Source organism: Pseudophryne corroboree, unplaced genomic scaffold, assembly GCF_028390025.1.
Source record: "Pseudophryne corroboree isolate aPseCor3 unplaced genomic scaffold, aPseCor3.hap2 scaffold_381, whole genome shotgun sequence".
Taxonomy (NCBI): domain Eukaryota; kingdom Metazoa; phylum Chordata; class Amphibia; order Anura; family Myobatrachidae; genus Pseudophryne; species Pseudophryne corroboree.
Genome location: NW_026970029.1, coordinates 41,832 through 113,920, shown reverse-complemented (window position 1 = coordinate 113,920; position 72,089 = coordinate 41,832). Strand labels below are relative to the sequence as shown.

At 49.1% G+C, this 72,089-nt stretch overlaps 6 non-coding genes across 6 annotated transcripts; all 6 read left to right on the top strand.

The window, feature by feature from the left end:
- Nucleotides 1–37,489: 37,489 nt before the first annotated feature.
- Nucleotides 37,490–37,653, top strand: LOC135022088 (U1 spliceosomal RNA). The gene has a single exon (XR_010219255.1). It is a non-coding gene; the product is annotated as a U1 spliceosomal RNA (small nuclear RNA).
- Nucleotides 37,654–37,805: 152 nt separating this feature from the next.
- On the top strand, nt 37,806–37,968 carry LOC135022052 (U1 spliceosomal RNA). The gene has a single exon (XR_010219219.1). It is a non-coding gene; the product is annotated as a U1 spliceosomal RNA (small nuclear RNA).
- A 671-nt stretch (nt 37,969–38,639) lies between these two features.
- LOC135022094 (U1 spliceosomal RNA) lies at nt 38,640–38,803 on the top strand. Its single transcript, XR_010219261.1, has one exon. It is a non-coding gene; the product is annotated as a U1 spliceosomal RNA (small nuclear RNA).
- Nucleotides 38,804–38,955: 152 nt separating this feature from the next.
- Nucleotides 38,956–39,118, top strand: LOC135022050 (U1 spliceosomal RNA). Its single transcript, XR_010219217.1, has one exon. It is a non-coding gene; the product is annotated as a U1 spliceosomal RNA (small nuclear RNA).
- A 671-nt stretch (nt 39,119–39,789) lies between these two features.
- On the top strand, nt 39,790–39,953 carry LOC135022086 (U1 spliceosomal RNA). The gene has a single exon (XR_010219253.1). It is a non-coding gene; the product is annotated as a U1 spliceosomal RNA (small nuclear RNA).
- A 152-nt stretch (nt 39,954–40,105) lies between these two features.
- On the top strand, nt 40,106–40,268 carry LOC135022072 (U1 spliceosomal RNA). The gene has a single exon (XR_010219238.1). It is a non-coding gene; the product is annotated as a U1 spliceosomal RNA (small nuclear RNA).
- Nucleotides 40,269–72,089: the final 31,821 nt, after the last annotated feature.

Genomic DNA, 72,089 nt, shown 5'->3' with positions numbered 1-72,089 from the left:
CATACACAGGCAGCACCTGACACACACACACATATACACGCGCAGCACCTGACACCACGCACTCACACGTACAAGCAATGCATTTCACGCCTACCTCCAGCCTCAGTTACAGGCTGCTGCCGCCTACCCCCCTCCCTGCATCAGCTGCAAAGGCAGCAAAATATTTTGACCAAAGTCTAAAGGCCCGTACACATTAAACGATGTCGCTCTGTGAGCTACATCGTCTAATGTTTCCCCTCCCGGGCCGGCCGGCGGCCGACTGTACACACTGAGCGATATGACCGCGTCACGCCCCCGCCAGCCCTGCATGAAGGTCATGGACGACAGTCCACATCCTTCCTGCATGCCCTACCGACAGCGAAGATTGTTGCCGACCCGCGGGGCCGCGCATCGTTTGTCGCTGGCTGCATACACACTTAACGATAAAATGAGCGACGTCGCTCATTAAATCGTTAAGTGTGTACGGACCTTAAACAATTTGGTTTGGTTAATAAAATAATTTTGCACAGAACAGTGATGTTATACGAACATTTTCATTAAACATTTAAAAAATCAAATGTTTATTCTTTAAGTGAAATTTTACATTTCTGAATAAAAAAAATAAATTTAAAAAAAGCGATGAAATTCCATAGACAAAAAACCTTACGGTTTCACATGTCCCATTAAGGCTTCTTAGACATGATCGAAATTTCAGAAACCTGTTGTAACTCTTCCACTCAAACTCCAAAAAGCAATGAAATTCCAATCATTAAGGCTGACGCCTTAATGGACGTGTTCCTTGCGCAATACAGATATGGTATGCCATCACAGCCTGTGGGTAAGTGCAGATTCAGCACTCTCACAGAGTGAGATTGCTGTCACTCACACAATGGTGGAGCTGCTAATTCACAGATTTGTGTGCTCATTGGAATACACACATGCAGTCTATGCAACTGAAGGTCTGAGCAGTTTTGTGGTGCTCCCATCCCACACAGTGCCCACAACCATCCCATTCAGTCAACACAACAAAGCCACCTTGTTACAACATCCTTCTAACTCCATACATCCATCTCACTTAGTATACACATTTAGCTCCCTCAAACATCTGCTGTGGACACACAGCAGGTGAGGGGGGGGGGCTGGACACACAGCAGGTGAGGGGGGGGTAGGCCGGTCACACAGCAGGGAGGGGGGGGGTAGGCCGCCGGACACACAGCAGGGGAGGGGAGGGTGGCCGGACAAACAGCAGGGAAGGGGGGGTAGGCCGGACACACAGCAGGTGAGGGGGGGGGTGGCTGGACACACAGCAGGTGAGGGGGGGGGTCTGGACACACAGCAGGGAGGGGGGGGTAGGCCGGACAAACAGCAGGGAGGGGGGGGGTAGGCCGGACACACAGCAGGGAGGGGGGGGGGGCTGGATACACAGCAGGGGGGGGTAGGCCAGACACACAGCAGGTGAGGGGGGGGTGGCTGGACACACAGCAGGGAGGGGGGGGGGGTAGGCCGGACACACAGCAGGTGAGGGGGGGGGGGGCTGGACACACAGCAGGTGAGGGGGGGGGGGGCTGGACACACAGCAGGTGAGGGGGGGGGTAGGCCGGACACACAGCAGGTGAGGGGGGGTGGCTGGACACACAGCAGGGAGGGAAGGGGGTAGCCTTATTATAATAACCGTGTGGGGGAGGAGTCTGCGGCGGTGGGTGAATGAGATGTGGGGGCAGGCTGCTAAGGGTGCAGGGGAGGAGGGGAAGGGAGCCGGATGGATCTGAATGTGAGCCGCACGTAAGGGACCATACTGATCCTCCCCACCTCAGCCCGCTGGTGCTGCTGCTGCTGCTGCCTGACTTCTTCCGTGCAGCACAGCTGTCTTCTCCGGCTGCCGCTGCCGCTCCCGCACCCGCTTCAGGTGTGGGGGTAAAACACCGCTCAGTAGGCAAGCGCTGTCAGTCAGGAGTCAGCGCTGCACCGGATGTCTCTTCTGGATGTCCTCTGACTTTCTCCTGCGGCGCAACTCCAGCTATTCCTCCCGCTGCGGCTCCCACTTCGGGTAAGGGGACCATATTGCTCAGTAGTGAGCACTTTCGGTAAGCCTGCGGCTGCTATGCCGCTACCCCTCTCCTCCACAGTCCTAATGGGTCGCTGCAGTCTGTAAGGGACCGCAGGTGCACACACCCAGGAACCGCTGGCTCTCCTCCCGCCGCCAGCAGCTACTTTTATAACCTCAGCCTGCACGAGACCCCTTCCCTCACTCACTCTCGCTCTCCTGGCGGCCACTGCGCAGCCGCAACAAATTGAAAAGCCTTATCTCTATAATGGGGCATATTTCTCTTAATTAAAAAAACCCTATAACTTTCTGAAAAACCACAACCCCAAAAGGCACTACACTGGGGCATACTCTATCTAGTAAAACAAACCCCAAGTCTTAATTCGTCCTCTATCCGGAGTTATGCCTTCCCAAAAAATATCTAATTCACTCTATAGGAAAACGGTGTCAAAAAGCCACAAAGGAAGTCACAGAAAAAAACTGACAGTTGGAACTTTAGGTTACTCCCAATTCCTCATTTTTTTATTATTTTGCCCTGAAATTTGGCATGCAGCACCGGGTGACGATTCTACACGCCCATGCCAAATTTCAGCTCAGTACGTCCAATCAGTTTTGAGGTGTAGCCCCTCAAACACCATGCCCTTATAATATCTATCTATCTATCTATCTATCTATCTATCTATCTATCTATCTATCTATCTATCTATCTATCTATCTATCTATCGTATGTGTGTGTATATATACATCTATACATACATGCGCTAACACCTGGACATACACTGATGTACCCACACCTAATATCCATACATACACGCCCTGACACCTGGACATACACCAACATTCCCACACCTGCATCTATACATAAACATGCTGACACCTGGACATACACCAACGTACAAGCACCTGCATCTATATATACACGCGCTGACAAATGGACATACACCGACGTACCCACACTTGCATCTATACATACATGCACTGACATCTGGACATACAAGCACCTGCATCTATACATACACGCGCTGACACCTGAACCTACACTGACCTTCCCACACCTGCATCTATACATACACATTCTGACACCTGGACATACACAGACGTACCCACACCTGCATCTATACATACACGCGTTGACACCTGGACGTACACTGACGTACACACACCTACATCTATATATGCATGGATGCAAATGTGGGTACGTCTGTATACGTCCAGGTGTTAGCATGTGTATGTATAGATGTTAGGTGTGGGTACATCAGTGTATGTCCAGGTGTCAGCACATGTATGTATAGATTCACATGTGGGTAAGCCGGTGTACGTCCACGTGTCAGCATGTGTAGGTATAGATGCAGGTGTGGGTACGTTGGTGTACGTTTAGGGGTCAGCGTGTTAATGTATAGATGTTGGTGTGTGTATGTCAGTGTACGTACAGATATAGGTGTGTGTGTGTGTATGTATGTATGTATGTATGTATGTATGTATATGTATAGAGGAAGGTGTGATACATACATATAACACATACATGATAGATACATACATATATCACACACACGATAGATAGATAGATAGATAGATAGATAGATAGAACACATACATACAAGATAGATACATACATACATACATACATACATGATAGATACATATATATACACACACATACGATAGATAGATAGATAGATAGATAGATAGATAGATAGATAGATAGATAGATAGATAGATATATCACAAACATATATGATTCATACATATATCACACACACATACATGATACATACATGAGAAAGATGAGGCCAGGGCCCCCTGCTGATGTTGCGTTGAGGAAGGCAGTGTTCCAGGGCGGATGCCAGTCGGGGAGAGCGCCGCGCAGCCCGGGAAAAATACTGCTGAGGAGCTACATCTGGAAGAGCCCCTGGGAGGGAGAGTGCCACATGCCCCATCCTGCGCGGCAGACTCTGCAGGCCTGCACATGGGAAGGGAGGTCTCTGGCCACACGTACTCACCCTTCTGCTGAAGCCCTCTCCAGCGGGGAGCGGGGCCAGGATGAACCTCAACCTGTGAGAACTATCTTCATGATCAAGAGATCTCATATGCAAGATAAGTATGTGTTGGGATAGGGCTGGGGAGGGTGGCTGCTCGGGCACACCCCCGTCAAGTTAAGGAGATTTAACTGAGGAAGCACAAGGGAACTCTCGTCTGGGGACAACAACTGCAGGGAGACCACAAGTTAGGACATGTGTCGGACATTAAACCATATGCAACAACTATTGCAAGCATTCCTGGGGGAAGGTCTGCAGCAGACGGATTTGCATACGGTGATGTCATCCAAGCAGTGGGCCAAAGTTGGCTGGAACCCTCATCTGTATATGAAAAGAGAAAAGGGGCATGCAGGGCATGGCGGCCTTTTGCGGCGCTTGGATAACCCCAAGTTTGCATTAAACACCCCCACCCTCCTTCGGTGTGGGGCTCATGTTGGCCATGCCCAAGCCCCTGAAGCATTCAAGCTGATTTCTTGCAGCAGCTGGGCACTGTAACAGCTTCAGAGCTGCTCTACAAGACAAGTAAAAGGGTGTGGGCCCTGCAGCACCACCTGTAGTTTGCATACACACATATATAGGACAGCATCTCTTATATGCCCCAGGGTCAATAAAATAGTATCCTTGTCTAGGCTATCCATCCCCTCAGATAAGGTATTTGTCCATGCCGCTACAGCACTACACACCCAGGCCGACGCAATTGCCGGTCTGAGTAAGGTACCTGAATGTGTATAAATGGACTTCAGGGTAATCTCCTGTTTGCGGTCAGCACACTCTTTGAGGGTAGCCGTATCCTGGGACGGGAGGGCTACCTTCTTGGATAAGCGTGTTAATGCTTTGTCCACCCTAGGGGAGGATTCCCATCGTAACCTATCCGTTGATGGGAAAGGATACGCCATAAGAATCCTTTTGGAAATCTGCAGTCTTTTATCTGGAGATTCCCAAGCTTTTTCACATAACTCGTTCAGCTCGTGTGAGGGGGGAAAGGTTACCTCAGGCTTCTTTCCCTTGTACATATGTACCCTCTTGTCAGCGACAGGGGGTTCCTCTGTGATGTGCAAAACATCTTTTATTGCCATAATCATAAATCGAATGGATTTTGCCAATTTTGGCTGTAACTTTGCATCATCGTAATCGACACTGGAGTCAGAATCCGTGTCGGTATCTGTGTCAACAATCTGGGATAGTGGGCGCTTATGAGACCCTGACAGTCCCTGCAACATAGGATCAGGCATGGGTTGAAACCCTGACTGTCCCAAAGCTTCTGCCTTGTCTAATCTTTTGTGCAATGAGTTTACACTAGCATTTAAAACATTCCACATATCCATCCAATCAGCTGTCGGCGGAGACACCACATTCATTTGCTCCCGCTCCTCTCTAATATAGCCTTCTTCCTCAGACATGTCGACACACGTGTACCGACACACTTCACACACAGGGAATGCTTTTTCTGAAGACAGTTTCCCCACAAGGCCCTTTGGAGAGACAGAGAGAGAGTATGCCAGCACACCCCCCAGCGCTATATAACCCAGGAATAAAACAGTAACTTAATGTTTGCCCAGTGGTGCTGCTGTATGTAATTTGCGAATTATGTGCCCCCCCCCCCCCCTCTTTTCAACCCTCTTGTCTAACGTGGTATAAGCAGGGTAGAGTCCGGGGAGCTTCCTCTCAGCGGTGCTGTGGAGAAAAAATGGCGCTGGTGAGTGCTGAGGGAGAAGCCCCGCCCCCTAGGAGGCGGGCTTCTGTCCCGCTTAAACTGTAAAATTGGTGGGGGCTTATACATATATAAAGTGCCCAGCTGTATATATGTTATATTTTTGCGAAAGAGGTTTATATTGCTGCCCAGGGCGCCCCCCCTGCGCCCTGCACCCTTACAGTGACCGGAGTATGTGAGGTGTATGGGAGCAAAGGCGCACAGCTGCAGTGCTGTGCGTTACCTCAGTGAAGATCATGAAGTCTTCTGCCGCCTCTGAAGTCTTCTTTTCTTCTCATACTCACCCGGCTTCTATCTTCCGGCTCTGCGAGGGGGACGGCGGCGCGGCTCTGGGACGGACGGCGAGGGTGAGATCCTGCGTACCAATCCCACTGGAGCTAATGGTGTCCAGTAGCCTAAGAAGCAGGACCTTGCAACTCAGAGAGTAGGGCTGCTTCTCTCCCCTCAGTCCCTCGATGAGGGAGTCTGTTGCCAGCAGTGCTCCCTGAAAATTAAAAACCTAACAAAATACTTTCTGTCAGAAAGCTCAGGAGAGCTCCTGAAAAGCACCCAGTCTCCACTGGGTACAGTATCAAACTGAGGTCTGGAGGAGGGGCATAGAGGGAGGAGCCAGTGCACACCCAGAACTAAAGTCTTTCTTAAAGTGCCCATGTCTCCTGCGGAGCCCGTCTATCCCCATGGTCCTTACGGAGTCCCCAGCATCCTCTAGGACGGTAGAGAAAATAGGATTTTAATACCTACCGGTACATCCTTTTCTCTTAGTCCGTAGAGGATGCTGGGCACCCGTCCCAGTGCGTACTGTGTCTGCAGTTATTAAATGGCCCTTAACTCCAGAACATTTATGTGGAGATGAAAACATCCAAGGAAGACTTGACCATCTTCCTTGGATGTTTTCCCCCTGTGTGACTGCTCTCCAGCCTCAGAGGGTTGCATCCGTGGTCCCTAGGATCCCGTCCTGGATCCCGAACCATCGCCCCTCTAGGTGGTGAGAACTGTGCAGCCACCAATGGAGTGAGATTCTGGTCTTGGAAGACAGGATTATCCTCCGGTGCATGTGTAGGTGGGATCCGGACCACTTGTCCAACAGGTCCCACTGGAACACTCTGGCATGGAACCTGCCAAACTGAATGGCCTCGTAGGCCGCAACCATCTTCCCCAGCAACTGAATGCATTGATGGATTAACACTCTTGCTGGTTTCAGAATTTGTTTGACCAGACTCTGGATCTCCAGAGCCTTTCCACTAGAAGAAAACCTCTTCTGTGTCCAGTATCACTCCCAAAAACAACAACCGCGTCATTGGGACCAACTGCGATTTTGGCAAGTTTAGGAGCCAACCATGTTGTTGAAGAACTGTCAGGGAGAGTAGATGTTTTGCACCAACTGGTCCCTGGATCTCGCCTTTATCAGGAGATCATCCAAGTACGGGATAATTGTGACTCCTTGCTTGCGAAGGAGAACCATCATTTCCGCCATCACCCTGGTGAAAATCCTCGGAGCCGTGGACAGACCAAACGGCAACGTCTGAAATTGGTAATGACAATCCTGAATTGCAAACCTCAGGTAGCTTGATTCAGTGGCTAAATGGGAACATATAAGTAGGCATCCTTTATGTCTACCAAAACCATGAAATCTCCTTTATCCCCCGGACTGGAGATCACTACCCTGAGAGATTCCATCTTGAAATTGAATTTCTTTAGGTAGAAATTAAGGGATTTCAGATTTAAGATTGGTCTGACTGAGCCGTCCGGCTTCGGGACCACGAAGAGGCTTGAATAAAAACCTTCTCCCTGCTGACTAAGGCTGATTTGAACAATCGGTGAGGGGGAACGTCTTGAAACCCCAGTTTGTACCCTTGGGACACTATTTGTAAAGCCCACGAGTCCAGGTCCCAATGAATCCAGAACTGACTGAAGAGTTTTAGACGTGCCCCCCACTGGTGCGGGCTCCTGCAAGAGAGCCCTAGCGTCATGCAGTGGATTTGGTAAAAGCAGAGGACGATCTCTGCTCCTGCGATCTTGAAGAGGCTACAGACCTCTTCCCTCTTTTCCTTCCTCTACCTGCAAAGAAAGGGGAATCTTAACTTCTTGCATATCTATTGGGCCGAAATGACTGCGTCAGATAATGATGCGTCTTCATCCGTTGAGAGGGAACATAGGGCAAGAAGGATGACTTACCTGCGGGAGCTGCCGAGATCAAATTAACTAGGCCGTCGCCAAACAAGGCTTCACCTTCATAGGGAAGAGACTCCCTTTCTTCTTGGAGTCAGCATCAGCATTCCCTTGGTGAATCCACAATGCCCTCCTATCCGAGACTGCCATGAAATTGGCCCGTGAGCACTTGTGCCCGGTGTAGGATTTTTAAATATGTGTAGTTTACTGTATGCAAAGGTTTAAAACCTTTTAGGAACTGAGATCTAAGGTGTATTACATGTAGTTTAAAAAAAACAAAAAAGGTTTATTTTATGGCAGTAGTTTCCAAACTGGGGTTCTTGCACTGGTAGCATAGTTTGGTGGTCCAGGACCAATTAAAATTATTTATACTTTATTAAATTGGCAAAACCATTCCCTCACAACATAACTGAACCTGAGGATGACATGCTATAAACACAATTTACTTAATTTTATATTTTTTTCTGAATTTCTCAATAAAAAAAACTTTGGCCTAGGGGTGCCGTGAAACAAATTGTGATACTCTAGGGCAGGGGTGTCAAACCCATGGGCCGCATGCCGCCCCCAATGCATCCTTTTGTGGCCCACAGGCCGGGGTCCGACAGGGGTCCTTTTGTGGCCCGATCACCTTGCTTAGAGCGAGGGCAGGAGAGTGCAGCCAGAGTCTTTGCTTTCTATGTGCGGCACCATCTTCCCGAAGAGATCACCGGGAAGATAGTGCCCCTTCCACTGGCTACAGCACAGGTATACTGGGGTGGGGTAGCAAACTGGGGGCCCCAATGGGCCCCTCCAGCAGTCCCTCTACCAAAACACGTCTTTTGGTGGTTTTGCGGTGTTGTTATAACTACATGGTGACGATACTGTAGCACAGAGATTTTCAACCATTTACAACTCACGTCACACAGAACAAGATTTAAATATTGACATGGCACACTGAAATATAATGGTGATGCATGGTGCAGTATCGTGTCCTAGGATGTCATGTCGCAGCTTCTCCATAGGTAACGCCTGAACAGGCCCGGTGACAGGGGGGACAAAGGGGACACTTGTTCAGGGCTCCAAGTATTGAGAACAGAAATAATGGGGCCACAGTGCCAATATTGCTTTTTAAAGTGTATCCACCAACTGCTCAATTTAAGCAGGAAAACAATTAACAGGCCAACTAAACCCTCCCCCCTCCTTTTACCCCATCACTTTGTCCAGTCCCTGTGGTCCATACTGTATTGCCATTATTATGCATGTTGCTGTGCTGGCCCTTTTCTGAATGTCCCTGCCACCGCCACCGAAGAGCTGGATAGCCCAGTATGAAAACCACCTGCCGGCCTCACTGACGGTCCGAGTCAAAGGCTCCATTTTTTTTTAAAGATCCCTCTGCCAAGTTAAGGGGGGGTTGAGGGGGCCCCAGAGATATCAGTGTACTGGGCCCCGAGATTTCTGTTGCTGGCCCTGACCCTCAGGGGCGTATCTACCCCTTGGCCAGGATGGCACTTGCCAGGGGCACCATCCAGCTGTGCCAACCGTGGCTAAGGGATAGAGTTCTGCAGTCTCGAAAGGGCGCTATGGCAATCAGCGTGGGACTGACCAATTAGACGGTGAGGGAAGGATACTGAAATTGTCCCAACCCTGTTACAGTTTGAAACGCCCCTCAACTGCTGTCCACTGCTTCACTCCTAGCTCTGCCCCTTTGAAATTATTAATCCCTACCCCCCGGTAGGCAGAGTTCTCCAGGCCCATACTCTGGAGTCACCACTGCTGTACATTATGTGCCGGTTGTAGAGGCAGAGCGGGGAACATCAGAGAACGCCACAAATTACACAGTGGGCAAGGAGATGGCTGGAGACAGCTGCACAGCCATGCCTTGCAAGTTCGAGAGAGCTGTTGAATTTCAGCACTTCAAGTCAGAGCCTGCCCCCTGCTGCCCAAGCAGTCCGTGACAGTTAGTGTCGAGGAGGGGGGGATTTGTGCATGTGTGCTATCAGTGTGTGTGTGGGGGGGTGGAGGATGTGTGTGACTGTGAGGGAGCTGTCAGTGTCAGTGGGGAGAGGAGCAGGAGGGAGTTGTCAGTGTGTGGAAGTGATGAGAGTTGTCAGTACTGGGGAAATGTGTGTGTGTGTACTAGATTTAGGAGTGTGTGTTTGTGAGAGGTTTCAGTTGGGGAATTAGAGTTCATACAGTAATTAAATGTTTTCATATTGAGAACTACATCTCCCAGCATATACAGTGTGCTGGGGATGCTAACAAGCTTTATTTAAAAGTTTAAAAAACATTGCTTTTATGACTGCAATGGTTAAAAAGGGAGAGATATAAATCAATTTATCAGTGAATGATCGCAGTTTGAGCTGTTACATTTTACTGAACCACCTATCCCTCCACACTCACTACCTGTCCTCAGGATACATTTACCATCCCGGCAGACGGTATACCGGCGGTCATTTGACCGATGTTGGAATCCTGACACCACTTGGGAGACTGATGCCGGCACACAGACAGCCAACATCCCGAAGGCGAGTATTGGAGGGAGGGTTAGGACCGGAGGAGGGGGTGTTAGGGAAGGCACTAGGAGGTGGGGGGGGGGGGTTAGTCCTAGCTGCCACCCCCTGAGGGTTAGCCCTATCCGCCACCCCCCCCAGAGGGTTAGGATTAGGATTAGGTATCATGTGACTGCTGGAATCCCGAGCGCCGGATGCCATACCCAACCCCCTTTACTTTTTCAGGCATTTCTATCTCTCCTCTCTCTATGGTGTTCCGATTGCTCACTTTCCCTTGTGCTTTTCTCTCTCTCTCTCTCTCCTTTGGTTAGAGCATCAGTTTCTGTAGTCCACTTTATCCTTATTTTCTCTAACGTCCTAAGTGGATGCTGGGGACTCCGTAAGGACCATGGGGAATAGCGGCTCCGCAGGAGACTGGGCACATCTAAAGAAAGCTTTAGGACTAGCTGGTGTGCACTGGCTCCTCCCCCTATGACCCTCCTCCAAGCCTCAGTTAGATTTCTGTGCCCGACGAGAAGGGTGCACACTAGGGGCTCTCCTGAGCTTCTTAGTGAAAGTTTTAGTTTAGGTTTGTTATTTTCAGTGAGACCTGCTGGCAACAGGCTCACTGCATCGAGGGACTAAGGGGAGAAGAAGCGAACTCACCTGCGTGCAGAGTGGATTGGGCTTCTTGGCTACTGGACATTAGCTCCAGAGGGACGATCACAGGTCCAGCCTGGATGGGTCCCGGAGCCGCGCCGCCGGCCCCCTTACAGAGCCAGAAGAGCGAAGAGGTCCGGAAAAATCGGCGGCAGAAGACGTTCCTGTCTTCAATAAGGTAGCGCACAGCACTGCAGCTGTGCGCCATTGCTCTCAGCACACTTCATACTCCGGTCACTGAGGGTGCAGGGCGCTGGGGGGGGCGCCCTGAGACGCAATAAAACACGACAGAAATACCTTACATGGCAAAAAATACATCACATATAGCTCCTGGGCTATATGGATGCATTTAACCCCTGCCAAAATATACAAAAAACCGGGAGATAAGGCCGCCGGAAAGGGGACGGAGCCTATCTCCTCAGCACACTGGCACCATTTTCCCTCACAGCTCAGTTGGAGGGAAGCTCCCCTGGCTCTCCCCTGCAGTCACTACACTACAGAAAGGGTTAAAAAAGAGAGGGGGGCACTAATTAGGCGCAGTATTAAAACATACAGCAGCTATAAGGGGAAAAACACTTATATAAGGTTATCCCTGTATATATATAGCGCTCTGGTGTGTGCTGGCATACTCTCCCTCTGTCTCCCCAAAGGGCTAGTGGGGTCCTGTCCTCTATCAGAGCATTCCCTGTGTGTGTGCTGTGTGTCGGTACGTTTGTGTCGACATATATGAGGAGAAAAATGATGTTGAGACGGAGTGTCTGTAACAGTGATGTCACCCCCTAGGGGGTCGACACCTGAGTGGATGTACTGTTGAAAATTACGTGACAGTGTCAGCTCTATATAAAAACAGTGGTTGACATGAGACAGCCGGCTACTCAGCTTGTGCCTGTCCAGACGTCTCATAGGCCGTCAGGGGCTCTAAAGCGGCCGTTACCTCAGATGGCAGATACAGACGCCGACATGGATACTGACTCCTGTGTCGACGGTGAAGAAACAACCGTGATTTCCAGTAGGGCCACACGTTACATGATTGATACAATGGAAAATGTTTTTATACATTTCTGATAATACGAGTACCACCAAAAAGGGGTATTATGTTCGGTGGGGGAAAAACTACCTGTAGTTTTCCTAAATCTGAAAAATAAAATGAGGTGTGTGATGATGCGTGGGTTTCCCCCCGATAACACTTGATAATTTCTTAAAAAGTATTGGCTGCATACCCTTTCCCGCCAGAGGTTAGGGTGCGTTGGGAAACACCCCCTAGGGGGGATAAGGCGCTCACACGCTTGTAAGAACAAGGGCTCTACCCTCTCATGAGATGGCCGCCCTTAAGGATCCTGCTGATAGAAAGCAGGAGGGTATCCAAAAATGTATTTACACACATACTGGTGTTATACTGCGACCAGCTATCGCCTCAGCCTGGAGGTGCAGTGCTGGGTTGGCATGGTCGGATTCCCTGACTGGAAATATTGATATCCTAGATAAGGATAGTATATTATTGCCTATAGAGCATTTAAAAGATGCATTTCTATATATGCATGATGCACAGCGGAATAATTGCCGACTGGCATCAAGTATAAGTGCGTTGTCCAATTCTACCAGTAAAATGGTCAGGTGATGCGGATTCCAAACGGCATTTGGAAGTATTGCCTTTGAAAGGGGACATTTGGGGTCGGTCCTTTAGACCTGGTGGCCACGGCAACAGCTGGGAAATCCACGTTTGTACCCCAGGTCGCCTCTCAAAATAAGACGCCGTATTATCAGGCGCAGTCCTTTGTTGGCAAGCGGACAAAAGGTTCCTCTTTTCTGCTCGTGACAGACGGAGAGGAAAAAGGCTGCAGAGATCAGCCAGTTCCCAGGAACAGAAACCCTTTCCCGCCTCTGCCAAGCCCTCAGTATGACGCTAGGGCTATACAAGCTCAGGCACGGTGGGGGCCCGTTCTCAATGAATTTCAGTGCGCAGTGGGCTCACTCGCAAGTAGACCCCTGGATCCTTCAGGTAATATCTCAGGGGTACATATTGGAATTCGAGACGTCTCCCCCTCGCCGTTTCCAAAAGTTGGCTTTACCGACGTCTCCCTCTGACAGGGAGGCAGTTTTGGAAGCCATTCACAAGCTGTATTCCCAGCAGGTGATAATCAAGGTACCCCTCCTGCAACAGGGAACGGGGTATTATTCCACACTATTGTGGTACCGAAGCCAGACGGCTCGGTGAGACCGATTCTAAATCTAAAATCTAAAATCTTTGAACACTTACATACAGAGGTTCAAATTCAAGATTGAGTCACTCAGAGTAGTGATTGCGAACCTGGAAGAAGGGGACTACATGATGTCTCGGGACATCAAGGATGCTTACCTTCATGTCAAAATTTACCCTTCTCACCAAGGGTACCTCAGGTTATGGTACAGAACTGTCACTATCAGTTCAGACGCTGCCGTAGGGATGGTCCACGGCACCCCGGGTCTTTACCAAGGTAATGGACGAAATGATATCCCTTCGAAGGAAGGGAATTTTAGTTATCCCTTACTTGGACGATTCCCTGATAAGGGTAAGATCCAGGGAACAGTTGGAGGTCGGTGTAGCACTATCTCAGGTAGTGTTGCGGCAGCACGATTGGATTCTCAATATTCCAAAATCGCAGCTGGTTCCGACGACTTGTCTTCTGTTTCCTAGGGATGATCCTGGACACAGTCCAGAAAAAAGGTGTTTCTCCCGGAAGAGAAAGCCAGGGAGTTATCCGAGCTAATCAGGAACCTCCTAAAACCGAACCAAGTCTCAGTGCATCAATGCACAAGGGTTCTGGGAAAAAATGATGGCTTCATACGAAGCAATCCCATTCGTTAGATTCCACGCAAGAACTTTCCAGTGGAACCTACTGGACAAATGGTCCGGGTCGCATTTTCAGATGCATCAGCGGATAACCCTGTCACCAAGGACAAGGGTATCCATCCTGTGGTGGTTGCAGAGTGCTCATCTTCTAGAGGGCCGCAGATTCGGCATTCAGGACTGGGTCCTGGTGACCACGGATGCCAGCCTGCGAGGCTGGGGAGCAGTCACACAGGGAAGGAATATCCAGGGCTTAGGGTCAAGCCGGGATACATCACTTCACATAAATATCCTGAAGCTAAGGGCCATTTTAACACTTAGCAAGACCTCTGCTTCAAGGTCAGCCGGTGTTGATCCAGTCGGACAACATCATGGCAGTCACCCACGTAAACAGACAGGGTGGCACAAGAAGCAGGAGGGCAATGGCAGAAGCTGCAAGGATTCTTCGCTGGGCGGAAAATCATGTGATAGCACTGTCAATAGTATTCATTCCGGGAGTGGACAACTGCTAATAAGCATACATCTAGAACGTTTCCTAGAAAAACATTAAAAAATCAATAATCTGGAGAGTTTTTGTATGTATAGATGCAAGTGTGGGTACGTCGGTGTATGTCCATTTGTCAGCGCGTGTATATATAGATGCAGGTGCTTGTACGTTGGTGTATGTCCCGGTGTCAGCATGTGTATGTATAGATGCAGGTGTGGGAATGTTGGTGTATGTCCAGGTGTCAGGGCGTGTATGTATGGATATTAGGTGTGGGTACATCAGTGTATGTCCAGGTGTTAGCGCATGTATGTATAGATGTATATATACACACACATACGATAGATAGATAGATAGATAGATAGATAGAGAGATAGATAGATAGATAGATAGATAGATAGATAGATAGATAGATAGATAGATAGATAGATAGATACATATTATAAGGGCACGGTCGTGCCCTTATATTAAGGCTGAATCGAACAAACGGAATTCTCCCATAGGGAACTTCTGAGATGGGGGCATGGTGTTTGAGGGGCTACACCTCAAAACTGATTGGACGTACTGAGCTGAAATTTGGCATGGGCGTGTAGAATCGTCACCCGGTGCTGCATGCCAAATTTCAGGGCAAAATAATAAAAAATGAGGAATTGGGAGTAACCTAAAGTTCCAACTGTCAGTTTTTTTCTGTGACTTCCTTAGTGGCTTTTTGACACCGTTTTCCTATAGAGTGAATTAGATATTTTTTGGGAAGGCATAACTCCGGATAGAGGACGAATTAAGACTTGGGGTTTGTTTTACTAGATAGAGTATGCCCCAGTGTAGTGCCTTTTGGGGTTGTGGTTTTTCAGAAAGTTATAGGGTTTTTTTAATTAAGAGAAATATGCCCCATTATAGAGATAGGGCTTTTCAATTTGTTGCGGCTGCGCAGTGGCCGCCAGGAGAGCGAGAGTGAGTGAGGGAAGGGGTCTTGTGCAGGCTGAGGTTATAAAAGTAGCTGCTGGCGGCGGGAGGAGAGCCAGCGGTTCCTGGGTGTGTGCACCTGCGGTCCCTTACAGACTGCAGCGACCCATTAGGACTGTGGAGGAGAGGGGTAGCGGCATAGCAGCCGCAGGCTTACCGAAAGTGCTCACTACTGAGCAATATGGTCCCCTTACCCGAAGTGGGAGCCGCAGCGGGAGGAATAGCTGGAGTTGCGCCGCAGGAGAAAGTCAGAGGACATCCAGAAGAGACATCCGGTGCAGCGCTGACTCCTGACTGACAGCGCTTGCCTACTGAGCGGTGTTTTACCTAGAGATGAGCGCCTGAAATTTTTCGGGTTTTGTGTTTTGGTTTCGGGTTCGGTTCCGCGGCCGTGTTTTGGGTTCGAACGCGTTTTGGCAAATCTCACCAAATTATTTTTGTCGGATTCGGGTGTGTTTTGGATTCGGGTGTTTTTTTCCAAAAACACTAAAGAACAGCTTAAATCATAGAATTTGGGGGTCATTTTGATCCCAAAGTATTATTAACCTCAAAAACCATAATTTACACTCATTTTCAGTCTATTCTGAATACCTCACACCTCACAATATTATTTTTAGTCCTAAAATTTGCACCGAGGTCGCTGTGTGAGTAAGATAAGCGACCCTAGTGGCCGACACAAACACCGGGCCCATCTAGGAGTGGCACTGCAGTGTCACGCAGGATGTCCCTTCCAAAAAACCCTCCCCAAACAGCACATGACGCAAAGAAAAAAAGAGGCACAATGAGGTAGCTGTGTGAGTAAGATTAGCGACCCTAGTGGCCGACACAAACACCGGGCCCATCTAGGAGTGGCACTGCAGTGTCACGCAGGATGGCCCTTCCAAAAAACCCTCCCCAAACAGCACATGACGCAAAGAAAAAAAGAGGCGCAATGAGGTAGCTGTGTGAGTAAGATTAGCGACCCTAGTGGCCGACACAAACACCGGGCCCATCTAGGAGTGGCACTGCAGTGTCACGCAGGATGGCCCTTCCAAAAAACCCTCCCCAAACAGCACATGACGCAAAGAAAAAAAGAGGCGCAATGAGGTAGCTGACTGTGTGAGTAAGATTAGCGACCCTAGTGGCCGACACAAACACCGGGCCCATCTAGGAGTGGCACTGCAGTGTCACGCAGGATGTCCCTTCCAAAAAACCCTCCCCAATCAGCACATGATGCAAAGAAAAAGAAAAGAAAAAAGAGGTGCAAGATGGAATTGTCCTTGGGCCCTCTCACCCACCCTTATGTTGTATAAACAAAACAGAACATGCACACTTTAACCAACCCATCATTTCAGTGACAGGGTCTGCCACACGACTGTGACTGATATGACGGGTTGGTTTGGACCCCCCCAAAAAAAGAAGCAATTAATCTCTCCTTGCACAAACTGGCTCTACAGAGGCAAGATGTCCACCTCATCTTCACCCTCCGATATATCACCGTGTACATCCCCCTCCTCACAGATTATCAATTCGTCCCCACTGGAATCCACCATCTCAGCTCCCTGTGTACTTTGTGGAGGCAATTGCTGCTGGTCAATGTCTCCGCGGAGGAATTGATTATAATTCATTTTAATGAACATCATCTTCTCCACATTTTCTGGATGTAACCTCGTACGCCGATTGCTGACAAGGTGAGCGGCGGCACTAAACACTCTTTCGGAGTACACACTTGTGGGAGGGCAACTTAGGTAGAATAAAGCCAGTTTGTGCAAGGGCCTCCAAATTGCCTCTTTTTCCTGCCAGTATAAGTACGGACTGTGTGACGTGCCTACTTGGATGCGGTCACTCATATAATCCTCCACCATTCTATCAATGTTGAGAGAATCATATGCAGTGACAGTAGACGACATGTCCGTAATCGTTGTCAGGTCCTTCAGTCCGGACCAGATGTCAGCATCAGCAGTCGCTCCAGACTGCCCTGCATCACCGCCAGCGGGTGGGCTCGGAATTCTGAGCCTTTTCCTCGCACCCCCAGTTGCGGGAGAATGTGAAGGAGGAGATGTTGACAGGTCGCGTTCCGCTTGACTTGACAATTTTGTCACCAGCAGGTCTTTCAACCCCAGCAGACCTGTGTCTGCCGGAAAGAGAGATCCAAGGTAGGCTTTAAATCTAGGATCGAGCACGGTGGCCAAAATGTAGTGCTCTGATTTCAACAGATTGACCACCCGTGAATCCTTGTTAAGCGAATTAAGGGCTGCATCCACAAGTCCCACATGCCTAGCGGAATCGCTCCCTTTTAGCTCCTTCTTCAATGCCTCCAGCTTCTTCTGCAAAAGCCTGATGAGGGGAATGACCTGACTCAGGCTGGCAGTGTCTGAACTGACTTCACGTGTGGCAAGTTCAAAGGGCATCAGAACCTTGCACAACGTTGAAATCATTCTCCACTGCACTTGAGACAGGTGCATTCCACCTACTATATCGTGCTCAATTGTATAGGCTTGAATGGCCTTTTGCTGCTCCTCCAACCTCTGAAGCATATAGAGGGTTGAATTCCACCTCGTTACCACTTCTTGCTTCAGATGATGGCAGGGCAGGTTCAGTAGTTTTTGGTGGTGCTCCAGTCTTCTGTACGTGGTGCCTGTACGCCGAAAGTGTCCCGCAATTTTTCTGGCCACCGACAGCATCTCTTGCACGCCCCTGTCGTTTTTTTAAAAATTCTGCACCACCAAATTCAAGGTATGTGCAAAACATGGGACGTGCTGGAATTTGCCCATATTTAATGCACACACAATATTGCTGGCGTTGTCCGATGCCACAAATCCACAGGAGAGTCCAATTGGGGTAAGCCATTCCGCGATGATCTTCCTCAGTTGCCGTAAGAGGTTTTCAGCTGTGTGCGTATTCTGGAAAGCGGTGATACAAAGCGTAGCCTGCCTAGGAAAGAGTTGGCGTTTGCGAGATGCTGCTACTGGTGCCGCCGCTGCTGTTCTTGCGGCGGGAGTCCATACATCTACCCAGTGGGCTGTCACAGTCATATAGTCCTGACCCTGCCCTGCTCCACTTGTCCACATGTCCGTGGTTAAGTGGACATTGGGTACAACTGCATTTTTTAGGAGACTGGTGAGTCTTTTTCTGACGTCCGTGTACATTCTCGGTATCGCCTGCCTAGAGAAGTGGAACCTAGATGGTATTTGGTAACGGGGGCACACTGCCTCAATAAATTGTCTAGTTCCCTGTGAACTAACGGCGGATACCGGACGCACGTCTAACACCAACATAGTTGTCAAGGACTCAGTTATCCGCTTTGCAGTAGGATGACTGCTGTGATATTTCATCTTCCTCGCAAAGGACTGTTGAACAGTCAATTGCTTACTGGAAGTAGTACAAGTGGGCTTACGACTTCCCCTCTGGGATGACCATCGACTCCCAGCGGCAACAACAGCAGCGCCAGCAGCAGTAGGCGTTACACGCAAGGATGCATCGGAGGAATCCCAGGCAGGAGAGGACTCGTCAGACTTGCCAGTGACATGGCCTGCAGGACTATTGGCATTCCTGGGGAAGGAGGAAATTGACACTGAGGGAGTTGGTGGGGTGGTTTGCGTGAGCTTGGTTACAAGAGGAAGGGATTTACTGGTCAGTGGACTGCTTCCGCTGTCACCCAAAGTTTTTGAACTTGTCACTGACTTATTATGAATGCGCTGCAGGTGACGTATAAGGGAGGATGTTCCGAGGTGGTTAACGTCCTTACCCCTACTTATTACAGCTTGACAAAGGGAACACACGGCTTGACACCTGTTGTCCGCATTTCTGGTGAAATACCTCCACACCGAAGAGCTGATTTTTTTGGTATTTTCACCTGGCATGTCAACGGCCATATTCCTCCCACGGACAACAGGTGTCTCCCCGGGTGCCTGACTTAAACAAACCACCTCACCATCAGAATCCTCCTTGTCAATTTCCTCCCCAGCGCCAGCAACACCCATATCCTCCTCATCCTGGTGTACTTCAACACTGACATCTTCAATCTGACTATCAGGAACTGGACTGCGGGTGCTCCTTCCAGCACTTGCAGGGAGCGTGCAAATGGTGGAAGGCGCATGCTCTTCACGTCCAGTGTTGGGAAGGTCAGGCATCGCAACCGACACAATTGGACTCTCCTTGTGGATTTGGGATTTCAAAGAACGCACAGTTCTTTGCGGTGCTTTTGCCAGCTTGAGTCTTTTCAGTTTTCTAGCGAGAGGCTGAGTGCTTCCATCCTCATGTGAAGCTGAACCACTAGCCATGAACATAGGCCAGGGCCTCAGCCGTTCCTTGCCACTCCGTGTGGTAAATGGCATATTGGCAAGTTTACGCTTCTCCTCCGACAATTTTATTTTAGGTTTTGGAGTCCTTTTTTTACTGATATTTGGTGTTTTGGTTTTGACATGCTCTGTACTATGCCATTGGGCATCGGCCTTGGCAGACGACGTTGCTGGCATTTCATCGTCTCGGCCATGACTAGTGGCAGCAGCTTCAGCACGAGGTGGAAGTGGATCTTGATCTTTCCCTAATTTTGGAACCTCAACATTTTTGTTCTCCATATTTTAATAGGCACAACTAAAAGGCACCTCAGGTAAACAATGGAGATGGATGGATTGGATACTAGTATACAATTATGGACGGGCTGCCGAGTGCCGACACAGAGGTAGCCACAGCCGTGAACTACCGCACTGTACTGTGTCTGCTGCTAATATATAGACTGGTTGATAAAGAGATAGTATACTCGTAACTAGTATGTATGTATAAAGAAAGAAAAAAAAACCACGGTTAGGTGGTATATACAATTATGGACGGGCTGCCGAGTGCCGACACAGAGGTAGCCACAGCCGTGAACTACCGCACTGTACTGTGTCTGCTGCTAATATATAGACTGGTTGATAAAGAGATAGTATACTCGTAACTAGTATGTATGTATAAAGAAAGAAAAAAAAACCACGGTTAGGTGGTATATACAATTATGGACGGGCTGCCGAGTGCCGACACAGAGGTAGCCACAGCCGTGAACTACCGCACTGTACTGTGTCTGCTGCTAATATATAGACTGGTTGATAAAGAGATAGTATACTCGTAACTAGTATGTATGTATAAAGAAAGAAAAAAAAACCACGGTTAGGTGGTATATACAATTATGGACGGGCTGCCGAGTGCCGACACAGAGGTAGCCACAGCCGTGAACTACCGCACTGTACTGTGTCTGCTGCTAATATATAGACTGGTTGATAAAGAGATAGTATACTCGTAACTAGTATGTATGTATAAAGAAAGAAAAAAAAACCACGGTTAGGTGGTATATACAATTATGGACGGGCTGCAGAGTGCCGACACAGAGGTAGCCACAGCCGTGAACTACCGCACTGTACTGTGTCTGCTGCTAATATATAGACTGGTTGATAAAGAGATAGTATACTCGTAACTAGTATGTATGTATAAAGAAAGAAAAAAAAACCACGGTTAGGTGGTATATACAATTATGGACGGGCTGCCGAGTGCCGACACAGAGGTAGCCACAGCCGTGAACTACCGCACTGTACTGTGTCTGCTGCTAATATATAGACTGGTTGATAAAGAGATAGTATACTCGTAACTAGTATGTATGTATAAAGAAAGAAAAAAAAACCACGGTTAGGTGGTATATACAATTATGGACGGGCTGCCGAGTGCCGACACAGAGGTAGCCACAGCCGTGAACTACCGCACTGTACTGTGTCTGCTGCTAATATATAGACTGGTTGATAAAGAGATAGTATACTCGTAACTAGTATGTATGTATAAAGAAAGAAAAAAAAACCACGGTTAGGTCACTGGTATATACAATTATGGACGGGCTGCCGAGTGCCGACACAGAGGTAGCCACAGCCGTGAACTACCGCACTGTACTGTGTCTGCTGCTAATATAGACTGGTTGATAAAGAGATAGTATACTACTAATATTATATACTGGTGGTCAGGTCACTGGTCACTAGTCACACTGGCAGTGGCACTCCTGCAGCAAAAGTGTGCACTGTTTAATTTTAATATAATATTATGTACTCCTGGCTCCTGCTATAACCTATAACTGGCACTGCAGTAGTGCTCCCCAGTCTCCCCCACAATTATAAGCTGTGTGAGCTGAGCAGTCAGACAGATATATAATATATATAGATGATGCAGCACACTGGCCTGAGCCTGAGCAGTGCACACAGAAATGGTATGTATGTGACTGAGTCACTGTGTGCTGTGTATCGCTTTTTTCAGGCAGAGAACGGATTATAAATAAAAGTGGTGGTCACTGGTCACTATCAGCAAAACTCTGCACTGTACACTACTGAGTACTCCTAATGCTCCCCAAAATTAGTAAATCAAGTGTCTAAACGGAGAGGACGCCAGCCACGTCCTCTCCCTATCAATCTCAATGCACGTGTGAAAATGGCGGCGACGCGCGGCTCCTTATATAGAATCCGAGTCTCGCGATAGAATCCGAGCCTCGCGAGAATCCGACAGCGTCATGATGACGTTCGGGCGCGCTCGGGTTAACCGAGCAAGGCGGGAAGATCCGAGTCGCTCGGACCCGTGAAAAAAAACATGAAGTTCTGGCGGGTTCGGATTCAGAGAAACCGAACCCGCTCATCTCTAGTTTTACCCCCACACCTGAAGCGGGTGCGGGAGCGGCAGCGGCAGCCGGAGAAGACAGCTGTGCTGCACGGAAGAAGTCAGGCAGCAGCAGCAGCAGCACCAGCGGGCTGAGGTGGGGAGGATCAGTATGGTCCCTTACGTGCGGCTCACATTCAGATCCATCCGGCTCCCTTCCCCTCCTCCCCTGCACCCTTAGCAGCCTGCCCCCACATCTCATTCACCCACCGCCGCAGACTCCTCCCCCACACGGTTATTATAATAAGGCTACCCCCTTCCCTCCCTGCTGTGTGTCCAGCCACCCCCCCCCTCACCTGCTGTGTGTCCGGCCTACCCCCCCCCTCACCTGCTGTGTGTCCAGCCCCCCCCCTCACCTGCTGTGTGTCCAGCCCCCCCCCCTCACCTGCTGTGTGTCCAGCCTACCCCCCCCCCTCCCTGCTGTGTGTCCAGCCCCCCCCCCCTCACCTGCTGTGTGTCTGGCCTACCCCCCCCCCCTGCTGTGTGTCCTGCCCCCCCCCTCCCTGCTGTGTGTCCGGCCTACGGCCTACCCCCTCCCTGCTGTTTGTCCGGCCTACCCCCCCCCTCCCTGCTGTGTGTCCAGACCCCCCCCCTCACCTGCTGTGTGTCCAGCCACCCCCCCCCCTCACCTGCTGTGTGTCCGGCCTACCCCCCCCTCCCTGCTGTTTGTCCGGCCACCCTCCCCTCCCCTGCTGTGTGTCCGGCGGCCTACCCCCCCCCCTCCCTGCTGTGTGTCCGGCCTACCCCCCCTCACCTGCTGTGTGTCCAGCCCCCCCCCTCACCTGCTGTGTGTCCAGCCCCCCCCTCCTCCCCTGCTGTGTGTCCGGCCTACCCCCCCCCCCTCCCTGCTGTTTGTCCGGCCACCCTCCCTTCCCTGCTGTGTGTCCGGCCACCCTCCCCTCCCCTGCTGTGTGTCCGGCCACCCTCCCCTCCCCTGCTGTGTGTCCGGCCACCCTCCCCTCCCCTGCTGTGTGTCCGGCCACCCTCCCCTCCCCTGCTGTGTGTCCGGCCTACCCCCCCTCCCTGCTGCGTGTCCAGCCCCCCCCCCCCCCCCCTCACCTGCTGCGTGTCCAGCCCCCCCCCCTCACCTGCTGTGTGTCCAGCCCCCCCCCTCACCTGCTGTGTGTCCAGCCCCCCCCCTCACCTGCTGTGTGTCCAGCCCCCCCCCTCACCTGCTGTGTGTCCAGCCCCCCCCCTCACCTGCTGTGTGTCCAGCCCCCCCCCCCTCACCTGCTGTGTGTCCAGCCCCCACCTCACCTGCTGTGTGTCCAGCCACCCCCCCCTCCCCTGCTGTGTGTCCGGGCCTACCCCCCCCCCTCCCTGCTTTTTGTCCGGCCACCCTCCCTCCCCTGCTGTGTGTCCTGCCTACCCCCCCTCCCTGCTGTGTGTCCAGCCACCCCCCCCTCACCTGCTGTGTGTCCAGCCCCCCCCCCTCACCTGCTGTGTGTCCAGCCCCCCCCCTCACCTGCTGTGTGTCCAGCCCCCCCCCTCACCTGGCTGTGTGTCCAGCCCCCCCCCCCCCCCTCACCTGCTGTGTGTCCAGCCCCCCCCTCACCCTGCTGTGTGTCCAGCACCCCCCCTCCCCTGCTGTGTGTCCGGCCTACCCCCCCCTCCCTGCTTTTTGTCCGGCCACCCTCCCTCCCCTGCTGTGTGTCCTGCCTACCCCCCCTCCCTGCTGTGTGTCCAGCCACCCCCCCCCCTCACCTGCTGTGTGTCCAGCCCCCCCCCCCCTCACCTGCTGTGTGTCCAGCCCCCCCCCCTCACCTGCTGTGTGTCCAGGCCCCCCCTCACCTGCTGTGTGTCCAGCCCCCCCCCCCTCACCTGCTGTGTGTCCAGCCCCCCCCCTCACCTGCTGTGTGTCCAGCCCCCCCCCCCCTCACCTGCTGTGTGTCCAGCCCCCCCCCCCTCACCTGCTGTGTGTCCAGCCCCCCCCCTCACCTGCTGTGTGTCCAGCCCCCCCCCTCACCTGCTGTGTGTCCAGCCCCCCCCCCCTCACCTGCTGTGTGTCCAGCCCCCCCCTCACCTGCTGTGTGTCAGCCACCCCCCCTCCCCTGCTGTGTGTCCGGCCTACCCCCCCCCTCCTGCTTTTTGTCCGGCCACCCTCCCCTCCCCTGCTGTGTGTCCTGCCTACCCCCCCTCCCTGCTGTGTGTCCAGCCACCCCCCCCCTCACCTGCTGTGTGTCCCGGCCTACCCTCCCCCCCACCCTCCCCTGCTGTTTGTCTGGCCACCATCCCCATCCCCTCCCCTGCTGTGTGTTCGGCAACTCCCCCCTCTTCCTGCTGTGTTCGGCCACCCCCTACCCCCCTCCCCTCCCTGCTGTGTGTCCGGCCACCCTCCCCTCCCCTGCTGTGTGTCCGGCCACCCTCCCCTCCCCTGCTGTGTGTCCGGCCACCCTCCCCTCCCCTGCTGTGTGTCCGGCCACCCTCCCCTCCCCTGCTGTGTGTCCAGCCCACCCCCCCTCACCTGCTGTGTGTCCAGCCCCCCCCTCACCTGCTGTGTGTCCAGCCCCCCCCCTCACCTGCTGTGTGTCCAGCCCCCCCCTTCACCTGCTGTGTGTCCAGCCCCCCCCCCTCACCTGCTGTGTGTCCAGCCCCCCCCCCCTCACCTGCTGTGTGTCCAGCCCCCCCCCTCACCTGCTGTGTGTCCAGCCCCCCCCCTCACCTGCTGTGTGTCCAGCCCACCCCCCCCTCACCTGCTGGTGTGTCCAGCCCCCCCCCCTCACCTGCTGTGTGTCCAGCCCCCCCCCTCACCTGCTGTGTGTCCAGCCCCCCCCCTCACCTGCTGTGTGTCCAGCCCCCCCCCCCCCTCACCTGCTGTGTGTCCAGCCCCCCCCCACCTGCTGTGTGTCCAGCCCCCCCCCTCACCTGCTGTGTGTCCAGCCCCCCCCCCCCTCACCTGCTGTGTGTCCAGCCCCCACCTCACCTGCTGTGTGTCCACCCCCCCCCTCCCCTGCTGTGTGTCCGGCCTACCCCCCCCCTCCCTGCTTTTTGTCCGGCCACCCTCCCTCCCCTGCTGTGTGTCCTGCCTACCCCCCCTCCCTGCTGTGTGTCCAGCCACCCCCCCCTCACCTGCTGTGTGTCCAGCCCCCCCCTCACCTGCTGTGTGTCCAGCCCCCCCCCCCCCCCTCACCTGCTGTGTGTCCAGCCCCCCCCCCTCACCTGCTGTGTGTCCAGCCCCCCCCCCCCTCACCTGCTGTGTGTCCAGCCCCCCCCCTCACCTGCTGTGTGTCCAGCCCCCCCCCTCACCTGCTGTGTGTCCAGCCCCCCCCCTCACCTGCTGTGTGTCCAGCCCCCCCCCTCACCTGCTGTGTGTCCAGCCCCCCCCCCCTCACCTGCTGTGTGTCCAGCCCCCCCCCCCTCACCTGCTGTGTGTCCAGCCACCCCCCCTCCCCTGCTGTGTGTCCGGCCTACCCCCCCCTCCCTGCTTTTTGTCCGGCCACCCTCCCCTCCCCTGCTGTGTGTCCTGCCTACCCCCCTCCCTGCTGTGTGTCCCAGCCACCCCCCCCCCCCTCACCTGCTGTGTGTCCAGCCCCCCCCCTCACCTGCTGTGTGTCCAGCCCCCCCCCTCACCTGCTGTGTGTCCAGCCCCCCCCCCTCACCTGCTGTGTGTCCAGCCCCCCCCCTCACCTGCTGTGCGTCCAGCCCCCCCCCCTCACCTGCTGTGTGTCCAGCCCCCCCCCCCCCCCCCCCCTCACCTGCTGTGTGTCCAGCCCCCCCCTCACCTGCTGTGTGTCCAGCCACCCCCCCTCCCCTGCTGTGTGTCCGGCCTACCCCCCCCTCCCTGCTTTTTGTCCGGCCACCCTCCCCTCCCCTGCTGTGTGTCCTGCCTACCCCCCCTCCCTGCTGTGTGTCCAGCCACCCCCCCCCCTCACCTGCTGTGTGTCCGGCCTACATATATCGAATGGATTTTGCCAATTTTGGCTGTAACTTTGCATCATCGTAATCGACACTGGAGTCAGAATCCGTGTCTGTATCTGTGTCAACAATCTGGGATAGTGGCTCTGCTTCTGGCTGACAGGACACCATTAGCTCCTGAGGGTGCTGATCGCTGGGTACGCCTAGATGCCCACTCCCGTAGCCTGCCATCACCCCCTTACAGAGCCAGAAGTCAGAAGACAGGCGAGTAGCAGAAGAACAGAAGACTTCTTCTCCAGTGACGGCATTCTGAGGTACCACGCAGCGAGCGGAATGCTGTGCGCCATGCTTCCACACAAACACAGGCACTGCAGGGTGCAGGGCATGTGGGTGGGGGGGGGGCACCCTGGGCAGCATAAATTCCTCACAAAAGGCTGGCAAAAGTGGACATTAGTGCCTGGGCACTGTCCTTACCCCGCCAGCGTAATTAATTATTTGTTTCTGAGCGGGACAGAAGCGTGCCATTACAGCGGCGGGGCTTCTTCCTCACCTCACCAGCACATCTATAGAGCGTTACAAGTCTATCACTATAGAGTTTATTATTTCCCAGACTGTGTACTTTTGGCGCTGGGTTGTGAGCTGAAAAATCCTCTCTGTCCCTCTGACAGATTTACTGTAGGTCTATCCCCGATAAGCCGATGTGTCTGTGGGTACTTGGTACATGTGTGTCAACATGTCGGTGGCTGAATGTTTTTCCCAAGAGGAAACTATATTAGGAATGCAGACATATGATGGTGGCCCTGTTGGCACCACCAATAACTGACTGGGTGAAAGTTTCAATAATATCAGAGTGAGGTTGGATAAATCTGTGTCCCAGACACAGACGTAGAGAATAGATGTGATGTTCATGGCTATGCTTCTTTTCCCTCAGGCCCGCAAAAATGTTACTACACACTGATACTGACTCGGACACTGATTCCTATGTCGACCATAATATTTCCTGATTAGATCCAATATTGGCAAGGAGCATTCAGTACATGATTGTGGATATTAAGGACATATTAACATCACTGAGGACCCTGCTGTTCCTGACAAAGGGGTCTATATGTATGTATATATAGATATATAATGAAAGCTGATGTAACGTTCCTCCATCTCTGTTTGAGAAAGTCTGGGCCAGCTCGACAAGATGGTTTCAAATCCCCAAAAGGTTTCCGATTGTTTATTAATTTCCTGCTGCGGACAGAATAAAGTGGGAGTCACCCCCTGTTCTGCACGGGGCCCTGTCACAAATCCAGCGGATCATATGCAGGAAGCTACATTATTTCTAGTTATGTAACCATGGGTACATTACTTAGACCTGCCATTACATGCGCATGGGTGAGTAGTAGTATTCAAGAATTGGTCGAATACCTTGTCTTCCGATATAGATATCTTGGAGAGATGGGATACTCCTTACGTTGGATCATATCAAGGACACTGCAGCATACTTACGACTGCAAGGGATATAGGACTCTTGAGTTCACGGGCCAATTTCATGGCAGTCTCGGATAGGAGGGCATTGTGGATTCACCAAGGGAATGCTGATGCTGACTCCAAGAAGAAAGGGAGTCTCTTCCCTTTGAAGGTGAAGCCTTGTTTGGCAACGGCCTAGTTAATTTGATCTCGGCAGCTCCCGCAGGTAAGTCAACCTTCTTGCCCTATGTTCCCTCTCAACGGATAAAGACGCATCATTGTCTAACGCAGTCATTTTGTCCCAATAGATATGCAAGAAGTTAAGATTCCCCTTTCTTTGCAGGTAGAGGAAGGAGAAGAGGGAAGAGGTCTGTAGCCTCTTCAAGATCGCAGGAGCAGAGATCGTCCTCTGCTTCTGCCAAATCCACTGCATGACGCTGGGGCTCTCTTGCAGGAGCCCACACCAGTGGGGGCACGTCTAAAACACTTCAGTCAGTTCTGGATTAATTTGGACCTGGACTCGTGGGTTTTACAAATAGTGTCACAAGGGTACAAACTGGGGTTTCAAGACGTTCCCCCTCACCGATTGTTCAAATCGGCCTTAGTCATCAGGGAGAAGGTTTTTATTCAAGCCTCTTCGTGCTCCCGAAGCCGGACGGCTCAGTCAGACCAATCTTAAATTTGTAATCCCTCAATTTCTACCTGAAGAAATTCAATTTCAAGATGGAATCTCTCAGGGTAGGGATCTCCAGTCCGGAGGAAGGAGATTTCATGGTTTTGGTAGACATAAGGATGCCTAATTACATGTTCCCGTTTAGCCACTGCATCAAGCTACCTAAGGTTTGCAATTCAGGATTGTCATTACCAATTTCAGACGTTGCCGTTTGGTCTGTCCACGGCTCCGAGGATTTTCCCCAGGGTGATGGTGGAAATGATGGTTCTCCTTCGCAAGCAAGGAGTCACAATTATGCAGTACTTGGATGATCTCCTGATAAAGGCGAGATCCAGGGACCAGTTGGTGCAAAACATCTACTCTCCCTGACAGTTCTTCAACAACATGGTTGGCTCCTAAACTTGCCAAAATCGCAGTTGGTCCCAATGACGCGGTTGTTGTTTCTGGGAGTCATACTGGACACAGAAGAGGCTTTCTTCCAGTGGAAAGGCTATGGAGTTCCAGAGTCTGGTCAAACAAATTCTGAAACCAGCAAGAGTGTTAATCCATCAATGCATTCTGTTGCTGGGGAAGATGGTTGCGGCCTACGAGGCCATTCAGTTTGGCAGGTTCCATGCCAGAGTGTTCCAGTGGGACCTGTTGGACAAGTGGTCCGGATCCCACCTACACATGCACCGGAGGATAATCCTGTCTTCCAAGACCAGAATCTTACTCCATTGGTGGCTGCACAGTTCTCACCTCCTAGAGGGGCGATGGTTCGGGATCCAGGACTGGATCCTAGGGACCATGGATGCAACCCTCCGAGGCTGGGGAGCAGTCACACAGGGGGAAAACATCCAAGGAAGATGGTCAAGTCAGGAAAGTTTTCTCCACATAAATGTTCTGGAGTTAAGGGCCATTTAATAACTGCAGACACAGTACGCACTGGGACGGGTGCCCAGCATCCTCTACGGACTAAGAGAAAAGGATTTACCGGTAGGTATTAAAATCCTATTTTCTCTAACGTCCTAGAGGATGCTGGGGACTCCGTAAGGACCATGGGGATAGATAGGCTCCGCAGGAGACATGGGTACTTTAAGAAAGACTTTAGTTCTGGGTGTGCACTGGCTCCTCCCTCTATGCCCCTCCTCCAGACCTCAGTTTGATACTGTGCCCAGTGGAGACTGGGTGCTTTTCAGGAGCTCTCCTGAGCTTTCTGACAGAAAGTATTTTGTTAGGTTTTTAATTTTCAGGGAGCACTGCTGGCAACAGACTCCCTCATCGAGGGACTGAGGGGAGAGAAGCAGCCCTACTCTCTGAGTTGCAAGGTCCTGCTTCTTAGGCTACTGGACACCATTAGCTCCAGAGGGATTGGTACGCAGGATCTCACCCTCGCCGTCCGTCCCAGAGCCGCGCCTCCGTCCCCCTTGCAGAGCCGGAAGATAGAAGCCGGGTGAGTATGAGAAGAAAAGAAGACTTCAGAGGCGGCAGAAGACTTCATGATCTTCACTGAAGTAACGCACAGCACTGCAGCTGTGCGCCATTGCTCCCATACACCTCACACACTCCGGTCACTGTAAGGGTGCAGGGCGCAGGGGGGGGGGGGGGGGCACCCTGGGCAGCAATATAAACCTCTTTTTGGCAAAAATATAACACATATACAGCGGGGCACTGTATATATGTATGAGCCCCCGCCAATTTTACAGTTTAAGCGGGACAGAAGCCTGCCGCCGAGGGTGCGGGGCTTCTCCCTCAGCACTCACCAGCGCCATTTTTTCTTCACAGCACCGCTGAGAGGAAGCTCCCCGGACTCTCCCCTGCTTATACCACGGTAGACAAGAGAGTTGAAAAGAGGGGGGGGGGGGCACATAATTTGGCGCAAATTACATGCTGCAGTACTACTGGGCAAACATTAAGTTACTGTGTATTCCTGGGTTATATAGCGCTGGGGTGTGTGCTGGCATACTCTCTCTCTGTCTCTCCAAAGGGCCTTGTGGGGAAACTGTCTTCAGAAAAAGCATTCCCTGTGTGTGTGGTGTGTCGGTACACATGTGTCGACATGTCTGAGGAAGAAGGCTATATTAGAGAGGAGCAGGAGCAAATGAATGTGGTGTCTCCGCCGACAGCTGATTGGATGGATATGTGGAATGTTTTAAATGCTAGTGTAAACTCATTGCACAAAAGATTAGACAAGGCTGAAGCTTTGGGACAGTCAGGGTCTCAACCCATGCCTGATCCTATGTTGCAGGGACTGTCAGGGTCTCATAAGCGCCCACTATCCCAGATTGTTGACACAGATACAGACACGGATTCTGACTCCAGTGTCGATTACGATGATGCAAAGTTACAGCCAAAATTGGCAAAATCCATTCGATATATGATTATGGCAATAAAAGATGTTTTGCACATCAGGGAGGAACCCCCTGTCCCTGACAAGAGGGTACATATGTACAAGGTGAAAAAGCCTGAGGTAACCTTTGAGGGGGTCACACGAGCTGAACGAGTTATGTGAAAAAGCTTGGGAATCTCCAGATAAAAGACTGCAGATTTCCAAAAGGATTCTTATGGCGTATCCTTTCCCATCAATGGATAGGTTACGATGGGAATCCTCCCCTAGGGTGGACAAAGCATTAACACGCTTATCCAAGAAGGTAGCCCTCCCGTCCCAGTATACGGCTACCCTCAAAGAGTCTGCTGACCGCAAACAGGAGATTACCCTGAAGTCCATTTATACACATTCAGGTACCTTACTCAGACCGGCAATTGCGTCGGCCTGGGTGTGTAGTGCTGTAGCGGCATGGACGGATACCTTATCTGTGGGGATGGATACCCTAGATAAGGATACTATTTTATTGACCCTGGGGCATATAAGAGATGCTGTCCTATATATGTGTGTATGCAAACTACAGGTGGTGCTGCAGGGCTCACACCCTTTTACTTGTCTTGTAGAGCAACTCTGGAGCTGTTTCTGGGTCCAGCTGCTGCAAGAAATCAGCTTGAATGCTTCAGGGGCTGGGGCATGGCCAACATGAGCCCACACTGATGGGGGGTGGGGGTGTATAAAGCGATTTAGGGGTCATCCAAGCGCAACCCCACAAAGGCCGCCATGCCCTGCGTGACCCTTTTCTCTTTTCATATGCAGACGAGGGTTGCAGCCAACTATGCCCACTGCTTGGATGACATCACTATATGCAAATCCATCTGCTGCAGGCCTTCCCCCAGGAATGCTTGCAGTAGTTGTTGCATTTGGTTTGTTGTTTGGGGGTGCTTCAGTATTAGGCAGCCTTCTGCCCTCCCACATTCGTCTGAAAATGTGTTCTCCCTGCAGTTGTTGTTCCCAGATGAGAGTTCCCTTGTGCTTCCTCAGTTGAATCTCCTTAACTTGACAGGGGTGTGCCCGAGCAGCCGCCCTCCACAGCCCTATCCCAACACATACTTATCTTGCATATGAGATCTCTTGATCATGAAGATAGTTCTCACAGGGTGAGGTTCATCCATTACATTTTAAAGTAGGAAGGTACAAATTACATATTCAAATTACATATATGTGCTGGATTCAAATGTTTTCCCCCCTTCCTTTCTCAATTGTGCCCATCAGCAGCTATTCTAATGTTGCTGCCAATGGGTGTGACGCATTCATTTCTTCTGTGGGGTACACTGGACTCCACAAGGATTCACATTGTATATGTACACCAGAGTAGGATCTTGATCTGAGGCACCAACAGGCTCAAAGCTTTTGACTGTTCCCAAGATGCTCCTCTATAACCTCGCTTCCATGAACAGGGAGCTCAGTTTGTAGTTGGTGCCTTCAGTAGCAGGCCACTTAACAGGGGGCTGCCTCAGGCAGCCTATTCTTAGCTATTAATTTTGGCAAGAAAAGAAGAACTTTTTTTATAAGAATCTACAAGGGCTGCAGCAGGCTAGGTCTAATAGACCTCTTTACTGCAGCTCCATCACTCCCAGTGGCGCAGTATACTCCCGTGCCCCGGTTGCTGGGTCACTGCAGCGGAGGCTCCGGTTTCTTCCTAAGGTCAGTCACACACACACCGCCCTCCGGGATCACGAGGCCGCTGATGGGGGCGGGCCGTGTGCGCACTGGCGTGGACACTGATTACTGGGCAGCCGCTCCACTAGCCACCAGGGACAATTAAGGAGCACAGCTCTGGGGTTTTTTCTCCTATATTAACCCCATTTTGTACTACCCGCAGTGCATTGTGATAGGTAATAGGGCCTGATTCAGGTTGGATCGCAATCCAACTGCAAAAACTGCTAAGAGCATACGCATCCGCCTGCATTTTCTGCGGCACCCCGCAGATAATGCGATCACCTCTGCCTGTGAATCGGTGAAGGGGGGGGGGGGAGGGGGGTCAACAACACTCCATTTCCAAGTCGGAGATGGAGCGGTGCGGGGGCACGGTTTCAAAATGGGGTCGGCAACGGAGAAACAGGAGGCGTGGTCAGAGCAGCTGCATGACATCACATGGGCCGGACTCTGCCAGTGGAGCCCCAGCGTCATGAGGTAGATTTTGTAGAGGCCGGGGAGGACTTCTGTTCCTGGGAACTAGCTGTGTTGTGCAGCTTTATTCCTCTGCCCCTACCTCTGGCAAGAAAGGACGCACCTCGCACTTTCTTGTTTCTTTGTGACCGAAAGGACTGCATTTGATAATGCGGAGCTTTCTTATGCTGTGAGGGAACATAAGGTAAAAAATTTGATTTTCCAACTGTAGCTGTGCGTGTTAATGCTTTGTCCATCCTATGGGAGGATTTCCATCGTAACCTATCCGTTGATGGAAAAGGATACGCCATAAGAATCCTTTTGGAAATCTGCAGTCTTTTATCTGGAGATTCCCAAGCTTTTTCACATAACTCGTTCAGCTCGTGTGACCCCCTCAAAGGTTACCTCAGGCTTCTTTCCCTTGTACATATGTTCCCTCTTGTCAGGGACAGGGGGTTCCTCTGTGATGTGCAAAACATCTTTTATTGCCATAATCATATATCGAATGGATTTTGCCAATTTTGGCTGTAACTTTGCATCATCGTAATCGACACTGGAGTCAGAATCCGTGTCGGTATCTGTGTCAACAATCTGGGATAGTGGGCGCTTATGAGACCCTGACAGTCCCTGCAACATAGGATCAGGCATGGGTTGAGTCCCTGACTGTCCCAAAGCTTCAGCCTTGTCTAATCTTTTGTACAATGAGTTTACACTAGCATTTAAAACATTCCACATATCCATCCAATCAGGTGTCAGCGGAGACACCACATTCATTTGCTCCCGCTCCTCTCTAATATAGCCTTCTTCCTCAGACATGTCGACACACGTGTACCGACACACCACACACACAGGGAATACTTTTTCTGAAGATAGTTTCCCCACAAGGCCCTTTGGAGAGACAGAGAGAGAGTATGCCAGCACACTCCCCAGCGCTATATAACCCAGGAATAACACAGTAACTTAATGTTTCACAAAAGGCTGGAAAAAGTGGACATTAGTGCCTGGGCACTGTCCTTACCCCAATAGCGTAATTAATTATTTCTGAGCGGGACAGATACGCGCCATTACAGCGGCGGGGCTTCTTCCTCACCTCACCAGAACATCTTTAGAGCATTACAAGTCTATCACTATAGAGTTTATTATTTCCCAGACTGTGTACTTTTGGCGCTGGATTGTGAGCTGAAAAATCCTCTGTGTCCCTCTGACAGATTTACTGACGGTCTGTCCCCCATAAGCCGGTGTGTCTGTGGGTACTTGGTATATGTGTGTCAACATGTCGGTGGCTGAATGTTTTTCCCAAGAGGAAACTATATTAGGAATGCAGACATATGATGGTGGCCCTGTTGGCACCACCAATAACTGACTGGGTAAATGTTTCAGTAATATCAGAGTAAGGTTGGATAAATCTGTGTCCCAGACACAGACGTAGAGAATAGATGTGATATTCATGGCTATGTTTCTTTTCCCTCAGGCCCCGCTGGGTCGCAAAAATGTTATTTTGCCCAGTTACTACACACTGATACTGACACGGATACTGATACTTATGTCGACCATAATGTTTCCTGATTAGATCCAATATTGGCAAGGAGCATTCAGTACATGATTGTGGATATTAAGGACATATTAAAATCACTGAAGACCCTGCTGTTCCTGACAAAGGGGTCTATATGTATGTATATATAGATATATAATGAAAGCTGATGTAACGTTCCTCCATCTCTGTTTGAGAAAGTCTGGGCCAGCTCGACAAGATGGTTTCAAATCCCCAAAAGGATTCTGGTTGTTTATTCATTTCCCGCCGCGGACAGAATAAAGTGGGAGTCACCCCCTGTTCTGCACGGGGCCCTGTCACAAATCCAGCGGATCGTATGCAGGAAGCTACATTATTTCTAGTTATGTAACCACGGGTACATTACTTAGACCTGCCATTACATGTGCATGGGTGAGTAGTAGTATTCAAGAATTGGTCGAATACCTTGTCATCCGATATAGATACCCTGGAGAGATGGGATACTCCTTACGTTGTATCATATCAAGGACACTGCAGCATACTTACGTGAGACTGCAAGGGATATAGGACTCTTGAGTTCACGGGCCAATTTCATGGCAGTGTCGGATAGGAGGGCATTGTGGATTCACCAAGAGAATGCTGATGCTGACTCCAAGAAGAAAGGGAGTCTCTTCCCTATGAAGGTGAAGCCTTGTTTGGTGACTGCCTAGTTAATTTGATCTCGGCAGCTCCCGCAGGTAAGTCAACCTTCTTGCCCTATGTTCCCTCCCAACGGATGAAGACGCATCATTCTCTGATGCAGTCATTTCGGCCCAATAGATATGCAAAAAGTTAAGATTCCCCTTTCTTTGCAGGTAGAGGAAGGAGAAGAGAGAAGAGGTCTGCATCCTCTTCAAGATCGCAGGAGCAGAGATCATCCTCTGCTTCTGCCAAATCCACTGCATGACGCTGGGGCTCTCTTGCAGGAGCCCGCACCAGTGGGGGCACGTCTAAAACTCTTCAGTCAGTTCTGGATTCATTCGGACATGGACTCGTGTGTTTTACAAATAGTGTCCCAAGGGTACAAACTGGGGTTTCAAGATGTTCCCCCTCACCGATTGTTCAAACATTAAGTTACTGTGCTATTCCTGGGTTATATAGCGCTGGGGTATGTGCTGGCATACTCTCTCTCTGTCTCTCCAAAGGGCCTTGTGGGGAAAATGTCTTCAGTATTGGCAAGGAAAAGCTGTCTTGTACCTTTGCATTTTTCTCCCAAACGAAGGACACTAGAAAGAAAATTTTAAAGCCTCCTGTTAGGCCATCATCTACACGACATAGCCCTGAATTTTCCAATGCGTAGCTCTTTGCAAAAGAGAGATATTGGCAAGGAAAAGCTGTCTTGTACCTTTGCATTTTTCTCCCAAACGAAGGACACTAGAAAGAAAATTTTAAAGCCTCCTGTTAGGCCATCATCTACACGACATAGCCCTGAATTTTCCAATGCGCAGCTCTTTGCAAAAGAGAGATATTGGCAAGGAAAAGCTGTCTTGTACCATTGCATTTTTCCCCCAAACGAAGGACACTAGAAAGAAAATTTTAAAGCCTCCTGTTAGGCCATCATCTACACGACATAGCCCTGAATTTTCCAATGCGCAGCTCTTTGCAAAAGAGAGATATTGGCAAGGAAAAGCTGTCTTGTACCTTTGCATTTTTCTCCCAAACGAAGGACACTAGAAAGAAAATTTTAAAGCCTCCTGTTAGGCCATCATCTACACGACATAGCCCTGAATTTTCCAATGCGCAGCTCTTTGCAAAAGAGAGATATTGGCAAGGAAAAGCTGTCTTGTACCATTGCATTTTTCTCCCAAACGAAGGACACTAGAAAGAAAATTTTAAAGCCTCCTGTTAGGCCATCATCTACACGACATAGCCCTAAATTTTCCAATGCATAGCTCTTTGCAAAAGAGAGATATTGGCAAGGAAAAGCTGTCTTGTACCTTTGCATTTTTCTCCCAAACGAAGGACACTAGAAAGAAAATTTTAAAGCCTCCTGTTAGGCCATCATCTACACGACATAGCCCTGAATTTTCCAATGCGCAGCTCTTTGCAAAAGAGAGATATTGGCAAGGAAAAGCTGTCTTGTACCTTTGCATTTTTCTCCCAAACGAAGGTCACTAGAAAGAAAATTTTAAAGCCTCCTGTTAGGCCATCATCTACACGACATAGCCCTGAATTTTCCAATGCGTAGCTCTTTGCAAAAGAGAGATATTGGCAAGGAAAAGCTGTCTTGTACCTTTGCATTTTTCTCCCAAACGAAGGACACTAGAAAGAAAATTTTAAAGCCTCCTGTTAGGCCATCATCTACACGACATAGCCCTGAATTTTCCAATGCGCAGCTCTTTGCAAAAGAGAGATATTGGCAAGGATAAGCTGTCTTGTACCATTGCATTTTTCTCCCAAACGAAGGACACTAGAAAGAACATTTTAAAGCCTCCTGTTAGGCCATCATCTACACGACATAGCCCTGAATTTTCCAATGCGCAGCTCTTTGCAAAAGAGAGATATTGGCAAGGAAAAGCTGTCTTGTACCTTTGCATTTTTCTCCCAAACGAAGGTCACTAGAAAGAAAATTTTAAAGCCTCCTGTTAGGCCATCATCTACACGACATAGCCCTGAATTTTCCAATGCGTAGCTCTTTGCAAAAGAGAGATATTGGCAAGGAAAAGCTGTCTTGTACCTTTGCATTTTTCTCCCAAACGAAGGACACTAGAAAGAAAATTTTAAAGCCTCCTGTTAGGCCATCATCTACACGACATAGCCCTGAATTTTCCAATACTTGACTGCATAATTTGTGTTTCCCCTGGTCGGCTCTCATATAATTCAGATCTCTTTGTCTCAGGTCTCTCTCCAGCCTAGTTTGCTGTCTGTTTCCACTTCCCTTTTCTTGAGCCGCTCCCTTCTATGCCCTTGCGCACTATCCTGACTTCTCCCGTCTGCTTACTTTGTGCCTTCCAACGCACAATGCGAACTACAGGTAGTGCTGCAGGGCCCACACCCTTTTATTTGCCTTACAGAGCAGCTCTGGAGCTGTTACAGTGCCCAGCTGCTGCAAGAAATCAGCTTGAATGCTTCAGGGGCTGGGGCATAGCCAACATGAGCCCCACACCGAATGAGGGTGCAGGTGTTTAATGCGAACTAGGGGTCATCCAAGCGCCGCAAAAGGCCGCCATGCCCTGCACGCCCCTTTTCTCTTTTCATATGCAGATGAGGGTTGAAGCCAACTTTGACCCACTGCTTGGATGACATCACCATATGCAAATCCATCTGCTGCAGGCCTTCCCCCAGGAATGCTTGTACTAGTTGTTGCATTTGGTTTGTTGTTTGGGGGTGCTTCAGTATTAGGCAGCCTTCTGCCCTCCCATGTTCATCTGAAAATATGTGTTCTCCCTGCAGTTGTTGTCCCCAGATGAGAGTTCCCTTGTGCTGCCTCAGTTGAATCTCCTTTACTTGACAGAGATGTGCCTGAGCAGCGGCCCTCCCCAGCCCTATCCCAAATCATACTTATTTTGCATAGGAGATACCATGGTCATGAAGATTGTTCTCCCAGGGTGAGGTTCATTCATTGCATTCTGGGTATGCTGACCCCTGTGATTTCCCCAAATGTGGGAAACTCGACTGCATTATTTGTGGTAGAGGGGGACTGTGTTTGTGCTTTCCTCTGGTCAGCTCTGGTAAAAGTCAGATTTCTTTGTCTCAGATCTTCCTCTAGCCTTGTTCCTCTTTCAAGAGTTCCCTTGTGCTGCCTCAGTTGGATCTCCTTCACTTGACAGGGGGGTGCCCGAGCAGCGACCCTCCCCAGCTCTAGCCCAACTCCTACTTACCTGCCAGGTGAGATACTATGATCATGAAGGTGCTTCTCCCAGGGCAAGGCTCACCCATTGCACTCTGGGTGTGCTGCTCCTGCAATTTCCCCAAATGTGGGACACTTGACTGCATAATTTGTGTTTCCCCTGGTCGGCTCTCGTATAATTCAGATCTCTTTGTCTCAGGTCTCTCTCCAGCCTAGTTTGCTGTCTGTTTCCACTTCTCTTTTCTTGAGCCGCTCCCTTCTATGCCCTTGCGCACTATCCTGACTTCTCCCGTCTGCTTACTTTGTGCCTTCCAATGCACAATGCAAACTACAGGTAGTGCTGCAGGGCCCACACCCTTTTACTTGCCTTACAGAGCAGCTCTGGAGCTGTTACAGTGCCCAGCTGCTGTAAGAAATCAGCGTGAATGCTTCAGGGGCTGGGGCATAGCCAACATGAGACCCACACCGAAGGAGGGTGGAGATGTTTAATGTGAATTAGGGGTCATCCAAGCGCCACAAAAGGACGCCATGCCCTGCACATCCCTTTTTTCTTTTCATATGCAGACGAGGGTTGAAGCCAACTTTGACCCACTGCTTGGATGACATCACCATATGCAAATCCATCTGCTGTAGGCCTTCCCCCAGGAATGCTTGTACTAGTTGTTGCATTTGGTTTGTTGTTTGGGGGTGCTTCAGTATTAGGCAGCCTTCTGCCCTCCCATGTTCATCTGAAAATATGTGTTCTCCCAGCAGTTGTTGTCCCCAGATGAGAGTTCCCTTGTGCTGCCTCAGTTGAATCTCCTTTACTTGACAGAGATGTGCCTGAGCAGCGGCCCTCCCCAGCTCTATCCCAAATCATACTTATTTTGCATAGGAGATACCATGGTCATGAAGATTGTTCTCCCAGGGTGAGGTTCATTCATTGCATTCTGGGTATGCTGACTCCTATGATTTCCCCAAATGTGGGAAACTCGACTGCATTATTTGTGGTAGTGGGGGACTGTGTTTGTGCTTTCCTCTGGTCAGCTCTGGTAAAAGTCAGATTTATTTGTCTCAGATCTTCCTCTAGCCTTGTTCTTCTTTCGAGAGTTCCCTTGTGCTGCCTCAGTTGGATCTCCTTCACTTGACAGGGGGGTGCCCGAGCATCGACCCTCCCCAGCTCAAGCCCAACTCCTACTTACCTGCCAGGTGAGATACTATGATCATGAAGGTGCTTCTCCCAGGGCAAGGCTCACCCATTGCACTCTGGGTGTGCTGCTCCTGCGATTTCCCCAAATGTGGGAAACTTGACTGCATAATTTGTGTTTCCCCTGGTCAGCTCTCGTATAATTCAGATCTCTTTGTCTCAGGTCTCTCTCCAGCCTAGTTTGCTGTCTGTTTCAACTTCTCTTTTCTTGAGCCGCTCCCTTCTATGCCCTTGCGCACTATCTTGACTTCTCCCATCTGCTTACTTTGTACCTTCCAAAGCACAATGCGAACTACAGGTAGTGCTGCAGGGCCCACACCCTTTTACTTGCCTTACAGAGCAGCTCTGGAGCTATTACAGTGCCCAGCTGCTGCAAGTAATCAGCTTGAATGCTTCAGGGGCTGGGGCATAGCCAACATGAGCCCCACACCGAAGTAGGGTGGAGGTGTTTAATGCGAACTAGGGGTCATCCAAGCGCCGCAAAAGGCCGCCATGCCCTGCACGCCCCTTTTCTCTTTTCATATGCAGACGAGGGTTGAAGCCAACTTTGACCCACTGCTTGGATGACATCACCATATGCAAATCCATCTGCAGCAGGCCTTCCCCCAGGAATGCTTGTACTAGTTGTTGCATTTGGTTTGTTGTTTGGGGGTGCTTCAGTATTAGGCAGCCTTCTGCCCTCCCATGTTCATCTGAAAATATGTGTTCTCCCTGCAGTTGTTGTCCCCAGATGAGAGTTCCCTTGTGCTGCCTCAGTTGAATCTCCTTTACTTGACAGAGATGTGCCTGAGCAGCGGCCCTCCCCAGCCCTATCCCAAATCATACTTATTTTGCATAGGAGATACCATGGTCATGAAGATTGTTCTCCCAGGGTGAGGTTCATTCATTGCATTCTGGGTATGCTGACCCCTGTGATTTCCCCAAATGTGGGAAACTCGACTGCATTATTTGTGGTAGTGGGGGACTGTGTTTGTGCTTTCCTCTGGTCAGCTCTGGTAAAAGCCAGATTTCTGTGTCTCAGATCTTCCTCTAGCCTTGTTCTTCTTTCGAGAGTTCTCTTGTGCTGCCTCAGTTGGATCTCCTTCACTTGACAGGGGGGTGCCCGAGCAGCGACCCTCCTCAGCTCTTGCCCAACTCCTACTTACCTGCCAGGTGAGATACTATGATCATGAAGGTGCTTCTCCCAGGGCAAGGCTCACCCATTGCACTCTGTGTGTGCTGCTCCAGCTATTTCCCCAAATGTGGGAAACTCGACTGCATAATTTGTGTTTCCCCTGGTCGGCTCTCGTATAATTCAGATCTCTTTGTCTCAGGTCTCTCTCCAGCCTAGTTTGCTGTCTGTTTCCACTTCTCTTTTCTTGAGCCGCTCCCTTCTATGCCCTTGCGCACTATCCTGACTTCTCCCGTCTGCTTACTTTGTGCCTTCCAACGCACAATGCGAACTACAGGTAGTGCTGCAGGGCCCACACCCTTTTAGTTGCCTTACAGAGCAGCTCTGGAGCTGTTACAGTGCCCAGCTGCTGCAAGAAATCAGCTTGAATGTTCTTCGTTGATTGATGGAAGAAACATCTTACAAAAACTCTCCAGATTATTGACTTTTTAAAGTTTTTCTAGGAAACGTTCTAGATGAATGCTTATTAGCGTTTGTCAGAATGTACGTTTGCAAAGTGTCTCTGTGGCGCAATCAGTTAGCGTGCTCGGTTATTATCCAAAAGGTTGGTGGTTCAATCCCACCCAGGGACGTAATTTACCTTGTTATCAGATTTTGGTGATCTTTAAGTAGACAAGTCAAAATTTCAAACCCCCTCTTGTGGTGTAGGGTACCTGGCCTTCTCTGATGTAATCAGAGTTAGATTTGATTAAGTGATTTTATAAAAAAAACAGCTAGGAAGCACAATTTAGCAGTGGGTTGCAGAGAAAAAGAAATATGCTGGCAAAAAATCCAATTGAGTGATTAAACAGCTCTTCATTTTCTGGCTTTATTTTTATGCTAACAAATTTGTTCTCTGAAAAGTGTCCACAAAGCCAAGTATCTGATTAACACCTTTGTAGGGATGGTTTTTCACCTATTACTAAATTAAACTTGCTTCATTGGAAAGGCAGCAAGATGCATCGTCATTTCAATATCTACTGAAATAATACAGGTTGACACCAGGAAACATTAACGCCACTGCATCCTTGCTGCTTTCTCATGTGGAAGTCTGTTTAATGTGAAAACAAGGTGATATCTAATTAGCACACAGGTAAGGAATTAAGAAAATCTTTATTTAAGGGTGAAGATGTTTCTAACAAAATCGTTGCCCCAATGCATCATTGAAATTCAAGCTGGAAAGATGATTTTAATATATCACTTGTACATTTTGTATTGCTCTTCTGGTGACAATGTAGTTTGTTTTTGTCAATTACCATTTTAATAATAGGGTAAAGAAAATTAAGTGGATTTTTGAAAGAAAACAATACTGTCAATATACTATTAAACAAATTAAAATGGTAAAAGTTATTGTACTTTAAGTAAAAATAAAAGAGCCAAAATATCAATCCCAATTTTGGATTACTTTAATTAAAAAAAAATGCATATAGCAGAGGATAGTTTCAATCTGCCTACCTCTGGGTTATCGGCCCAGCATGCTTCCATTGCAGTACTCTGCTGCACATGTAAGTGCAAGAGATCCTGAAGCACTCACTCATCGTGGGAAAGTACCAATGTGTTTCTTCGTTGGTTGATGGAAGAAACATCTTACAAAAACTCTCCAGATTATTGACTTTTTAAAGTTTTTCTAGGAAACGTTCTAGATGAATGCTTATTAGCCTTTGTCAGTATGTACTTTTTGCAAAGTGTCTCAGTGGCGCAATCGGTTAGTGTGTTCGGCTATTAACCAAAAGGTTGGTGGTTCAATCCCACCCAGGGATGTAATTGACCTTGTGATCAGATTTTGGTGATATTTAAGTAGACAAGTCAAAATTTCAAACCCCCTGTTATGGTGTGGGTACCTGGCCTTCCCTGATGTAATCAGAGTTAGATTTGATTCAGTGATTTTATAAAAACAGCTAGGAAGCACAATTTAGCAGTAGGTTGCAGAGAAAAAAAATATGCTGGCAGAAAAATCCAATTGAGTGAATAAACAGCTCTTCATTTTCTGGCTTTATTTTTATGCTAACAAATTTGTTCTCTGAAAAGTGTCCACAAAGCCAAGTCTCTGATTAACACCTTTGTAAGGATGGTTTTTCACCTATTACTAAATTAAACTTGCTTCATTGGAAAGGCAGCAAGATGCATCCTCATTTCAATGTCTACTGAAATAATACAGGTTGACACCAGGAAACATTAACGCCACTGCATCCTTGCTGCTTTCTCATGTGGAAGTCTGTTTAATGTGAAAACAAGGTGATATCTAATTAGCACACAGGTAAGGAATTAAGAAAATCTTTATTTAAGGGTGAAGATGTTTCTCACAAAATCGTTGCCCCAATGCATCATTGAAATTCAACCTGGAAAGATGATTTTAATATATCACTTGTACATTTTGTATTGCTCTTCTGGTGACAATGTAGTTTGTTTTTGTCAATTACCATTTTAATAATAGGGTAAAGAAAATTAAGTGGATTTTTGAAAGAAAACAATACTGTCAATATACTATTAAAACAAATTAAAATGGTAAAAGTTATTGTACTTTAAGTAAAAATAAAAGAGCAAAAATATCCATCCCAGTTTTGGATTACTTTAATTAACAAAAAAAATGCATATAACAAAGGATAGTTTCAATCTGCCTACCTCTGGGTTATGGGCCCAGCATGCTTCCATTGGAGTACTCTGCTGCACATGTAAGTGCAAGAGATCCTGAAGCACTCACTCATCATGGGAAAGTACCAATGTGTTTCTTTGTTGGTTGATGGAAGAAACATCTTACAAAAACTCTCCAGATTATTGACTTTTTAAAGTTTTTCTAGGAAACGTTCTAGATGAATGCTTATTAGCCTTTGTCAGTATGTACTTTTTGCAAAGTGTCTCTGTGGCGCAATTGGTTAGTGTGTACGGCTATTAACCAAAAGGTTGGTGGTTACATCCTACCCAGGGACGTAATTGACCTTGTGATCAGATTTTGGTGATATTTAAGTAGACAAGTCAAAATTTCAAACCCCCTCTTATTGTGTAGGGTACCTAGCCTTCTCTGATGTAATCAGAGTTAGATTTGATTCAGTGATTTTATAAAAACAGCTAGGAAGCACAATTTAGCAGTGGGTTGCAGAGAAAAAGAAATATGCTGGCAAAAAAATCCAATTGAGTGATTAAACAGCTCTTCATTTCTGGCTTTATTTTTATGCTAACAAATTTGTTCTCTGAAAAGTGTCCACAAAGCCAAGTCTCTGATTAACACCTTTGTAGGGATGGTTTTTCACCTATTACTAAATTAAACTTGCTTCATTGGAAAGGCAGCAAGATGCATCCTCATTTCAATGTCTACTGAAATAATACAGGTTGACACCAGGAAACATTAACGCCACTGCATCCTTGCTGCTTTCTCATGTGGAAGTCTGTTTAATGTGAAAACAAGGTGATATCTAATTAGCACACAGGTAAGGAATTAAGAAAATCTTTATTTAAGGGTGAAGATGTTTCTCACAAAATCGTTGCCCCAATGCATCATTGAAATTCAAGCTGGAAAGATGATTTTAATACATCACTTGTACATTTTGTATTGCTCTTCTGGTGACAATGTAGTTTGTTTTTGTCAATTACCATTTTAATAATAGGGTAACCATTTTAATAATAGGGTAAAGAAAATTAAGTGGATTTTTGAAAGAAAACAATACTGTCAATATACTATTAAAACAAATTAAAATGGTAAAAGTTATTGTACTTTAAGTAAAAATAAAAGAGCAAAAATATCAATCCCAGTTTTGAATTACTTTAATTAACAAAAAAAAATGCATATAGCAAAGGATAATTTCAATCTGCCTACCTCTGGGTTATGGGCCCAGCATGCTTCCATTGCAGTACTCTGCTGCACATGTAAGTGCAAGAGATCCTGAAGCACTCACTCATCATGGGAAAGTACCAATGTGTTTCTTCGTTGGTTGATGGAAGAAACATCTTACAAAAACTCTCCAGATTATTGACTTTTTAAAGTTTTTCTAGGAAACGTTCTAGATGAATGTATTAGCCTTTGTCAGTATGTACTTTTGCAAAGTGTCTCTGTGGCGCAATTGGTTAGTGTGTAAGGCTATTATCAAAAGGTTGGTGGTTCAATCCCACCCAGGAATGTAATTGACCTTGTGATCAGATTTTGGTGATATTTAAGTAGACAAGTCAAAATTTCAAACCCCCTCTTATTGTGTAGGGTACCTGGCCTTCTCTGATGTAATCAGAGTTAGATTTGATTCAGTGATTTTATAAAAAACAGCTAGGAAGCACAATTTAGCAGTGGGTTGCAGATAAAAAAAATATGCTGGCAAAAAAATCCAATTGAGTGATTAAACAGCTCTTCATTTTCTCGCTTTATTTTTATGCTAACAAATTTGTTCTCTGAAAAGTGTCCACAAAGCCAAGTCTCTGATTAACACCTTTGTAGGGATGGTTTTTCACCTATTACTAAATTAAACTTGCTTCATTGGAAAGGCAGCAAGATGCATCCTCATTTCAATGTCTACTGAAATAATACAGGTTGACACCAGGAAACATTAACGCCACTGCATCCTTGCTGCTTTCTCATGTGGAAGTCTGTTTAATGTGAAAACAAGGTGATATCTAATTAGCACACAGGTAAGGAATTAAGAAAATCTTTATTTAAGGGTGAAGATGTTTCTCACAAAATCGTTGCCCCAATGCATCATTGAAATTCAAGCTGGAAAGATGATTTTAATATATCACTTGTACATTTTGTATTGCTCTTCTGGTGACAATGTAGTTTGTTTTTGTCAATTGCCATTTTAATAATAGGGTAAAGAAAATTAAGTGGATTTTTGAAAGAAAACAATACTGTCAATATACTATCAAAACAAATTAAAATGGTAAAAGTTATTGTACTTTAAGTAAAAATAAAAGAGCCAAAATATCAATCCCAGTTTTGGATTACTTTAATTAACAAAAAAAATGCATATAGCAAAGGATAGTTTCAATCTGCCTACCTCTGGGTTATGGGCCCAGCATGCTTCCATTGCAGTACTCTGCTGCACATGTAAGTGCAAGAGATCCTGAAGCACTCACTCATCATGGAAAAGTACCAATGTGTTTCTTCATTGGTTGATGGAAGAAACATCTTACAAAAACTCTCCAGATTATTGACTTTTTAAAGTTTTTCTAGGAAACGTTCTAGATGAATGCTTATTAGCCTTTGTCAGTATGTACTTTTGCAAAGTGTCTCTGTGGCGCAATTGGTTAGTGTGTAAGGCTATTAACCAAAAGGTTGGTGGTTCAATCCCACCCAGGGACGTAATTGACCTTGTGCTCAGATTTTGGTGATCTTTAAGTAGACAAGTCAAAATTTCAAAACCCCTCTTATTGTGTAGGGTACCTGGCCTTCTCTGATGTTATCAGAGTTAGATTTGATTCAGTGATTTTATAAAAAAACAGCTAGGAAGCACAATTTAGCAGTGGGTTGCAGAGAAAAAAAATATGCTGGCAAAAAAATCCAATTGAGTGATTAAACAGCTCTTCATTTTCTGGTTTATTTTTATGATAACAAATTTGTTCTCTGAAAAGTGTCCACAAAGCCAAGTCTCTGATTAACACCTTTGTAGGGATGGTTTTTCACCTATTACTAAATTAAACTTGCTTCATTGGAAAGGCAGCAAGATGCATCCTCATTTCAATGTCTACTGAAATAATACAGGTTGACACCAGGAAACATTAACGCCACTGCATCCTTGCTGCTTTCTCATGTGGAAGTCTGTTTAATGTGAAAACAAGGTGATATCTAATTAGCACACAGGTAAGGAATTAAGAAAATCTTTATTTAAGGGTGAAGATGTTTCTCACAAAATCGTTGCCCCAATGCATCATTGAAATTCAAGCTGGAAAGATGATTTTAATATATCACTTGTACATTTTGTATTGCTCTTCTGGTGACAATGTAGTTTGTTTTTGTCAATTACCATTTTAATAATAGGGTAAAGAAAATTAAGTGGATTTTTGAAAGAAAACAATACTGTCAATATACTATCAAAACAAATTAAAATGGTAAAAGTTATTGTACTTTAAGTAAAAATAAAAGAGCCAAAATATCAATCCCAGTTTTGGATTACTTTAATTAACAAAAAAAATGCATATAGCAAAGGATAGTTTCAATCTGCCTACCTCTGGGTTATGGGCCCAGCATGCTTCCATTGCAGTACTCTGCTGCACATGTAAGTGCAAAAGATCCTGAAGCACTCACTCATCATGGGAAAGTACCAATGTGTTTCTTCATTGGTTGATGGAAGAAACATCTTACAAAAACTCTCCAGATTATTGAGGTGGTTAACGTCCTTACCCCTACTTATTACAGCTTGACAAAGGTAACACACGGCTTGACACCTGTTGTCCGCATTTGTGTACAGGATGCATACCTTCATGTCCAAATTTATCCATCTCATCAGTCGTACCTCAGATTTGCGGTACAGGACTGTCATTGCCAATTTCAGACGTTGCTGTTTGGTCTCTCCACGGCCCAGAGAATTTTCACCAAGGTAATGGTGGAAATGATGGTTTTCCTGCGCAAGCAAGGTGTCACAATTATCCCGTACTTGAGCGATCTCATAAAAGCGAGATCAAGAGAGCAGTTGCTGAACAGCGTATCACTTTCACTGAAAGTGTTACAGCAACACGGCTGGATTTTCAATATCCCAAAGTCGCAGTTGGTTCCTACGACTCGTCTGTCTTTCTTGGGCATGATTCTGGACACAGACCAGAAGAGGGTTTATCTCCCGATAGAAAAGGCCCAGGAACTCATGACTCTTGTCAGGAACCTATTGAAACCAAAACTTGTGTCAGTGCATCACTGCACTCGAGTCCTGGGAAAGATGGTGGCATCATACAAAGCCATTCCATTCGGCAGGTTCCATGCGAATACTTTCCAATGGGACCTACTGGACAAGTGGTCTGGGTCACATTTACAGATGCATTGGTTGATCACCCTGTCCCCCAGGGTCAGGGTATCACTCCTGTGGTGGCTGCAGAGTGCTCACCTTCTCGAGTGACGCAGATTCGGCATTCAGGACTGGATCCTGGTGACCACAGATGCAAGCCTCCAAGGTTGGGGAGCAGTCACACAGGGAAGAAATTTCCAAGGTCTTTGGTCAAGTCAAGAGACTTGTCTTCACATCAACATCCTGAAACTAGGGGCCATATACAATGCCCTACGTCAAGCGGAGACCTTACTTTGCGACCAACCGGTTCTGATCCAGTCAGACAACGTCACCGCAGTGGCTCATGTAAACCGCCAAGGCGGCACAAGGAGCAGAGTGGCGATGGCACAAGCTACCTTTGCATTTTTCTCCCAAACGAAGGACACTAGAATGAAAATTTTAAAGCCTCCTGTTAGTGCTTCATCTACACGGTATAGCCCTGAATTTTCCAATGCGTAGCTCTTTGCAAAAGAGAGATATTGGCAAGGAAAAGCTGTCTTGTACCTTTGCATTTTTCTCCCAAACGAAGGACACTAGAAAGAAAATTTTAAAGCCTCCTGTTAGGCCATCATCTACACGGCATAGCCCTGAATTTTCCAATGCGTAGCTCTTTGCAAAAGAGAGATATTGGCAAGGAAAAGCTGTCTTGTACCTTTGCATTTTTCTCCCAAACGAAGGACACTAGAAAGAAAATTTTAAAGCCTCCTGTTAGGCCATCATCTACACGGCATAGCCCTGAATTTTCCAATGTGCAGCTCTTTGCAAAAGAGAGATATTGGCAAGGAAAAGCTGTCTTGTACCTTTGCATTTTTCTCCCAAACGAAGGAAACTAGAATGAAAATTTTAAAGCCTCCTGTTAGTGCTTCATCTACACGGTATAGCCCTGAATTTTCCAATGCGTAGCTCTTTGCAAAAGAGAGATATTGGCAAGTAAAAGCTGTCTTTCAACTCTTCCACAACTGAAAAACAGATAGTGTTCCCAAGCCTTCCATCCTGTAATATCTTCAGTCTCTCGTCAATGAAGAAAACAATCCCTCCAGCAGACTCTTCAACCACGATACAAGATCACAGCCAAAAGGGCGAGAAGCAACTACACTTGCGTTTAACCAAAATGGCTAAAACTTAGCGGAGGAAAGTGCAGTGCACCAAAACATAAGCTGACACAATCATGGAGAATGCGCCAGCATATATGCTCTTCTATCTATATTTTGCAAACCTGCTCTTGTCCCCTCCAGCTGCTCCATGTAGATTTGACGCCTGGCAAGGTGCATAACCCACTGACAAGCAGGCACACTCCTGCATGAGTTTTCACTCTCACTAGCAGGATGATACACATTCATTTGCATGTGCTCCACCTCTGACACACCGCCCACCCAACCACCCAGTCACCAGAGCCACCCACAAGCCAACTGGCTCCGTGATTTAATTTGCACAGTGCAGTCATCCAGGCAGCATGTCCTTCTCAATGGAATAATCTCTGGTTCCATGGAATCTTCCGCATTGGAATGCTGCGGAACAAAAAGGATTTAAACATTCAGCTTGCTAGCATTCAATGTACCTGCGGCTTGGCTCTAGCACATGGGTCTTCATCCTGTGGCCCTCCAGCTGCTGTGAAACTACACATCCCAGCATGCCCTGCCACAGTTTTGCTATTAAGGTATGCTAAAACTGAGGCAGGGCATGCTGGTATATGTAGTTCCACAGCAGCTGGAGGGTCGCAGGTTGAAGACCCATATTCTAGCATGCCTGTTCTATGATGCATGTTCCGTGATGTCACAATCAGCTTGGAATGGGGTGTCTAGCATGCATTTGCTGACAGCCACTTGAGGGAGACACACATCAGGAGATGCAGCATATCGATGCCTTTCCAGCAAATGCACACCACCAGCTGCTGGTCTGGACACAAAAAAATACCCACAATTGAAGGCTCAAAATGCCCAACTACAGGATTAATGTAAGTAGTGAATTTAGGAATGAATTTAGAAGTAGGAAATTAAGTTAGTTCACAAGTACATTCAAATTCCGATCTAAAGTCTAGGTAGGCCTCACGTCCTGGCAGCCCCCAGCATTTAAAAATGCCTTGATTAGAGGTAGGGAATTAAATGTAGATAAGAAGTAGACACAAAATAACACTCCACAGAGCAATTATCAGGTGTCTTTATCAATTGTTGCATTTAAAAAATCAAGCAATTAGGGAACACAATGTTGCGACAATGTAACCCTATTTGCAAAATAGTACTAAATAAGTTTGTCGATGTAAGACATTTGCAAAGGCGCAAACAAAACACGCTGGAAAATGCAACTGAATCTGTTTTTGGAGGTTAGAATAGATGCAGGATCAAGTAGCTCAATGGGTAGGGTGTTTGATTAGAATTCAACAGGTTATAGATTTGAATCCTGGGTATGATAGTTTGAGGTGATGGCAGGCTACGGGAGTGGGCATCTAGGCGTACCCAGCGATCAGCACCCTCAGGAGCTAATGGTGTCCTGTCAGCCAGAAGCAGAGCCATTGAACTCACTAGAAGTTGGTCATACTTCTCTCCCCTAAGTTCCACGGAGCAGGGAGACTGTTGCCAGCAGCCTCCCTGAAAATAAGAAAAACTAACATAAGTCTTTTCAGAGAAACTCAGTAGAGCTCCCCTGTAGTGCATCCAGTCTCACTGGGCACAATTCTAAAACTGGAGTCTGGAGGAGGGGCATAGAGGGAGGAGACAGTTCACACCCTTTGAAAGTCTTAAAGTGCCCATGTCTCCTGCGGATCCCGTCTATACCCCATGGTTCTTAATGTGATCCCAGCATCCTCTAGGACGTATGAGAAAACAAATAACGCACACACGAGGAGGAGAGAACAAAGGAAGCTATAAGGAGGGGAGGGGAGGGGAGGGGAGGGGGAGGGGGAGGTAAGGTAGTAAAGGGATATTGGATAAACTACAACCTTATACATATTCATTAATGTACCAGTAGTTAGAAGTAGAAGAGCTCTAACAGAAACCACAAAGCTTATCTAAAGCCACACCACACTGGATATGCCCAATCTCATTTGATCTTTGAAGCAAAGCAGTATTGGACTTTGTTACTACCAAGCAGTCTCCCATCCATGTATTATCAGATTCTTTAGGTAAACTACCAACACCCTTTTCTTGGTACTGTACATTTAATATTTACACATATTCTTTTATGTACCAGAAGTTAGAAGTAGAAGAGCTCTAACAGAAACCACGAGCTCATCTACAGCCACAGCACACTGGATTTGCCCAATCTCTCCTGATCATGGAAGCTGAGCAGTGTTGGTCCTGGTTTTAGTACTTGGATGGGAGACCACCAGGAAATACCAGGAGCTGTGTGTATTTTTACAATACCAACACCGTTCTCTTGATGCATTCCATTTTGAAACATTGGGGCAGATCTATTAAGCCTGGTGAACTGATAAAGTGCAAGGTGATAAAGTACCAGCCAGTCAGCTCCTAACTGTCATTTTTCAAACCCAGCCTGTGACATGGCAATTAGGAGCTGATTGGCTGGTACTTTATCACCATGCAAATTATCATTTCACCAGGTTTAATAAATCGTCCGCTTATTCATTTATGTACGAGTAGTTAGAAGTAGAAGAACTCTAACAGAAACCACTAAGCTCATCTACAGCCACACCACACTGTATATGCCCAATATCACCTGATCTTAGGCCTGGTTTGTTCTTGGATGTGAGACCACCTGGGAATACCAGGTGCTGTAGGTAGTTTTATACTACCAACACCGTTCTCTTGATGCATTCTATTTTGAAACTTATTCATTGATGTAGAAGTTAGAAACAGCAAAAATCATCTACAGCCGCATCACACTGGATATGTCCAATCCAGTGGCGTAACTAGAAATTTTTCTCCCCCAAGCCAAAAAATTCTTCGGCGCCCCCCCCCCTTCATGCTCCATAATTGGGAGCAAGAAAGGGATAAATATGCGCGCGCCTAAGGTGCGCGCGTCAAAAAAGGGGCGTGGTTTTGTTGGAGTGGGCGTGGTTTCGCATAAAGGGGCGTGGCATTGCAGGAAAAGACTACCTTATACCCCAGTTTTGCAACCTGCACGCCCATACGTTGGCCACCACAGGAAAGAAAAATAATCCTGATTCATGCCCCTTACATTATTTGTCATTTTTCCTCCTTATAGTAATGCCCAGTATACATTATGCCACATACTGCAATGGCCCTTAGACATTATGCCGCACACAATAATGCACGACACAATATGCACACACTGTAATGCCCCCGACACATTATGCCACACACCGTAATGTCTGTGACACATTATGCCACACACCGTAATGCCTGTGACACATTATGACAGGAATCGCAATGCCCGTTATACATTATGCTACACACTGCAATGCCCCTGATACATTATAGCACATACAATGTCTGTGACACATTATGACACACACCGCAATGTCCGTGATACATTATGCCACACACTGCAATGCCCGATACATTATAGCACATACAATGCCTGTGACACATTATGCCACACACTGCAATGACCTTGAGACATTATACCACAATGCCCGTGATATAGTATACCATACACCGTAATGCCTGTGACACATACCGCAATGCCCTGCCCGTTATACCCTATGCCACACATCGCAATGCCCGTTATGTATTATGCCACACTGCAATGACCCTGAGACATTATACCACATACCACAATCAGGGCCGGTTCAAGGGCGCAGAGCGCCCCGGGCAGGAAAGGGCGTGGCCTAATACAGGGGGCGTGGTGAGTCACGCCCCCTGTACATTGAAAGCGCCGCTTGAATGCTGAGCGGTGCGCGATGACGTCATCGTGCACCGCACAGCAAAAGGTCCTCTCCACGAAGAGAAACTAGACGCTATGCGTCTAGTTCCCTTCGTGGAGAGGACCTTTGCTGTGCGGTGCGCGATGACGTCATCGCGCACCGCTCAGCAGTTACTCTCCACGAAGGGAAACTAGACGCATAGCGTCTAGTTCCCTTCACAGGAGGCGCCGAGGACGGGGACGGCAGCGGGCAGCGGAGGCGGACGGGGGACACAGCGGGCAGCAGTGGCGGATCTTGCCACGGTGCGGCGCCCTCCGGATGGCGCCAGCGCCCTCCGGAAGGCGGCGCCCCGGGCAAAAGTCCTGCTTGCCCGTGGCAAGAACCGCCACTGACCACAATGCCCGTGATATAGTATACCACACACCGTAATGCCTGACACATTATGACACACACCGCAATGTCCGTGATACATTATGCCACACACTGCAATGACCCTGAGACATTATACCACATATCACAATGCCCGCGATATAGTATACCATACACCGTAATGCCTGCGACACATTATGACACACACCGCAATGTCCGTGATACATTATGCCACACACCGTAATGCCCATTACACATTAAGTCCTACAGTAAGGCTTCTAATTACTTTTCAATTACCTGCTCGTTGTCAGGGGTTTCATGCACTGGGTGTCATGCTCGTTGCCAGGGGTTTCATGCTCTTGGTTCCATGCACGGTGCCAGGGGTTTTCATGCTCAGGGTGTCATGCTCGTTGCCAGGGGTTTCATGCACTGGGTGTCATGCTCGTTGCCAGGTGTTTCATGCACTGGGTGTCATGCTCGTTGCCAGATGTTTCATGCACTGGGTGTCATGCTCGTTGCTAGGAGGTAGTCCTTGTTGCTAGGGCTGTGCTCCCAGTGCCACATATGTCCCCAGTGCCAGATATTCCCCCACGGTGCCAGGTACTTACATGCCCCAGTGCCAAATATAGTCGTCGTCCCCATGTGCCAGGTACACATATGCCCCCAGTGCCAGATATTCCCCCCCAGTGCCATATATGCCCCCCGTGCCATATATGCCCCCAGTGCCAGATACCCCCCCCCAGTGCCATATATGCCCCCAGTGCCAGATATTCCCCCCCAGTGCCATATATGCCCCAGTGCCAGATATCCCCCCCAGTGCCAGATATGCCCCCAGTGCCAGATATTCCCCCCAGTGCCAGAAATGCCCCAGTGCCAGATATTCCTCCCTCCCCCCGTGCCATATATGCCCCCAGTGCCAGATATTTACCCCCCCCCTGCCGTCGCTTTTTGGAGGGACACGGAGGGCACAGCTCGTCTCTCCTGTGTCCCTCCTGCTGCATCATCTCCGGCGGCCGCGGGTCTAATAGGGGGAAGTGCCAGTTCGTGAGCCAATTAGAGCTCACGGACGGCACTTCCCCCTATTAGACCCGCGGCCGCCGGAGATGATGCAGCAGGAGGGACACAGGGAGGCGCGCTGTGTGCCCTCCGTGTCCCTCCAAAAAGCGGCGGAGGGAAGGAGACTGCAGACTGACATGCGGACGCTCGTCCGCATGTCAGTCTGCTGTAAATCAGTGGCGCCCCCGCAGCCCCTCGCCCCCAAGCCACCACGAGGACTGCGGGGGCAGTAGTTACGCCACTGGTCCAATCTCATCTGATGATGGAAGTTAAGCAGTGTTGTGCCTGGTTTGTTTTTGGATTTCAAGTCCTGCCTTCTGGTTTGGCCACGGCACCTCGGATATTCACCAAGGTCATGGCCGTGATGACGACCCTTCACCATCAGAGAATCAGGATCCTGCCAAATCTGGACGACTTGCTGATCCTGGTGAACTCCCATGAGGTTCTCCACAGTTATCTGGAACTGGCGGTCCAATTCCTAAAAGTCCACGGGTGGCTCATCAACTGAAAAAAGTCCTCGCTGGTCCCTGCTCGGAACATTGTGCACCTAGGGGCACTGCTGGACACACACAGCCAACAATTGTTTCTGTCTCCAGAGAAAGTCCTGAAAATTCAGGACAGTATCGTCCTCTCTCGCCCAAGAGTGTTGATACACACAGCGATGCAAGTACTAGACCTCATGGTGTCGGCTTTCGATATGGTAGAGTACGCTCAATTTCATTACCGCCCTCTGCAGAGGTTAATCCTCTCCAAGTGGGACGGCCTGCCTCATCGGATGATGTCTCAAATGATCTCCTTGACTCCGGAGGTTCGTCTGACACTGAGCTGGTGGCTACAGGACCAACAGTTGAGCAGGGGCCATCCCTTCTAGATCTCCAACTGTGTCCTCCTGACAATGGATGCCAGTCTTTTGGGCTGGGCCATGGTGTTGGAGCAACACTTTCTCCAGGGTCGGTGGACCAGGGAGGAATCTCTCCTCCTGATATACATTCTGGAATTGCAGGCAGTGTTCAATTAATTGACACTGGCCCTGCCTCTAGTACAGAACAGACCTGTTCAAGTACAATCTGACAACGCCACCACGGTAGTGTACACAAATCATCAAGGCGGCACTCGAAACTGCATGGCAAAGCTGGAAGTATCAAAAATCCTCCGTTGGGTAGAAAGTCATCTGACAGCAATATCGGCAGTGTTCATTCCCGGAGTCCTCAACTAGGAAGCGGATTTCCTCAGTCGTCAGGACGTTCACGCTGGAGAGTGGAGAGGCCGCAGCAGAAATGTCTGCACTGGTGTCAGTAGGTGACTGAGGCAGGGATGACTGGGAGATAGTGGGTGACTGAAGCATGTATGAGTGGGAGATAGTGGGTGACTGAGGCCGGGGTGACTGGGAGATAGTGGGTGACAGGGAGATAGTGGGTTACTGAGGGAGGGGTGATAGGAAGGGGTTGGGTAAGTATGGGAAGAAAGTGGGTGACAGGTATAATAAATGACTAAGGCAGGGGTGATAGGGAGATAGTGGATGACTGTGGCAGGGGTGACAGGGACAGTAAGAGACTGAGGCAGGGGTGACAGGGATAGTGGCTGACTGAGGCAGGGGTGACTGGGAGATAGTGGGTGACTGAGGCAGGGTTGACAGGGATAGTGGGTGACTGAAGCAGGGGTGATAGGGTGACAGTGGGTGACTAAAGCAGGGGTGACTGGTATAGTGGGTGACTGAGGCAGGGATCGCAGATATAGTGGTTGACTGAGGCAGCGGTGACTGGGAGATAGTGGGTAACTGAGGCAGGGGTGACAGGGAAAGTGTGTGACTCAGGCAGGGGTGATAGGGAGATAGTGGGCTGCATATCTCTGCCTCACTGCAGCAGCACATTCCTGCTTCAATGACAGCAGCACATCCCTACCTCACTTATAGCAGCACATCCCTGCCTCGCTGACAGCAGCACATCCCTGCCTCGCTGACAGCAGCACATCCCGGCCTCGCTGACAGCAGCACATCCCTGCTTCACTGACAGCAGCACATCCCTGCTTCGCTGACAGCAGCACATCCCTGCCTCGCTGACAGCAGCACATCCCTGCCTCGCTGACAGCAGCACATCCCTGCTTCGCTGACAGCAGCACATCCCTGCTTCGCTGACAGCAGCACATCCCTGCCTCGCTGACAGCAGCACATCCCTGTCTCGCTGACAGCAGCACAGCACTGCTTCGCTGACAGCAGCACATCACTGCTTCACTACCAGCAGCACATCCCTGCCTCACTGGCAGCAGCACATCCCTGCCTTACTGACAGCTGTATATAGGGCCTAATTCAGACCTGATCCCTGCTGTGCATATTCACACAACAGGAGATCAGGTCTGAAGTGCGTGTGTGCTGGTGCCGCAGTGCACCGGCACATGCCAGAGATGCGATCAGCATCTCTGCCCAGTGAGCGCCTCTGCCTGATTGACAGGCAGAGGCGGTCACTGGGCAGGAGGAGTCGGGCCAGCGGCGTTGTGCCGCCATTTTGGGGGCACAGTCAGGACAACGCAGACATGACCGGACCGTATGGGGGCGGGCCGTGACGGCTGCGTGACATTTATGGCATTTATGTGCAGTCTAGTTTGCACAGTTGATAGAGTGTTGATCTTGCACTATCAATGTAAGCCTCACATAGGTTTGATACACATGTAAGTTTGTTTTTATTTTACTACATTGTGGTTTGTGGCTCTATACCATGTAATGCATGTCTTTTAACAGTAGTCAAGTCTTCCAATGTGCTTGTTAGTGAAACCCAATAGATAGCTTTATTTTATTTTGTTTCTTCAAATATTGAATGCATATGTCTTATAACTTTTTTTTTTCAATATACAGGTTGAGTATCTGTATATACATTTTTATTATAAGATTTTCAATGACACAAGTACATCCAAGTTGCAGATTATGGATTGTGAAGGACAAATCAACCATATAAACAATTTAAGCAATTTAAATTGCATGCAGGTAGTAGAATATCAAACTCCTTGGATGAGAGTTGGTCGTAATAAACTAGGATAGAAAAGAATAAAGTAGAAAATAAGATTTTAAACCTACCGGTAAATCTTTTTCTCGTAGTCCGTAGAGGATGCTGGGGACTCCGTAAGGACCATGGGGATAGACGGGCTCCACAGGAGACATGGGCACTTTAAGAAAGACTTTAGTTCTGGGTGTGCACTGGCTCCTCCCTCTATGCCACAGTTAGAGAAACTGTGCCCAGAGGAGACGGACAGTATGAGGAAAGGATTTTGTTAATCCAGGGCAAGATTCATACCAGCCACACCAATCACACCGTATAACTTGTGATAAACTACCCAGTTATCAGTATGAAAAAAACAACATAGCATCAGTGCAGGACCGATGCAACTATAACATAACCCTTATTGAAGCAATAACTATATACAAGTATTGCAGAAGTAGTCCGCACTTGGGACGGGCGCCCAGCATCCTCTACGGACTACGAGAAAAAGATTTACCAGTAGGTTTAAAATCTTATTTTCTCTAACGTCCTAGAGGATGCTGGGGACTCCGTAAGGACCATGGGGATTATACCAATGCTCCAAAACGGGCGGGAGAGTGCGGATGACCCTGCAGCACCGATTGAGCAAACATGAGTTCCTCCTCAGCCAGGGTATCAAACTTATAGTATTTTGCAAAGGTGTGTGAACCCGACCAAGTAGCAGCTTGACACAGCTGTAGTGCCGAGACCCCTCGGGCAGCTGCCCAAGAAGAGCCCGCTTTCCTCGTGGAATGGGCCTTGACCGATTTCAGTAACTGCAATCCAGCCATAGAATGCGCTTGCTGAATCGTGTTACAAATCCGGCGAGCAATAGCCTGCTTTGAAGCAGGGGCACCAATCTTGTTGGTTGCATACAGGACAAACAGCGCTTCAGTTTTCCTGACTCTAGCCGTCCTGGCCACGTAAATTTTCAAAGCCCTAACCACATCAAGTAACTCGGAATCCTCCAAGTCACGCGTAGCCACAGGCACCACAATAGGTTGGTTCATATGAAAAGATGAGACCACTTTTGGTAGGAATTGAGGACGGGTCTGCAATTCCGCTCTATCCACATGGAATACCAAATATGGGCTTTTATGTGACAAAGCCGCTAATTCCGACACTCGCCTAGCCGAAGCCAAGGCTAATAACATGACCACCTTCCATGTGAGATATTTTAACTCCACTGTTTTAAGTGGTTCAAACCAGTGTAATTTTAGAAAACTTAACACCACGTTAAGGTCCCAAGGTGCCACCGGAGGCACAAAAGGAGGCTGAATATGCAGCACTCCTTTTACAAAAGTCTGAACTTCTGGAAGAGAAGCCAATTCTTTTTGAAAGAAAATGGATAAGGCCGAAATCTGGACCTTAATAGAGCCTAATTTTAGGCCCAAATTCACTCCAGTTTGTAGGAAGTGAAGGAAACGGCCCAGATGGAATTCTTCCGTAGGAGCATTCCTGGCCTCACACCAAGAAACATAATTTCGCCATATACGGTGTAATGTTTTAACGTTACATCCTTCCTAGCCTTTATCAGCGTAGGGATGACCTCAACCGGAATGCTAGGATCCGGCATTCAACCGCCATGCCGTCAAACGCAGCCGCGGTAAGTCTTGGAACAGACAGGGCCCCTGATGCAACAGGTCCTGTCTTAGAGGGAGAGGCCACAGATCTTCTGTGAGCATTTCCTGCAGATCCGGATACCAGGTCCTCCGTGGCCAATCTGGAACAATGAGGATTGTTCTCACTCCTCTTTGTCTTATTATCCTCAACACCTTGGGTATGAGAGGAAGAGGAGGAAATACATAGACCGACTGGAACACCCACGGTGTCACTAGGGCGTCTACAGCTACTGCCTGAGGGTCTCTTGACCTTGCGCAATACCTCTGTAGCTTTTTGCTGAGCCGGGACGGCATCATGTCTATCTGTGGCAGTTCCCACCGACTTGTAATCTGTGCAAAGACTTCCTGATGAAGTCCCCACTCTCCCGGATGTAGGTCGTGTCTGCTGAGGATGTCTGCTTCCCAGTTGTCCACTCCCGGAATGAACACTGCTGACAGTGCGCTTGCGTGATTCTCCACCCAGCGAAGAATTCTGGTGGCTTGTGCCATCGCCACTCTGCTTCTTGTGCCGCCTTGGCGGTTTACATGAGCCACTGCGGTGACGTTGTCTGACTGGATCAGAACCGGTTGGTCGCAAAGTAAGGTCTCCGCTTGACGTAGGGCATTGTATATGGCCCTTAGTTCCAGGATGTTGATGTGAAGACAAGTCTCTTGACTTGACCAAAGACCTTGGAAATTTCTTCCCTGTGTGACTGCTCCCCAAACTTGGAGGCTTGCGTCTGTGGTCACCAGGATCCAGCCCTGAATGCTGAATCTGCGTCCCTCGAGAAGGTGAGCACTCTGCAGCCACCACAAGAGTGATACCCTGACCCTGGGGGACAGGGTGATCAACCAATGCATCTGTAAATGTGACCCGGACCACTTGTCCAGTAGGTCCCATTGGAAAGTCCTCGCATGGAACCTGCCGAATGGAATGGCCTCGTATGATGCCACCATCTTTCCCAGGACTCGAGTGCAGTGATGCACTGACACCTGTTTTGGTTTCAATAGGTTCCTGACAAGAGTCATGAGTTCCTGGGCCTTTTCTATCAGGAGATAAACCCTCTTCTGGTCTGTGTCCAGAATCATGCCCAAGAAAGACAGATGAGTAGTAGGAATCAACTGCGACTTCGGGATATTGAAAATCCAGCCGTGTTGCTGTAACACTTTCAGTGAAAGTGATACGCTGTTCAGCAACTGCTCTCTTGATCTCGCTTTTATGAGATCGCCCAAGTACGGGATAATTGTGACACCTTGCTTGCACAGGAGCACCATCATTTCCGCCATTACCTTGGTGAAAATTCTCAGGGCCATGGAGAGACCAAACAGCAACGTCTGAAATTGGCAATGACAGTCCTGTACCGCAAATCTGAGTTACGCCTGATGAGGTGGATAAATGGGGACATGAAGGTATGCATCCTGTACACAAATGCGGACAACAGGTGTCAAGCCGTGTGTTGCCTTTGTCAAGCTGTAATAAGTAGGGATAAGGACGTTAACCACCTCGGAACATCCTCCCTTATACGTCACCTGCAGCGCATTCATCATAAGTCAGTGACAAGTTCAAAAACTTTGGATGACAGCGGAAGCAGTCCACTAACCACTAAATCCCTTCCTCTTGTAACCAAGCTCCTGCAAACCACACCACCTACTCCCTCAGTGTCAATTTCCTCCTTAGACAGGAGAGCCAATAGTCCTGCAGGCCATGTCACTGGCAAGTCTGACGAGTCCTCTCCTGCCTGGGATTCCTCCGATGCATCCTTGAGTGTAACGCCTACTGCTGCTGGCGCTGCTGTTGTTGCTGCTGGGAGTCGATCGTCATCCCAGAGGGGAAGTCGGAAGACCACTTGTACTTCTTCCAGTAAGCAATTGACTGTCCAACAGTCCTTTGCGAGGAAGATGAAATATCACAGCAGTCATCCTGCTGCAAAGCGGATAACTCAGGTCTGGGTGGTGAGAAACGTGGTTCCGGTATCCATCGTTAATTTAGAGGCAACTAGAGACTTGATTGAGGTACTTTGTCCCCGGTACCAAATACCCTCTAGGTTCCATTTCTCTAGGCAGGCGATACCGAAAATGTACACAGACCTCAGAAAAAGAGTCACCAGTGTCCTAAAAAATGCAGTTGTACCCAATGTCCACTTGTCTGTGGTTAAGTGGAGCAGGGCAGACTCAGGACTATATGACTGTGACAGCCCACTGGGTAGATGTATTGCCTCCCGCAGCAAGAACAGCAGCGGCGGCACCAGTAGCAGCATCTCGCAATTGCCAACTCGTTCCTAGGCAGGCTACGCTTTGTATCACCGCTTTCCATAAGAGGCACACAGCTGACAACCTCTTACGGAAACTGAGGAACATCATCGCAGAATGGCTTACCCCAATTGAACTCTCCTGGGGATTTGTGACATCGGACAACGCCACCAATATTGTGCGTGCATTACATCTGGGCAAATTCCAGCACGTCCCATGTTTTGCACATACATTGAACTTGGTGGTGCAGAATTATTTAAAAAACGACAGGGGCGTGCAAGAGATGTTGTCGGTGGCCCGAAGAATTGCGGGCCACTTTCTGCCTTCAGCCACCGCATGCCGAAGACTGGAGCACCACCAAACATTCCTGAACCTGCCCTGCCATCATCTGAAGCAAGAGGTGGTAACGAGGTGGAATTCAACCCTCTATATGCTTCAGAGGATGGAGGAGCAGCAAAAGGCCATTCAAGCCTATACATCTGCCCACGATATAGGCAAAGGAGGGGGAATGCACCTGACTCAAGCGCAGTGGAGAATGATTTCAACGTTGTGCAAGGTTCTGCAACCCTTTGAACTTTCCACACGTGAAGTCAGTTCAGACACTGCCAGCCTGAGTCAGGTCATTCCCCTCATCATGCTTTTGCAGAAGAAGCTGGAGACATTGAAGGAGGAGCTAAAACAGAGTGATTCAACTAGGCATGTGGGACTTGTGGATGGAGCCCTTAATTTGCTTAACCAGGATTCAATCTGTTGAAATCAGAGCACTACATTTTGGCCGCCGTGCTCGATCCTAGATTTAAAACCTACATTGTATCTCTCTTTCCGGCAGACACAAGTCTGCAGAGGTTCAAAGACCTGCTGGTGAGAAAATTGTCAAGTCAAGCGGAACGTGACCCGTCAACAGCTCCTCCTTCACATTCTCCCGCAACTGGGGGTGCGAGGAAAAGGCTAAGAATTCCGAGCCCACCCGCTGGCGGTGATGCAGGGCAGTCTGGAGTGAGTGCTGACATCTGGTCCAGACTGAAGGACCTGGCAACGATTACTGACATGTCGTCTACTGTCACTGCATATGATTCTGTCACCTTTGAAAGAATGGTGGAGAAAAAGAGGCAATTTGGAGGCCCTTGCACAAACTGGCTTTATTCTACCTAAGTTGCCCTCCCTCCAGTGTGTACTCCGAAAGAGTGTTTAGTGCGGCCGCTCACCTTGTCAGCAATCGGCGTACGAGGTTACTTCCAGAAAATGTGGAGAAGATGATGATCATCAAAATTAATTATAATCAATTCCTCCGTGGAGACATTCACCAGCAATTGCCTCCAGAAAGTACACAGGGATCTGAGATGGTGGATTCCAGTGGGGACGAATTAATAATCTGTGAGGAGGGGGATGTACACAGTGAAAGGGGTGAGGAATCGGAGGATGATGAGGTGGACATCTTGCCTCTGTAGAGCCAGTTTGTGCAAGGAGAGATTGATTGATTCTTTTTTGGTGGGGGCCCAAACCAACCAGTCATTTCAGTCAGTCGTGTGGCAGACCCTGTCGCTGAAATGATGGGTTCGTCAATGTTTTTCTTTTCAATCTAAACCCCTGCAGTTTTCTGTAAGCATCTGCTTCGCTATGATGATCAACAAGTCACAAGGGAAAACACTCAGGGCTGGAGGCGTAGATCTTAGGACCAGCTGCTACAAGCATGGCAGAGGTGTCACTATCACTGGTGACACCCAGAGAGGCGGCGAGGGAGATTGTAATGCAGTGCGCGCAGATAAGCAGCGCAATGGTAAAAAGGAGGCATGGTCTCATAGGTAGGGGCGTGGCCTGAATCACCATTTTGTTGCTGCGGGTATCCCGGGGGTTGGGGGCTGTACCCGGGGACTAGTGTGTGAGTGGTGCTGGCTCCTGCACAGTGACAGAAACTGGGTGTTGCACGTAATGTCACAGTGAAACACCCATATTCTGTCACTGAAGAAGAGCCGGCACTTTGGTGTCACCCCACTTGGCGGGTGACACTCGGGTGTGTGCCGCAACCCCGTTGTGATGCCACTGACCCATGGGAAGCTTTACGTGGCTTACCCATGTGTTAGTAGCCCCAAGCATCTTTTGTGTTAGTCCCTGAAGAAAAACTTCAAATATTGTTTACAATTTTGTAATCAATGGCCTAATTCAGTAAGGATTGCAAATTCTGCTAAGTAACAGAATTTGCAATCCTTTGGTTCGCATGCTGGGGCCACCCATCACAGGGCATGGCCACCCAGCATGCCGCCTCCCTTCTTGACCACGCTGAAATTGCAGTCTCAGTGCAGTTCAGCGTGATCATAAAAAATGGGTTAGCCTCCTGTTGGTGCAGACTGTACGTGTGCGCAGGAAGCCGCCACCATTTTTGTGATCGCAACGGCTGCATGTGATGTCATGCAGCCGCTCTGACCACGCCTCCTGTTTCTCCGTTGAAGCCCTGCCCCCGCACCGCTCCATCTCCGACTTTGAAATGGAGTGTTGCTGACCCCCCCCCGCACCGATTGACAGTCACAGAAAATGCAGGCGCATGCGTATGCTCTTAGCAATTTTTGCAGTTGGATTGCTTATTGTGATTGCAATCCAACCTGAATCAGGCTCTATTACCTATCACAATGCACTGCAGGTAGTACAAAATGGGGTTAATATAGGAGAAAACCCCCCAGAGCTGTGCTTTGTGGACACTTTTCAGAGAACAAATTTGTTAGCATGGAAATGGAGTGTTGTTGACCCCCCTCCCCCCCCCCCCTTCACCGATTCACAGGCAGAGGTGATCGCATTATCTGCGGGGTGCCGCAGAAAATGCAGGCGGATGCGTATGCTCTTAGCAGTTTTTGCAGTTTGATTGCGATCCAACCTGAATCAGGCCCCATTACCTATCACAATGCACTGCGGGTAGTACAAAATGGGGTTAATATAGGAGAAAAAACCCCAGAGCTGTGCTCCTTAACTGTCCCTGGTGGCTAGTGGAGCGGCTGCCCAGTAATCAGTGTCCACGCCAGTGCGCACACGGCCCGCCCCCTACAGCCATGCTGGATCACGGTATAGTGTGGGCACAGAAGCCCCTTACCTCCCTTTCATCAGCGGCCTCGTGATCCCGGAGGGCGGTGTGTGTGTGACTGACCTTAGGAAGAAACCGGAGCCTCCGCTGCAGTGACCCAGCAACCAGGGCACGGGAGTATACTGCGCCGCTGGGAGTGACGGAGCTGCAGTAAAGATGTCTATTAGACCTAGCCTGCTGCAGCCCTTGTACATTCTTATAAAAAAAGTTCTTCTTTTCTTGTCAAAATTAATAGCTAAGTATAGGCTGCCTGAGGCAGCCCCCTGTTAAGTGTCCTGCTACTGAAGGCACCAACTACAAACTGAGCTCCCTGTTCATGGAAGCGAGGTTATAGAGCAGGGGGCGCTGAGCATCTTGGGAACAGTCAAAAGCTTTGAGCCTGTTGGTGCCTCAGATCAAGATCCTACTCTACACCACAATGTGAATCCTTGTGGAGTCCAGTGTACCCCACAGAAGAAATGAATGTGTCACACCCATTGGCAGCAACATTAGAATAGCTGCTGATGGGCACAATTGAGAAAGGAAGGGGGGAAAATATTTGAATCCAGCACATATATGTAATTTGAATATGTAATTTGTACCTTCCTACTTTAAAATGTAATGGATGAACCTCACCCTGTGAGAACTATCTTCATGATCAAGAGATCTCATATGCAAGATAAGTATGTGTTGGCAGAGGCGCTCACTGGGCAGAGATGCTGATCGCATCTCTGGCATGTGCCGGTGCACTGCGGCACCAGCACACACACACACACTTCAGACCTGATCTCCTGTTGTGTGAATATGCACAGCAGAGATCAGGTCTGAATACAGCTGTCAGTAAGGCAGGGATCTGCTGCTGCCAGTGAGGCAGGGATGTGCTGCTGTCAGTGAAGCAGTGATCTGCTGCTGCCAGTGAGGCAGGGATCTGCTGCTGCCAGTGAGGCAGGGATGTGCTGCTATAAGTGAGGCAGGTATGTGCTGCTGTCAGTGAAGCAGGGATGTGCTGCTGTCAGCGAGGCAGTGATCTGCTGCCCACTATCTCCCTATCACCCCTGCCTGAGTCACACACTTTCCCTGTCACCCCTGCCCCAGTTACCCACTATCTCCCAGTCACCGCTGCCTCAGTTAACCACTATACCTGCGACCCCTGCCTCAGTCACCCACTATACCAGTCACCCCTGCTTTAGTCACCCACTATCTCTGTCACCCCTGCCTCAGTCAACCACTATCTCCATATCACCCCTGGCCAAGGGGTAGATACGCCCCTGAGGGTCAGGGCCAGCAACAGAAATCTCGGGGCCCAGTACACTGATATCTCTGGGGCGGCTGTAAGAGTGCGGGGTTGTACGGATGTATGAGAGCGGGGTTGTACGGATGTATGAGAGCGGCAGTGTATGGATGTATGAGAGCAACAGTGTACAGTTGTGTGAGAGCGGCAGTGTGCGGATGTATGAGAGTGGCGGTGTACGGATGTATGAGAGCGGCAGTGTATGGATGGCAGCGTCATAGGGAGGGATGTCGGAATGCTGTTATAGGGTTCCTAATACAAAATGCCACGTTGGGCTTGATGGGCAGGTAGTGCGGCAAGCACACCCAAATTGGCATCTGACGTCGCCTGCAGTCCACACTGTTGTGAGGAGTCAGAGTTAATTTTGACTGTGTAGTGTACTCACAGAGGACCTACCGCCCGTCCCCTCCTCGCATCTGAGCAGCAGGTCAGGCTCTTATTTTCTTTTTAATCAGGAGAGGCCGAGTGAACTGTGAGCAGGGGGGCAGAGCTACATGGGACCCAGAGGGGCTGCTGTGCTGTCAGAGAGGGAGAGAAAGAGAGAGATGAAGCTACTGCAGATCCCCAGCTGATTGTGAGGTGCCGGGTTGAAGGGTGATGTGATCACCCTTCTCCCTCGCTGCCGCTGGGGACCGCATCTAGGCTTCCTCCATCGAGGGCATGCGGCGCAGCAGTGGGCAGCGTGTAATGAGTTTGTCTGACTCATTATACTGCTGCCTGTTGTGGACACCTCCGTCCGTACGGACTGGTGTACATGCCCAGCACAGAGGTGACAGTGTTGGTGGAAGTGCTGCCCAGTTCTGACCCTGCAGGCCTCCCTGATCTGACTGCGGCCGCTGCTACTGCTGCGGCCCGAAACCCCTGCCGGTCCCCTCCATAGACTTCTGCCTGTCCAGCGCTGAGGTACTAGGGGTATCCCAGCTGCGGGAAGGGTATGTCTCTGGCTTTCTCTCCGGCAGGGGAAGGTGACAGCGGCGGAGGAAGTGTTGCCCACCTCAGACACTGCAGGCCTCCCCGATCCAGCTGCGGCCACAGCTGATGCTGCCAGAACCCCCTGCTGGTCTCCTTTGTTGACTGCCGCATGGCCAGTGCTGAAGTACTGGGGGTAGGCCAGCTACGGGAAGAGTGTATCTGCCTCGGGCTCTCTCTCTCTGTCAGGGGAAGGAAGGGCTGATTCTCTGGCACAACAGGGAGGGCTAGGCTGCAGGAACACAGCACTGGAAGAAACAGGAGGCCGAACTCATGACCAAAAAGTGAGCAGTGCAGTGATCAGCCCCCTAGTCTTTCCCTCTCTCTGGGTGCAGAGCTGTATTCTACAGAGAGAGCTGGGATGGGAAGAAGGGGAACGGCACCTGACACACACATACACGCGCGGCACCTGACACACACATACACGCGCAACACCTGACACACACACATACACGTGCGGCACCTGACACACACACACACGTAGCATCAGACACAATAAAATAAACATGCAGCACCTGACCCACACATACACGCGCAACACCTGACACACACACACATACACGTGCGGCACCTGACACACACACGTACCATTATACACAATAAAATAAACATGCAGCACCTGACACATGCATATACACGCAGCACCTGACACATGCATATACACGCAGCACCTGACACATGCATATACACGCAGCACCTGACACATGCATATACACGCAGCACCTGACACGTGCATATACACGCAGCACCTGACACATGCATATACACGCACACCATCAGACACACACATACACACGCAGTGCCTTACTCACACACACATAGACACGTGCAGCACCTGAGGTACACACATGTACACGCGCAGCACCTGACGCACACACATGTACACGCGCAGCACCTGACGCACACTCATGTACACACGCAGCACCTGACGCACACTCATGTACACGCGCAGCACCTAATGCACACTCATGTACACGCGCAGCACCTGACGCACACTCATGTACACGCGCATCACCTGACACAGACATACGTATTCATGCACAGCACCAGACATACACTTGTACACACGCGGAGCACCTGATACTCACACACATATACACCCGCAACACCTGACACACACACACACACACACACACACACACACGCACGCGGCAGCTGACGCATACACACGCACCATCAGACACACTCATATATACACGCAGCACCTGACACACACATACACACAGGAGCTGACACACACATACACAGGCAGCACCTGACACACACACACATATACACGCGCAGCACCTGACACCACGCACTCACACGTACAAGCAATGCATTTCACGCCTACCTCCAGCCTCAGTTACAGGCTGCTGCCGCCTACCCCCCTCCCTGCATCAGCTGCAAAGGCAGCAAAATATTTTGACCAAAGTCTAAAGGCCCGTACACATTAAACGATGTCGCTCTGTGAGCTACATCGTCTAATGTTTCCCCTCCCGGGCCGGCCGGCGGCCGACTGTACACACTGAGCGATATGACCGCTCATATCGCTCAGTGACGTCACGCCCCCGCCAGCCCTGCATGAAGGTCGTGGACGACAGTCCACATCCTTCCTGCATGCCCTACCGACAGCGAAGATTGTTGCCGACCCGCGGGGCCGCGCATCGTTTGTCGCTGGCTGCATACACACTTAACGATAAAATGAGCGACGTCGCTCATTAAATCGTTAAGTGTGTACGGACCTTAAACAATTTGGTTTGGTTAATAAAATAATTTTGCACAGAACAGTGATGTTATACGAACATTTTCATTAAACATTTAGAAAATCAAATGTTTATTCTTTAAGTGAAATTTTACATTTCTGAATAAAAAAAATAAATTTAAAAAAAGCGATGAAATTCCATAGACAAAAAACCTTACGGTTTCACATGTCCCATTAAGGCTTCTTAGACATGATCGAAATTTCAGAAACCTGTTGTAACTCTTCCACTCAAACTCCAAAAAGCAATGAAATTCCAATCATTAAGGCTGACGCCTTAATGGACGTGTTCCTTGCGCAATACAGATATGGTATGCCATCACAGCCTGTGGGTAAGTGCAGATTCAGCACTCTCACAGAGTGAGATTGCTGTCACTCACACAATGGTGGAGCTGCTAATTCACAGATTTGTGTGCTCATTGGAATACACACATGCAGTCTATGCAACTGAAGGTCTGAGCGGAAGACAAAGCTGCTCAGATGAGGTAAGAGTGTTGTTGATTGGAGGGAGGAGAGCGGTGTGGATGGGGGAACAGAAGTGTGTGGATAGAGGGAACACTAAGCAGCACTAATGGGGGGGACAGAGAAACACAGGGGGTAATTCAGACCGCAGCAGCAGCAGCGATTGAAGTCTGAATTAGTTTGTGAGGTACGCACGTGCAATGGCCGCACTGCGCGTGCGTACCCCAGGAGCCCAGTGAGATGCTATCACCCTGCCTGATTGATAGGCAGAGGTGGTTGCGGGGAAGGAGGGGGGCGTGCAAACAGCGTTAGAATGCCATTGGCAGGGCATGGTCTGCACAACGGAGGCGTTTCCGGACCACTGGGGGGTGGGCTGTGGCGGTTATCCCCCTGCCAAGAGTGCAGGATCCACTAAATTTACCTTCAGGATGTCAGCTACATGAATAGGGTAAGAGTGGTGTGGATAGGGGGTAGATTAAGCAGCAAGTATGGGAAGGGAGACAGAGCGGTGCAGATGGGGGAAATGGTGCAGATGGGTTGAAAACACTGGCATGGATGGGTAGAAAACTGGTGCAGATGGGAGAGAAGACAGTGTGCCATGTACTGGAGGAGGCGGAGTGACGTTGAAGAAGGAAACACTGAGCAGCACAGAGAGAAGGAAACGGTGGTACAGACAATGCACAGGTGGGGAAAGACAGATGGTACAGATAAGTTAGTACAGACTAGCACAGATGGGAGAACACAGCAGTAGGGATTGGGGAAGACCGGGCAGCATGGTGGTGTATAGGGGAAGTAAGTGTAGATGCATAGACCGTAGATGGGGTATTATAGTTTAGCAATTAACCAAGATGTTTGAGGGAGCTAAATGTGTATACTAAGTGAGATGGATGTATGGAGTTAGAAGGATGTTGTAACAAGGTGGCTTTGTTGTGTTGACTGAATGGGATGGTTGTGGGCACTGTGTGGGATGGGAGCACCACAAAACTGCTCAGACCTTCAGTTGCATAGACTGCATGTGTGTATTCCAATGAGCACACAAATCTGTGAATTAGCAGCTCCACCATTGTGTGAGTGACAGCAATCTCACTCTGTGAGAGTGCTGAATCTGCACTTACCCACAGGCTGTGATGGCATACCATATCTGTATTGCGCAAGGAACACGTCCATTAAGGCGTCAGCCTTAATGATCGGAATTTCATTGCTTTTTGGAGTTTGAGTGGAAGAGTTACAACAGGCTTCTGAAATTTCGATCATGTCTAAGAAGCCTTAATGGGACATGTGAAACCGTAAGGTTTTTTGTCTATGGAATATATATATATATATATATATATATATCACAAACATATATGATTCATACATATATCACACACACATACATGATACATACATGAGAAAGACCTGGGATGGTGATGAGGCCAGGGCCCCCTGCTGATGTTGCGTTGAGGTTCAATCCCACCCAGGGACCTAATTGACCTTGTTATCAGATTTTGGTGATCTTTAAGTAGACAAGTCAAATTTCATACCCCCTGTTATGGTGTAGGGTACCTGGCCTTCTCTGATGTAATCAGAGTTAGATTTGATTCAGTGATTTTATAAAAACATCTAGGAAGCACAATTTAGCAGTGGGTTGCAGAGAAAAAGAAATATGCTGGCAAAAAAATCAAATTGCGTGATTAAACAGCTCTTCATTTTCTGGCTTTATTTTTATGCTAACAAATTTGTTCTCTGAAAAGTGTCCACAAAGCCAAGTCTCTGATTAACACCTTTGTAGGGATGGTTTTTCACCTATTACTAAATTAAACTTGCTTCATTGGAAAGGCAGCAAGATGCATCCTCATTTCAATGTCTACTGAAATAATACAGGTTGACACCAGGAAACATTAACGCCACTGCATCCTTGCTGCTTTCTCATGTGGAAGTCTGTTTAATGTGAAAACAAGGTGATATCTAATTAGCACACAGGTAAGGAATTAAGAAAATCTTTATTTAAGGGTGAAGATGTTTCTCACAAAATCGTTGCCCCAATGCATCATTGAAATTCAAGCTGGAAAGATGATTTTAATATATCACTTGTACATTTTGTATTGCTCTTCTGGTGACAATGTAGTTTGTTTTTGTCAATTACCATTTTAATAATAGGGTAAAGAAAATGAAGTGGATTTTTGAAAGAAAACAATACTGTCAATATACTATTAAAACAAATTAAAATGGTAAAAGTTATTGTACTTTAAGTAAAAATAAAAGAGCCAAAATATCAATCCCAGTTTTGGATTACTTTAATTAACAAAAAAAAAATGCATATAGCAGAGGATAGTTTCAATCTGCCTACCTCTGGGTTATGGGCCTAGCATGCTTCCATTGCAGTACTCTGCTGCACATGTAAGTGCAAGAGATCCTGAAGCACTCACTCATCATGGGAAAGTACCAATGTGTTTCTTCGTTGGTTGATGGAAGAAACATCTTACAAAAACTCTCCAGATTATTGACTTTTTAAAGTTTTTCTAGGAAACGTTTTAGATGAATGCTTATTAGCCTTTGTCAGTATGAACTTTTGCAAAGTGTCTCTGTGGCGCAATCAGTTAGTATGTACGGCTATTAACCAAAAGGTTGGTGGTTCAATCCCACCCAGGGACCTAATTGACCTTGTTATCAGATTTTGGTGATCTTTAAGTAGACAAGTCAAATTTCATACCCCCTGTTATGGTGTAGGGTACCTGGCCTTCTCTGATGTAATCAGAGTTAGATTTGATTCAGTGATTTTATAAAAACATCTAGGAAGCACAATTTAGCAGTGGGTTGCAGAGAAAAAGAAATATGCTGGCAAAAAAATCAAATTGCGTGATTAAACAGCTCTTCATTTTCTGGCTTTATTTTTATGCTAACAAATTTGTTCTCTGAAAAGTGTCCACAAAGCACAGCTCTGGGGGGTTTTCTCCTATATTAACTGCGTGTGTGTCAGGCGCTGCATGTGTGTCAGGCGCTGCGTGTGTGTCAGGCGCTGCGTGTGTGTCAGGCGCTGCGTGTGTGTCAGGCGCTGCGTGTCTGCGTGTGTGTCAGGCGCTGCGTGTCTGCGTGTGTGTCAGGCGCTGCGTGTCTGCGTGTGTGTCAGGCGCTGCGTGTCTGTGTGTCAGGTGCTGCGTGTGTGTGTCAGGTGCTGCGTGTGTGTGTGTCAGATGCTGCGTGTCTGCGTGTGTGTCAGGTGCTGCGTGTGAGTATGTCAGGTGCTGCGTGTGTCAGGAGCATGTGAGTGTCAGGTGCGTGTGTGTGTCAGGCGCTGCGTGTGTCAGGCGCTGCGTGTGTCAGGCGCTGCGTGTGTCAGGCGCGTGTGTGTCAGGCGCTGCCTGTGCGTCAGGCGCTGCGTGTCTGTGTGTGTCAGGCGCTGCGTGTCTGTGTGTGTCAGGCGCTGCGTGTGTGTCAGGCGCTGCCTGTGCGTGTGTGCCAGGCGCTGCCTGTGCGTGTGTGTCAGGCGCCGCGTGTCTGTCAGGCGCCGCGTGTCTGTCAGGCGCCGCGTGTGCGTCAGGCGCCGCGTGTGCGTCAGGCGCCGCGTGTGCGTCAGGCGCCGCGTGTCTATGTGCGTCAGGCACCGCGTGTGAGTGTGTGCGTGTGTGTCAGGTCCGTGTGAGTGTCAGGTGCTGCGTCTGTGTGTGCGTGTGTCAGGTGCTGCGTGTGAGTGTGTGCGCGTGTGTCAGGTCCGTGTGAGTGTCAGGTGCTGTGTGTGTGTGTGTCAGGTGCTGTGTGTGTGCGTGTGTGTCAGGTGCTGTGTGTGTGTGTGTGTGTCAGGTGCTGTGTGCGTGTGCGTCAGGCGCTGCATATGCGTATGCGTGTCAGGCGTTGCATGTCTGTGTGTCAGGCGCTGCGTGTCTGGGGGGGGTGGCCGGACACACAGCAGAGAGGGGGGGGGGGTGGCTGGACACACAGCAGAGAGGGGAGGGTGACCGGACACACGGCAGGGAGGGGAGGGGGTAGGGGGTGGCCGAACACAGCAGGAAGAGGGGGGAGTTGCCGAACACACAGCAGGGGAGGGGAGGGGATGGTGGCCAGACAAACAGCAGGGGAGGGGAGGGGGGGGAGGGTAGGCCGGACACACAGCAGGTGAGGGGGGGGGTGGCTGGACACACAGCAGGGAGGGGGGGTAGGCAGGACACACAGCAGGGGAGGGGAGGGTGGCCGGACAAAAAGCAGGGAGGGGGGGGTAGGCCGGACACACAGCAGGGGAGGGGGGGTGGCTGGACACACAGCAGGTGAGGGGGGGGCTGGACACACAGCAGGTGAGGGGGGGGGCTGGACACGCAGCAGGTGAGGGGGGGGGGCTGGACACGCAGCAGGGGAGGGGGGGGTAGGCCGGACACACAGCAGGGGAGGGGAGGGTGGCCGGACACACAGCATGGGAGGGGAGGGTGGCCGGACACACAGCAGGGGAGGGGAGGGTGGCCGGACAC